Source organism: Tasmannia lanceolata, unplaced genomic scaffold (genome assembly GCF_043159265.1).
Source record: "Tasmannia lanceolata isolate RefF3 unplaced genomic scaffold, GAP_Taslan_0.1 ptg000016l, whole genome shotgun sequence".
Taxonomy (NCBI): domain Eukaryota; kingdom Viridiplantae; phylum Streptophyta; class Magnoliopsida; order Canellales; family Winteraceae; genus Tasmannia; species Tasmannia lanceolata.
Window position 1 is genome coordinate 19,301,840 of NW_027518693.1, and position 64,453 is coordinate 19,366,292.

Here is a 64,453-nt window from a genome sequence, read left to right on the forward strand (position 1 = left end):
GAGATGAATAAGAAGCACACACAAAAGAAATGAAAGATATGTCGCCTAAGAATAGCTAGGTTATGAGTGCCATGCCTAATTGGTGTCTAAGTTCTGGTGGACAAGCACATGCATGCTACAGCTAAAGGTATAGGATCTGTACATAAAAATAAGAAAACACAGCAAAACACACAACACAACACGACTCGACACATGACCCGACACGACAAACCCTAGACTCTAATGCAATACTTGACTCGGACCAGGATGGCCATCCATCCTAGCTGCACTACGTATCCCGGCCTCGGGAAGAATCAGAGCCAACGTAGTTCGGTGCCCTATTCTAAACTACGATGCCTAAAACTCTAGGACCGCTATCCTAGACTCGATCCACTAGACTCGACTGATGTTTAAAGCTTTTTGTGCGATTGCTTAAATTCAAGTGGATTGTAATTTTTAGGACTCTATATGCCCTAACTAATGCAAGTTGATTAGCCTTAAGCTAATGCAGGTGGGCCCTATATCCTATGTGTATCTAGGCTGTGCATTCTAAGGAAAACCATGGGTTGACTATATGCTTCCTAGTCTAGCCATCGGTTCGACTAAATGTCTAACCGATCGACTTGAGGCCTCCTAACTCTAGGGACACTCACACGACAGGACACACCATATCAATACAAATCAGGACCGACTCCTAACTCTAAAACACCCTAAATATCTAGGACAGACTCCTAACTCTAGGGGAAGATCTTTTTTGAAAAGGTTTTGAAGTTTTTTTGTATTTTTTTGGAATATTTGAAATGTTTATTTTTAAAGGTTTGGCTGGACTTGGGATGTGGACCCCAAGCTGCACTACGTACCCTGTTGAAAGGGATCAAGCCAACGTAGTTCGGACTGAATCCCTAACTACTCTGCAAATGACTCAAGATTTTTTGAGATTTTTGATTTTTAAAATGTTTTTGGATTTTGAATTGTTTTTGAGATGTTTTTGAATTTTCAAGTGTTTTTGGAATGTTTTTGTTGTTTTCAAGTGTTTTTGGAATGTTTTTGTTGTTTTCAAGTATTTTTGAAATGTTTTTGTTGTTTTTTTACACCAGAGAATAAAATCCTATCATCATAAGGGTAGGGAGACTTCTGGAATCCCGCAAAGGTTGGACAGCATCCTATGCTTTGCGAGGGAACGAACAGGAAAATAACTCGGCAAGGGTTGGACAGCATCCTATACCTTGCAGGAGCGGGTAAAGATCACGATTTGATGAGAGGATGGACGGAATCCTAACCCCTATGATGACAGGAAAAAATTCCTGGACTGACTCTAGGACTGACTCCTGTGCTGAAGACTGTTATAATTACTATTTATAATTACTATACAAGATTACTATTCAAAAATACTATTCATAATTACTATTTATAGGTACTATTCAAAACTACTATTCATAATTACTATTTATAAGTACTATTCAAAACTACTATTCATAATTACTATTTATAAGTACTATTCAAAACTACTATTCATAGTAGGACCCGCTGATGTGGGACCCGCTGTTGTGGGACCCGCTGATGTGTGACCTGCTGTGGGACCCGCCGATGTGGGACCCGTTGTGAGACCCACTGATGTGGGACCCGCTGTGGGACCCGCTTTGGGACCCGTTGTGGGACCCGCTGTGGGACCTACTGATGTGGGACCCGTGTAGTGCAAAGAATGAATAATTAAAAAATAAAAAAAAATGAACTTACGCCACAAAAGATCCAGGAAGGTGTTGACAGAGTCGTGCTTGTGTGGGGCCCGCTGATGTGGGGCCCGCTGGAGGTGGGGTGGAGGAGATGGGGATGCCGGTGGAGCTCCGGTGGTTGGTTGGGAGGATGCCGGAGAAGGTGGCCGGAATCCGGTTGGGTTGCCGGAGGAGAAGAGGTGGTGGTCTGTGGTGGATGGAGGGTCGGATGATGGTGGTGGTGATCGGTGGATGGTCGGTCGGAAATGGGTTTGGCCTCGCCGGATTCCGGCTGGGTTGCCGGAGGAGAAGACTCTCTCTCTCTCTCTCTTTCTCTCCCTCTCTCTCTCTCTACAGGTCTCTCCTCTCTCTCTCTCTCTCTCTCTCTCCCCTCTGGTGATCTCTCTCTCTCTCTCCCCTCTGGTTTTTCTTCTACTGTCGTTTCTTCTTTCTTTTTTTTTTTTTGTCTGCAGAGGGTTGGCGACCAGCAGAGCTCCTCCAATGGTTTTTTTTTTATATTATTCTCGTTTGACGAAAGAGGGGTGGTAGGTGAAGAAAATGAGGGGGAAATGAAGAAAAAAAGGAAAGGGAGGGGGGACAGTGATGATGGTTTTTTGTTTTTTTTTTTTTTCGTCAAATGGGAGGTGCGGGCTCAAGAAAAGAAAAAAAAAGGGGGACAATGATGATGGTTTTTTTTTTTTTTTATATTATATATATATATATATATATATTTATATATGCAAAAGAAAACCGACGATTCTCCTCTCTCTCTCTAAAAAATGGATTTTTTTTATTTTTTTATTTTATAAAAACAGGGTGGTGATATTGGCACTACCAATATTGATGGGCGCACTATTGGCGGGAAAATTGATGGGCGCACCATCCAATCGTGTCTTATTCGAAATCTGCTCTGCACCGTTCCAGGATAATTCACCCCCCTTTTCTGGTTTACACTACGGTCCTTTCTCTGCTCGTTCGCTAGGCAAACGTACTCGGATTTTGACGAAATTTTGCGGGGACCTAGCTGGGACCCTAACTTACCTTGGGGAGAAATTTGAAGTCCTAAAGCATTGGTTGGATGGGGTTTTGCATAAAATTGGAAGGGTTTAGGGCACGGTCAAAATGGGGTGTCTACAGAATCTAAAAAACCCTAGTTTCTTTACATTAGAAGAAAGAAAGTAGAGAAATTCTTAGGTGGCTCACACTGGGCGTCGGCACTTTGCCGAATTTTCGAAGATTCGTAGCAATATCCTTCAAATAACGTCGTTGTTCTACCGAATTTCGGAGAACAATTGGGCTATTTTTCAATAATAGCGTCGTTGTTCTCTTGAAATCTCAGCAAACCCCAAGCCCCTTCGTTTAAACAGCGCCGTTGTCCTGCCGAAACCTCGGCAAATCTGAAGCTCCTTCGTCTAAACAGCGTCGTTGTTCCATCGAAATTTCGGCAAACCCGAAGCCCCTTTGTCTAAACAGCGCCGTTGTTCTGCCGAAATCTCGGCAAACCCAGAGCCCCTTCGTCTAAACAGCGCCGTTGTTCTGCTGAAATCTCGGCAAACCTGAAGCCCCTTTGTACCAAACAGTGCCGTTGTTCTGCCAAAATCTCGGCAAACCCGAAGCCCTTTCGTCCAATCAGTGCTATTACGCCGCCGGTTTCCCGACAAGCGCTCCTCTGGTAAATTTACATTTATTTACCAGCTTTTTTCTATTACAAAATTCGGTGCAGGGTAGTTATGGGATTTATGGCTCTTTTTGCCCTAGATCCTGTAACGTAAACCCCTGTCTTATGTAAATAGGGCTACATTCCCTCTCCTTATCCCACCACTCTGTCTCCGATCTTACCATAGACAAAAGAGACAGAGACGAGAGCCCTGACGCTCAATGATGTTGGACAAACGAAGGGAATCATAAACCCAGAGTTTCTTTTCCCTTATGTACTGTCTTTTCCGTTTGATTTAGTTAACCTGATTGTGGTCAGCTGCGAGATCTTTCGGGACTCATATCACAACATACTACTTCAATCAGGATAACAACCGCTTATTTTCTTTTCTTTGTAAATTCATTTTATTTACCTTATGGAATTAAGCCTAATCCAAATAAAGGATAAAGAGACAAGTTATCCCGATTAAATTCTTCAAAAATGACAAATCAAGTCAAGAGACCAGATTTACTCCGGCAAGAGGCGTGCCTAACACCTTCCTGATTGTAACCATAACCCTTACCCAGATATCTGTAAGGATCATGTCTTAACAAACAGAGCAAAATTATAAGTTCTAGGCTCATAGCAAAAGAACTACTTTGGTTACTGTTCCTCCAATGAAACTCGGATATACATCCTTATTTCATCGGAAGAACATACACGGGTCCTAGGCCCTAACCTAGGTGGCGACTGTGAGTTTTTCATTCTTGTGAAATCCGGACCACAATCCCGAATTCACAAGAAATGCAGATCAACAAACCTCCCAGAAAACCCAATGTGGTGATCCCCCGCCGCTCTAGCGCGCTAGGGAAAAAACCGGCGCCCCACAACTACTAGAGAGTAGTACACCATTAACTCAAAAAATACTAAAGTGATGGTATCACTCCCATTGTTCCTATGATATATTCATTTATCCATGACATCTTTATTTAATTCAAATTATATTATTAATATGTGAAAACTTTAAATACCACTACCAAAACACCTGGTGCAACTCTAGAACAAAATGAGCCACCAAAGACATGCCTTTCCATAATGAGTCTTTCTTTAAAACTGGAAAGAAAGTCACTTCGTAGTCTATCCCCCTCCTCAGTGTAGCCTTTTGCGATTAATCTTACTTTATGCATCTCAATGTCATCCTTGGAGTCAAACATTAGGTTTAAAGATCCACCTATAGCCAACTGGCTTGACTCCATTTGGTAACTCGCTGAGTTACCAAATTTGGTTCCTTTCTATTAAGAGTAGCTCTTCCTTCATGGTGTCAAGCCACTGTGTCGACCAATTACCCATTATGGCTGGATGAAAAGATATGGGATCATGGCAATCCCACTAAGGTCGTCATTATTCTAAGTTCAGCGTATCTAGTCTCTAAGATGCACGTACTATTTGTAGGACAAGAAAACCAAAAACCCTTAAATATCTTAGGATAATTACTTACATAACAACTACTAATCTTAGGATCCAACTTTCCTTGTTTGGGGATTGAAGATTTTAGCCTCGGCCAATAAATCGCTATATGTGCAAATACTCTAATCTCAGCTCCCTACTGACACACAATTCTGTGGGACCCGAGGAGCCACGTGAAGCTCAGAGGGTGAGCGTTAATAGTGTAAAGAGCTGCGAAGGGCTCTACTACAGCACTATCCTGGCTACGGCCTTAGTCCCCACATATGGAGAGCTCCTTGTGGCTATCAGTGTTGCCACTCTCTTGCTCAAATTGATGTTTCTCAACATGGATCAGGAATCCAATGGGGACTAGACATAGTTGCCGCCTAGGATGAAGGGCCTAGGACCTTATATGAGACTATGTGATGAAAAAGGTACGTAGACATCCCTAAAGTGATGGGTCCGTGCCTGGTTACGAATGGTGAAGGTGTTAGGCACCCCATTCGCCAGATGAAACTTGGTCTCTAATGCCAATTTTATTAGTTTTAGGAATTTCAGGCGAAAAGGGGGTAAAATGGGAACAAACATCCCCAAATAATTGATCTATCTACAAGGTGGTCCTACTATGATCAACCCACTTTGATTGGCTCAACTACCAACTATCAAGCAATCAAACACACACGAATCGTCAATCAAAGGGAATTGAGCAAGGTGGGCCCATCTGCCATTGGATCTGAGTGAGAATGATGGAAATGGGGTTTGCTCCTCACTTCCCATGACGAGTCCACATAATTCAAGGGATTTCTCCCTTGAATTCCCTGGATCGAGGATGATGAGAAGGAAGCCTTATTCCCACTCTGCCCTAGCTGAGGATGGCACGGGGATGCGCAATCACATACACAACATAGGATAAAGAAAATCTATCTAACACAACCAATCCCCATCAATCACTGAAATAATACATGAATAACACTCAAATAATCCATTAAAAGGCGGGGAGGCGGAAGAGGCTGGTGCAACTCCAACGTTGCATAACCCTAGTACCTGTCTCCAACTACATCTAAGCAAGATATAATGCTAGAAAGTAACCAATCACATGCTGGAAAAGTAAACACACAAGCAAATTAATCAAGCAACAAACAATAATCCACAAGATATAAAAAAGTAAAAGAAATCGAGAAATCGACGGGGTGAGAGGACCAAAGATGCCAGGGAAAAGAAAAGGAGGATATATGATAGACTCAGGGCGATTCCAAAGGAATAGCCCAGCGATTCTGATCCCTAGAGATGGAAAAATCAGTCTCGCGATTGTCATAGTATATCATTGGGCTCAGCGAGGACATTCCCTGTGATGGGAGGCCATGCTACGTAATCACCTATGGGCTCGCGAGGACAGTCCCTGTGAAGGGAGGCTGCGTTATGTCATCGCCCGTCCAAAAAATATGATAAAACCTTGAAAAACCGATGAAATCAGGAAAATCGCAATAGAAATCGAAGATAGAATGAAAGGCGGGCTCCGAGTGACCTGGCGTTCATCATCCTTGCCCCTTTTGAGTTTTTGTGTTTTTAAATTTTTATGTTTCTTTTTAACCCTTTTGTTTTGAAAAGGGGTTTTGGCTCAGGAGGTTTCAGTCCGTCGTCGCTTTGACCCGACGAAATGTTTCCAAAAATTGATGGAATCCCTAGACTCGAAGAGAATCCTGACAACGCGCAAAGAGTAATCCCAAAGAACTGAAATAGATCTCAAAAGATAGAGTACATCCCGAAAACCCTAGAGGAATCACGAGTAGATGAAGATCACAAAAACCATACGTAGGTCCCAAACGCTGAGGCAAAGTCTGAAGGAGCGGTGAAGAGAATAAAGGGGTTTGCCCTTTCGACCAACTTGCTCCATATGAAACGAAGTCAATTCGACCAAGATATATCAATCACTTTGAACGACTTGTTCCGCGAGAAACGAAGCCAATCTGACAAGGTAATAGATCAAATGATTTTGATTGACTTGTTCCATATGGAACGAAGTCAACTTGACCAAAGAAAGTAATAATCTATCCCCACCGGCTTGTTTCATATGAAACGAAGTCGATTCGGACGTGGTAAAAGGGATCAGCTTGTTCCATAAGAAACAAAGCTAACTCAATTAGAAACACAATCATTCCAACCAACTTGCCCCATATGAAGTGAAGTCGATTGGACTAATTAAGATAAGAGACTCACCATCGGTTGACTTGTTTCATAAGGAACAAAGCCGATTCGACCGAGTAACATAATCATTTCAACCAACTTGCCTCATATGAAGCGAAGCTGGTTTTCCCAAGATAAAGGACTTGCCATTAATCGACTTGTTCCATGAGGAACGAAGCCGATTTGGACGAGAAACCCAACACTTTGAACAGCTTGTTCGATGTGAAATGAAGCTGGTTCGACCAAGAAAGGAGAAGAAAAGAGAAGGAGGGTGTAGACACCCCATTTTGACCGTGCCCTGCACCTCCATGTTTTGTGCTTAACTTTTCCAAATCAGTGCGTTGGAGTCCCAAATTGCACCTTGGGCTAGCTTAGGTTCCCACCGAGCTAATTTGCCCAGCGAGCAAACCTCGGAAAGTGTCGTGGTACAAGTTCAGAAGGGCGGAGGTGAAATACGTCTTTTTCCATGTAAAAAAGGGCATTCTTGGGAATTTATGTTGCTTCTCTCGCAAGCAATCTTTTATGGCCATTAGATCAAATCAAAGGGTTTAGATTAAGAGAGAGAAGAGAATTTTCTTGCCCCCGTTTTCTATTTGGATTCCCCCTGTTAGTTAGAAATTTTCGAAAAAATGCTCATTAAAGGGTTGTCCAAGAGAAGTTTGGGGGGGCCGAATATATCATTTCCCCTAAAAGGGAAGGAATATATCATTTTCTTATTCACCCCTCTCCTCGCCTAGAGCCAGCCCCTTGTAGTGAAAGAGTAGTCATAGTTGCACCCAAGGGGGTTGTCCAGTAAAGCAAGGAGGGGCAAATACATCATTTCCTTCTTTAAAAGAGTGAAACGAATTAGGGTTGAGGGAGAGCAGATTTCGGCAGCCGCAAGAGAGGGAGAGAAGGGTTTGCCTTCTTCTCCGGCAGATCCGCTGGATCTCCGCCCCTCAAATCCTCCGGCCGGCCACCAAAACCCACATTTTAGAAATACTAGAGGTGGATTTCCATAGTCGAAAAAAAAAATCCCGAGAGAGAGAGAGAGAGGGATCGGCATCATTTTCTCGCCTTCTCCGGCTACCTCCGGCTAGCTCCGGTCATCTTCCCCGCTCCTCCATTTCCCCACCATCACTCCATCATCCTCCTCTTCTTCCATCTTCATCAACACCTTTTCTGCAAGCCCTCTTCTTCTCCTTCTCCGATCGGATCCACCGGCAACCTCCTTCTCCGATCCAAGCTCCGACCGCACCACCATCTCTCCCACCTCAATGCTCCAGTCGATCATCGCTACGCCAGATCTGATTTCCCTCTTCAAAATCGGTATGTGAAGGAGAATCTCAGATCTGAAATCTCAGATCTGAGAGGTAAAAAAAAAGGGGGGATTTGCAGAGAGGCTTCGAGAGAAAGAGAAAGAGAGAGAGAGAGAGAAATGAGAGAGCATTAGGGTTTAACCTCAAGTTTATCTTCTCCGGCGAGACTCTAGCCGGATTCCGGCCTTCGTCCTTGCCGTCGGCAAGCTTCTTCCAAGCTCATGCTCACTATGTAGCCTCACTAATCCTCCCTTTTTCATTTCCTTGTAAGTCACATACCCTAACCCCGCTTCTTTTTTTTCTTCTCTTTTCCGATCATGCTTGTCTCCTCCGGTGATCATCACCATGTAATCCTTGGATTTCGGCCACCAATGTCATCTTCCATCATCGGATCTATCTATTACCAGGTTTCATAATCCATTTCTCTTCATTTTCTCCGGCGAATTTGGCAGGATTCCGATCGTCAGATCTATGGATCCAATAATCGAAACCCTTATCTTCTCTGGTCCGATTCTGCAGCTAGAGAGAGGGAGAGATCTCAGATCATAGATCTTGGATCTGAGAGCAGGGATAAGGAGCAGAGGGCTTAGGAAGATAGAGAGAGCATCAGAGAGAAGGGAGAGAGCTAGGGAAATCTCTTAATTAGAAATTAGAGTGGGAGAGGGTTTTCAGAATTTCTATGGAAGGAAGAAAAGGGGTGAGACCATTGATCGGTCTCTTGGAGCTCTAATTCTGTGATTTTTGTTACTCCGGCGATTGTGCCGCAATCAATATTCCTCAGATTTTATTCCGGTGATCTCATGCTAATTGCAACCCTCGGTTCTCCAATCCGGTAACTCGGCCCATTTCAATTCACTCCATATAATTGCCTGCTTGTTTTCCTTGTGTTGAATATTTTGTACCAAAAGGGGTTTGGGTCTTCTGCTGTTCTTCTCTTTTTCTGTTTGCTTTGCATATGTAATGCCTGATGATGTTGTTCTTCTCTTTTTCTTTTTTTTTCTTTTTTATGCTTCGTTGAATTTCACTATGGTCATTCAATTTCACTTCATGAAAGCATCCACAATTGTTTTACATGGGCCCTTTCTTCCTCGAATTGTTTATTAAGAACATGGGAAATAGTTTTATGCATATGTTGTTCATTTGGATTTGAAACTTTACTCATTTTTGTTGTCTGCAAAATGGAATTGTTTAATTGAAGAAGGAAATCAGATGACTACTCTATTCGATGTTATCGACATGAGTACTGTTTGATTTCAAGGCGGTTTGTAGAAATATTATATGTGAATGAAATCAGATGATTACTTTGGCATCATCTGATTTCGTTGAAGTCCCCGTATTGGGGTTTGTGGTTGGCTTTGAAGTGTTTGATATTGTTTTTACTTCATTAGGCTACCTAGCGGCTGGTCTGGGCTAATTAATGTTGTTTATCATGTTATAATTGCTATTATTATTGTTTATCTTTTTTTTTTTTTTTAGCTTAACCTCAAGGAGGTTGCTTTGATTTTGATAAATGGTGTACCTATAGGAGGCATGCCTTGCCTCATTTAGAGAGCCTTTGAATCATTCGTTTGTGTGGTGATGTTATCGGGGGAGTCTTTGACTCATTTGATCTTTATTGATGTTATTAGGGAGTCATCTGTCTTGGCTTTATAAGTAATTAGCCTTTAGAAGGCCTGCTTGGCCTCATTTGTAGAATCTTCTCTGAGGTTGCACCTCAATTTGTGCCTCTGTTAATTAGAGACCAATTTAGTCAATTAGTTGTCTTAGCCTTGCTTACCCCTTGAGGGCAATGATAAGGTTGCTTGGAGCCCATCTTTGTGTGTGTTTGGGAGATCCGTCCAGTCTCATTCTCTCGCTAGTTCTCCTCTTTGTGCGTCGTTTGGTTTTTGGGAGAACACCCCACTCGGCTTGGCTTCATACCCTCACCCTTATGGGTATTGGGTTGCACATTTGTTGCACCCTAGGGCTAGGTAGCTGTCCGGCCCGGCTGGGTGTTTTACCTCTGCCAAATGTGCACAAATTCTTATTCCTTTTTACTTGTGAGCTTCTCCTTATTCGATAGTTCATTCGCATAGGAGTTAGCCCTTGATTAGAGAGTCTTTGACTCATTCATCCTTTATATGGTGTTATTAGAGAGTCTTTGACTCATTTGCCTTTTAGGTGGTGTTATAGGAGAGTTTTTGACTCATTTGTCTTTAATGTAGTGTTATTAGAGAGTCTTTGACTCATTTATCCTTTAATTAGCATTAGTGGAGTCTTTGACTCGTGTTTCTTTCTCTTTTAGAGAGTCTTTGATTCGTTTATCCTTTAGTCGGTGTTTTTGGAGTCTTTGACTCGTGTTCCATCTCTTAGAGAGTCTTTGACTCATTTATCCTTTAGTCAGTATTTTTGGAGTCTTTGACTCGTGTTTTCATCTCTTAGAGAGTCTTTGACTCGTGTATCCTTTAGTTGTTGTCAGTGGAGTCTTTGACTCGTGTGTTCTTCTCTCTTAGAGAGTCTTCGAATCGTGTTTCCATTTCTTTCAGAGAATCTTTGGCTCATTTATTCCTTTGGTGATGTTATTAGAGAGTCTTTGACTCATTTATCTCTTTCGCAGTTTTCTTAGAGAGTCTTTGACTCATTTGTACTTTCAGTTGGATTTATTAGAGAGTCTTTGACTCGCCTTTCCTTTTGCAGTCATTAGAGAGTCTTTGACTCCGTTATCTCATTTTCAGTGTTATCAGTTGCTCTTATTAGAGAGTCTTTGACTCATTTATCCTCCAGTTGCTCTTATTAGAGAGTCTTTGACTCATTTATCCTCTAGTTGCTTTTATTAGAGAGTCTTTGACTCGGTTGCTTCCTTTGTGCTGTTATTAGAGAGTCTTTGACTCATTTGCTCTTATAACGGTATTATTAGAGCATAGTTTCCCTTATTCACCCTAGGGTTTGTCCCTAGGGTGTTATTTTGTATATTCCCTCCGGTCTTTGGCCAAAAGGGTGAAAACATCAGAAATTTTAAAATCCATAAACATTGAAATCATCAAAAATCTCAAAAACATTAGAAACTTAAAACATAAAAAATAGTTGATTTGCTGTAAGTGTTTGTTAGTTTGAGAGTTCGTTTCGAACTACGTTGGCTTGATCCTCTCTCACGAGGTACGTAGTGCAGCTTGGGATACATATCCCGAGTCCAGCCAAACTTTGTAAATAAAAATGCTTTAACCCTTCAACTTTAAAACCTTGTTTTTAACAAAAATCTTTCTCTAGAGTTAGGAGTTTGTCCTAGATAGAGAGTTTTAGAGTTAGGAGTTCGTCTTTGATTTGTTGTGTGCTTGTTTGTGTTTGTTTTAGAGTTAGGGGTTTGTCCTAGCTAGGAGTGCCTCCGTCCGGTTAGTTGGCGATTCACATCGCCGACTGATGACTAGGTCTTGGATACGTTAGCAATCCTATTGTTTTCCTTAGGGCACACAGCCTAGTTACACATAGGTTGTAGGATCCACCTGCATTAGCTTAGGGCTAACTAGCATTTAGTTAGGGCATATAGGGAGTCCTAAAATCTACAATTCACTGGAATTTAAATAATAGTTCAAGAAGCTTTAATAACTAGTCCGGTCTTTTAGATCGAGTCTAAGATAGAGGTCTAGGTGTCTTAGGCATCCTAGCTTAGAATAGGCGCGAAGAACTACGTTGCCTTGATTCTCGTGGAGGCGGGGATACGTAGGCTTCTTTGGATGAACATCAGACCATCCGAAGACTCGGGCTAAATCGTTTAGAGTCTTATGATTTGTTGTGTTGTGTTATATTGTATATTTTGTTGTGTTTTCTTACTTTCTTGTGCAGACCTATACCTTTAGCTATAGCATGCATGTGTTCGTCCACCAGAACTTAGACACCCTTTAGGCAAGTCACTCATAACCTAGCTATGCTTGGGCAACACATCTTTCATTTTATTTTATGGGTGTTTATTATCTTTGTCCTCAGGAAATGCATGCTTAGGTAGACGACTCCTGAGGATTGTTCCCATTTCACATGATTTTTTGCCTAAAACTCTTCGAGGTTAATAATAAATGGCATGAGAGACCAAGTGTTCGCACTCGGGCGAATTGGAGGCGCTCTTCGGACCTTCTCCATTCGTCATCAGGCACGGACCTTCTGTATCTCTGGTTATCCATTGCAAACAGAGCATTTGTTTTGGTTCCATGGCGTGTCCATGGATGGCGACTCTGAGTTATTTTTAGGTACATCTTGGTTTCGAGCCCTGGCTCCTGATCAGGATGTATCTCATTCGTTTTGTATCGCCACTCATGCTATGCTACGAGGGTGGCACCTGTTTCGAGAGTTCCCTGGTAGAGCTCTCCTTCACTTTGTGGAGATCTAGAGGGTGGTAGGGACCCGTTCCCTCCCCGTCCTCAGGATCGGGGTCCACAGAGGGCTCCGAGTAGCCCCATCACAGCCCATTTCTTCCCCTTTAAACCAACGTCAAAATCAAGGTTCTTACACCATGGATTTCCGAAAACAAGATTCACATTCTGTCCCCCTTTAACTACAAAAGGAATTTAACCCCAAGGTCAAAACAAACACTCTCAATTGAAGTTCGTGAAAATCTGATCAAAAGATCTCCCCCTCCCCCTACTTCAGTTCCATGAGCGAAATGAAGAATTCTTTAAAGAAAACATTGGGTGTCCTATAAAGCCGAAATCAGCAGCTCATAGGATCTCTATATACACTGCTTTGTTTTGGATATTTTTTCAAAGACATTCTGTACTACATCTCCAGATACTCGCAAAATCATGAATGATGATGGGTCGAATGAACAGCCCAGCTCCTATTAGTGCATAAACAAAGATAAGTAAGATGTAATCCTAACTTTGAAGTGTAATAAATCTCACATGCTCGCGAATACATGGCTAAAGAAAGAGATGTGCACATTATCAAATTTAAATGAAAAGAATGCGCATCCCATTCCATATGCTTCGATGAACACGAAGTTAAGACAGATTGGTGTGTAGTTCGAAATCCAGATTCTGGAAAGGGCTTGTCATGAGAAATCAATAAACCTCACTTCAGGGGTCCAAGTAAATTGAGATTGTTATCCTATACTTTCTGAGATCAACATTCAGCCATCTAGTAATCAAAACTCAATCCCTGACCACGAAGAAATTAACATCGGAAATGAAACGAAGATTGAAGAGCCAAAATAGGGAAAACATAGGTACCTTGCACATGCCCCAACAGCTTGAATCCACACATAGAAACAGAACATATCAATTCCTTTGTAAATGCCCAAATAACTCGAATTCACAAACACCATACAAGAAATAACTTCCAAGCCGTATACCCAAACATATAAAGGAGAAAATCCAGGTTGTTTTGCTAAGGTCTCAATAGTCTAGACAAACACATACTATGAAAATAACTTCTAAATCATATGCCTCAGCCCTCGGAAGAAAGAAAAACACAATCACCCTACAAATAATCTAACTGCTAGAACCCATTTGCACTATGAGAAGATATGATCTCTGAATCATATATCGACACACATATAGGAAGAAACCATGATTCCTATCGAAACATATTAGTGAAAACCTGAATTTTAAGATTCAAGAAAATCCCGCAAAAATCTATTACTCGTGTAACAATTTCCTATACAAGAGATAAATGGGAAATCATCACATTATTAGAAAAATAGTGATTGAGAGCCAAAACACAATGGAAGCAAAGAACAAATCCAGAATTAATGTAAAAGGGGTTTACTGACAATAGTAAGGGCTGGCAAGATGGGTCGCACCTTGGTGTGAAGAAGACGATTATGGCTAGATGTTTAGGCTTCGCCGGAGGGGTTGGAATTGTGAAGATGAGTTGCCGGTGAAGAAAAATTGCTGGTATGAGTCTATGAGAGATCCTTTTCAACCCCTAACTCGTTTTCTTACATAGGGAAGTAACATATTTAGGACTTCCCCTTTCTCTTCCTGGACAGCCCCCTGTAAATAAAGAAAGGATATATTTCGCCCCCTTTTCTCCCTTGCCACCCCATTTTAGAGAGGAAGTGACACATTTGTCCTCCCCTTTCTTCCTTGGACAGCCCCTTGTAGTGTATTCATGGCTATTTTTTTGAAAAAGAAAGGGGTGGTCTTGGTACAAGGGGAGGGAAATATACTCTTCTTTTTTTGGAAATGATCTTAGCATAACCATGTTTCGATAATTACACCAATTCATCTTGTCTTTTCTTCAATTTTTCCCATTTTATCTAGCAGGGGCACTCTTGGGAATGGTAACAACCTTTTAGGCAACTCTTTATGCTTAAACGGACAAGGTGGGTTAGCGAAAATATCAAAATAAGGTTGTACAATTAAGCTTCGAAACTTGGGGACTCACATAGGGGAGTGTCAATACCAATACTCTGGGGCCTTTGCATTTTTCAAATTTCAGGAAAAATAAGAGAGAAGATGGAGGCATCTGAATGAAGGATTCTATGGGGAATCTGGGGCTTTTTTGGGTTGCGAAAAATGTTCAACAGGCTTTTCAACAGGGAATTTCTCGGCTTTTTAGGGTTCTTTTGCACTCAGAAGTTGGTTATTTTCGGAAATTTCAGGATTGGTTCCTGACACTTCAAGGATTGATTTCGAGAACTTGAAACTTGATTTTGGGAGATTTTGAATTCCATTTTAGAACTCGGATTTCGGGAACTTTATTTGATTTCGGAATTTATTCGATTTTACGAGTTTTAAGGTCTGGTCAAAATGGGGTGTCTACAAATTCATAAGGGGTCTCAAGTGTAACTTTACTAGGAATCCAAGTTGGGATTTGTAACCACGCCTTTAAGGCATCTCCCCATAAGAGCCCAAACAAAGATGATTTGCATAACATGCTCATCATCATGTCCATAAAAGTACGGTCTCACATTTTAACGATACTGTTCTCTTGCATATATAAGGACAAAACCCTCAGACAATAGTTTCCGGCCTTCATTTAAAGAGATAAACAATAACTGTAGAACTTTTTTCTTAAAAGATCGAATAAAAATTCATTTCAAGAGATACACAAAAAAGTTTGATGAATCTTTTTCATCTTCAAATTCAACGAAAATAGGCAAAAAAACTACCAAAAAATTAAAAAATAGGACACGAATCAACAAATAATTTGCAGAATCATGTGAAAGTAGGCACAAAACTACTAAATAAGAAAAAATCAACACTGTAACTTGCTGTTCCCATTTAGTTTTTCAGAGAAACCATTCACCTTCTCGCATTAGGCAAGTTCACTGATACACTGCATGTCGTCAAGTTTTTTTTGCCAAACGCTATAGCCAGAGTACTATCGACATACCATCCCACTGTATAATGGTAAGAATCCAAAATTGCAAAGTCATTAGAATTAGTTGATAAAATGAAAATCTACGAAAACATCGGGTCGAAGCGAGAAAAATAGGGCCAAAAGGTACGAAATACAATTTGAGAAAGGCAAATGATATAGGCTTTAACCATCTATGAAAGACTGTTGTGCTAAATGCCAATCAATGTGTTGGGACCCAGGTAGAACTCACCCTTAAAATCCAGCTGTTAGGGGGGGTGTTGCAAGCTCTTATAAGCCCATCCACATTTCTTCACTTAATTATCTGATGTGGGACCTTTTGCTTTTGCGTGGAAATCCTAACAAGCTCCCCCTCCACGCGGAAGCAACGTGGATAATCTCTCCCCTCTAAGCGGTGGCAAGGTGGGAACCACGAGATCTTCTCCGAGAGAATTTCACCATCCTCGAAGATACACTGGGTAACCTGAGAGCATCTTTGAGGGATTATTTCCATCCTCGAGGGTACACCAGGGTTACCACACCCTAGCTCTGATACCACATGTCAGGACCCATGTAGAACTCACCCTTAAAAGCTAGCCGTTAAGGGGAGGGTGCCCAAGTCCTAAGAAGCCCATAAACATTTCTTTAACGTATCAGATGGGGTATCTTTTGTTTTAGTATAGAACTCGAACACAAAGACATGCATGATGCCCAATTTTTTAAACTTATCTAGTGAGAAGAAGTGACTCGTGCCAAGTTAATGGAGTAAAAAGAGGTAGGGGTAGACCGAAAACAACTTGGGTAGAAACAGTGAGGAAAGACTTGATGGCTAGGAACATAATAGATAACATGACATTGGATAGGAGTCAATGGAAGAAAACGATCCATGTAGACGCGCGAACCCAACTAAGTATAAGGATTAGACTTAGTCAATTCGAGCCGGATAGATTCTTTCACCTTCTTCATGAAAATGTTCTATAGGACTCATTTAGGGACAAAGGCTTAGTTGAGTTGTGTGGGGCTGGGGGTGGTGGGGCAAATGCCAGAATCAAGAGGAATCGAATAGGATGCTGATTCCAACACTTGATTCCAGCAATCCAATCAACGGGTGCTAGAATCTTTACTATTCCCGTGTATGAGAAAGGGTCCAAATACTATAACCCCAACCAAACAATGGATATGTAGGATGCTTGATTAATCTCCTCTATTCTCACTAGTCACTATATCCCAAAGGAATAAGGATAGCACCTTTCTAGATTGTAACGGAGTATACGTAAGTTTTGAGAGTTATCCACCATAAAATATTACAAAATATAAAATGAAGCGACAAACAAAAACGACATTCTCCCACTACTTAACCAATTTATTCACCACCTTGGAAATAGCCAACTCCCTGCTTTCACACGGAGCTGAACGATTTATTAATCTTCCACAAAACCCTTCTTCCCATTTTTCATGGAATTCTCTTAGTAAACTAACAAATACAGAGAGAAGAGCGGACGAAGATGTTTTTTAGATTCCTTTTATTGCTAATGTTCTTCCACCATTCATGCTCTCAAGGTAAATCTGTTGCCTCTTCAAACATCACTGTGTAATCTCTTTGAAAGATTGCAACTTTAGGTTTGAAATTTGGGTCGGGTCGGATTGAGTTTTTTTGAATTGGAATCAGTCCGAACCCGACCTGATTTTATGGAAAAAGGTCAACCCGAATTCCCAAAAATCGACCTTAGTTGCACCCCTAGTCGCGGCTAAATTTGTCGCCCTAAATCAGCCTTTCACTTTTTTTGTGAAGGGCTGAGATCAATCTTGCTAAAAATTATATTTTTTAATCTGTGCCCTTCACTCAATGTGACCACACCTAGTCGCGACAGAGGTGAAACAATCTCAGATCAAAAGATTTCATTGCATGTCTATGTCCTAGATCAATGTAGTCAGACCCATCGGACCATCCAAGATCATTGACAAACAAATGGGCCATCAAAAAAATTGAATTATTTAAAATATTTTTCATTTATATGGAGTATTTTGTACATATATGGTAGACTTTAGCTGGGTTGCCCACCTAGACATCATGTTATAAGAGCAAGCTTGAGACCTTTCTGATATTTGTTAGACTATGGTATATGCTACATAGGGGAGAGTGGAACACTGAAATTAGTTGAAGATGGGTGCTAGATTCTAAATACTCAAGATGTATTTGCTAGGCAATTTTACAGAAAGCCATTTAGTGGCTCACTTTTTTGGATAGACCAGCCAGAATTAAATGAATATGACAAAATTTACAATGAGGTGGCTGTTCTCTTCTGAAAGAATGAGCCGCGGATTTGCTTTCTGCGAAAAATCGATATTTTAATAACTGTTCTTTCATGACAAAAAATACCCTCCTTTATTATTACGGGAAAAATACAGTTACACCCCCTCAACTTCCTGACATTTCAACTTTAACTCTGACTTTTAAAAGTCACCAACTACACCCTCTCGGGTTTCAATTTGTATAAAGTAGAGCCCCTCTTTTGAAACACTACCAATGCTAATGAAGACCCCATACCCCCTCCAAACCCCATACCCGAATCTAAAACTACAAAAAACACAGTGATTCCACATTTTTTGGATGATCCAAAGCGTTCATTTGATGGGCCCTAATATAGATAGAGTGTGCCCGAAAATTCAGCTCCATAGGATCATCCTAACCCTTCGATCTGTGGACGAACCTGAAGGGGTCTACCTTACACAAATTAAAACCCTAGGGGTGTAGTTGGTGATTTTTAAAAGTCAGGGCTAGAGTTGAAAATGTCTGAAAGTTGACGGGTGTATCTGTATTATTCCTTTTTATTAAATGACAAACATACTCCTCCAATGGTACACATGGCAAAAGTATGTGGGATGTCTCGTACGACCTTGGCACACGAGTGCCTTGATATCATTTTCCTTTCTCAAAACTATATTAGTAGGAAAAACTTGTCAGAAAATCGGTTCTCAAAAACCGAAACAAACAGGCCTGGTCCTGTAAGGCTGCAAAAAATTTCTAGAAAAGTTTGGAAAAGAAAAATATTTTTAAAATTTCTTACCTTTTTTTGCATGCACATGAAAAAAATATAACTCGAACTAACCCTATCATTTCCCTCTAAATTGTGTGAAGAAAATTTTTTCGCAAGAAAAAAGTTCCATCATAAATGTTTTTCTAACAATCCAAATCGGGATGTAAATTTGACTCCAGTAATTAGTTTTGGACTTACTATTGGTTCTAAAAATCCAAAACAAATAAGCCCTTAATAATTGCCAATCAAGTCAGCTGTGCCAAATGGACCGAGTTACAACTAAGAAGCTCATCCAACTCGCGTGTTAAAATGCATGTTAATATTTTTAATCTTCCCTTCTTGGGTTCTAATTTCGTTGAGATTCTACAGATGACTCGTTGAACATCGACTGTGGATCAGAGAGTTCATACTTCGATTCGTCGACCCTTAGGGCCTGTTCAGTTGCGCGCAGGAAACGGAAAGGAAAAGGAAATGACGTGGCAGAAGGAAACGGAAAGGAAACGGAAAGGAAAAGAAACTGCTAAGAAAGCAGTAAGAGTGCGCGTTCAGTTGCCAGGAAACGGAAAAGAAACAGTAAAGAAACAACAGGAATGTGCATTCAGTTGGCAGGGAAACGGAAAAGAAACATCACAGAAGTGGTGAAAATATCATTTTCTATGAAAAATTATATGGAGTTAATTTGTATTTTTTCAGGTAAAAATATGGGCAAGCAAACATTAATAACTAAGAAATGAAGGTACTTATTGGGAACAAAAAGGCCATGTTTGGAAATGTTGAAAAAATATTTTACAAAAAAACACAAGAAATATCAGTATTTTAAAAAATATGCAGAAAATAAACTTGTTTTTTTTATTCTAGTGATTTAACCCTAATTCAACCCAAACCTTTTGTCCAAGTGACTTAACCCTAATTAAACCTGATTTATTCAACCCAACCCGATTTCCAAATCGGTCGGGTTGGAACACCCGATTTCCAATCCTATTCTTATTCCCACGGTGAAGGGAATGTTAATTCTGATTCTAGTGTATGGAAAAGCATTCGAATTAGGAATTGGATTTTCACACAGAAATCTCTTTTTCTGATTCTAGTGTTAATTCTAACTCTAATGTTGATTTGGTCCCACACCTCTATCCTTGGTGTTGGTTTTTCACACGGAAATCTCTTTTCTCTCCTCCCAAACCATCTCTCTCCCTCTCAAAAAAAAGAAAAAAGAAAAAGGAAACTTCAAGGTTTTCTTACACCCTTTCAAGAATATGCTTCACTGGTTCCTTTGAATTTTTTTTTTTTGGTATGAACACCAAAATCAGATTTTAGTGATTGAGCTTTGTAGATAGAAGGTTGGAAACCAAAATGTTCTAACCCAAGAAAATGCCAACCTGACCTGAGCCGAAATCAGGTTGAACCCTTGAGGTTAGGGTTGAGCCCAAGTTGCACCCCTAAAATTGTCAGTCTTCCCTACAGTAAAAGAGTGTTATGGGAAGAACTTCCCATGATGGGTGGAAACTTGACAGTGGAATAGTTTGTTATCAAGGATTTCATTTATTTGATTGAGGGTTATTATCAAGGAATAGTTTGCCAAATATTGCTTGATGAAAGCATTCATTTATTTGATACAAGTTCTGGTTCTCTCTATTAGCCTGAGATTGAAAAGAAGTGGCGAGAGTTCACTGCCAAGCACCTATCCAAAATACAAGAGTGCCTGCAAAACCCAGTTCCAAGTTTCATTTATTAGTGTTTGAATCAACAAGGAATAGTTAAACAGGCAATAATGATGGTAACCATTTAAAACAGTAACATATCAATATACTGAGGGCATAGTTCAATGTACACCAATATCCCTCTCTAACCTATGTAATCCGCCAAGGGCCAATCACTCTGGATTTTGAGAACTGATTGTGAGTCCAAAAATATTTGTTGGACTCAAAATTGAATGAGGCCCTGATTGTTTTGGATTTTGAGAGAAGTGATTGGGACTCCAAAAACTGTTTATTGGACTCAAAACTAAACATTAATTTGAGTCCAATAATCATATATATATGAAAAATGGAATTGTCATATATGAAACTGGTTGATGTACATATATATATACACATGCAACACGCCATCCGCGAAATGCGTTCTGTGGCACACTGGCAAATCCCTTTTTATTGGTTGATGTACTAATCTGATACATTACTAACACTGAATTTTTTACAGGCTTTCATTCATACCACAGATATGGTTCTCGGATAGGCCACAGATCAGTTCCTACCTTTAGGATAGGCCACAGATCAGTTCCTACCACAGATCAGAATATCAAACATTGATTAATCAAACAAAGATTCAAGACAGATTCGATTCTTTAGGATCCTCCCTTTCTTCAAATGGAACAAACAGAGATAGAAATCAGATCGTATTCAGAAATGTCTTTCTTGATATTCGTCAATGTCCCGGATAATCACAGAACGGAATGAATGTAATCACAGACAGTAAGATACCACCCTCCCCTTAAGAAGCAGACTATTGCACAATGATAATCTTCTGTCATAACTTGCAAAAGCTATCTGTGTGGAATCAGACATGAAAAATAGATTATCCAAGCACATCAATTCCTTGTTCCATTTAATAAGCCAGGTGTGGTGTTGGGCATCCAATGCATAAGAAATCTGCATGAAGAAAATCTAGAACTTTCTGGTATTCTTGAAGGTCGAGAGAAGAATGTAAAACAAATTTTCCAGTAGAGGAAATACAGTCCAAAGCTACTCCTTGTTCCTTTGCCTGAGATAGAAAGGACCACTTTGGCTTTTAAAAATGTAGCAGCATAAGTTGGCCTCACTTGAAAGGAAATATGCAATGGCAATATTGAAGCATGTAAAAGGAACAGCTTATATATGCAATCTTTCTCATCATGGCATGTGAAGTATAGTTTATTAAATAACACCAACTCTAGAATTACATAAATGGTTAAATAACACCAACTCTAACAGCTTAGGCTTTTGGAGTAATTGGTTGTTTCACATGATATCAAAGCTATTTAATCATTAATTTTTTGTGAAAAGAAACAGAGCCTTAGGACTGGGTTGCGAACCTCGAAAAAAAAAAAGGAAATTTGGGAAAGTCTAATTGAAAGAAAGGAATTTGGTGTGAATTGTTACAACGGACACAATCCTCCCTTATTTAACAAATTCTGATATGGCATTGCTATGTAACTACTTGTGTGGACTCTTTGTTTTCTTACTAGAAAATGCTGACATGGAAATATAATGTCCTACTTGGTTGCTGAGTCAGCACTCTACTGACTAATTCTCATCAGCTTCTTATTCTCCTTAGCCTTTTCCCTTGCAAGGTGGCAGAGGTTTGCCACATAAACACTGGTTGTGGGCATAAGCTGCTGCAGGAAAGATGTTGAAAGGTCTTCCTTGTGGAATTTGCCCACACAGTCTGTTGGCTCTGAAGTTTACATGGTTGATGTTTTTTAAACCCAAAAAGATATCTGGGATCTTGCCACTGAGTTGGGATTTGCCCTGTGATCTGATTGTTTGACAAATTAAACAGTTTCAAGCCCAAACCTTCCTGAAATTCAGGAAACCCACCTGTAATTTTGTTGTTTGACAGATCTACAACCTCTAAAAAGCTGTTGGTATTATGTAAGAGAGTTGAAATTGACCCATATAGTTGGTTTGAATGTAGGTCAAGGAGGGAATACCATAGGTTTGGCTTTTAAAAATGTAGCAGCAAACTTAAGAAGCAGATTTTAAAAGCAATATAATGGACCCAACAAGAAGGAGGGAAACCCATGGTAACATCCTCTGTGGCACCACCTCTGCCCTTTCATTTCGCAACTCCTCTACCTCCTCAACCCTTTCGCTGCTCCGATACCTGGCTCTCTCCAAATATGCGTCTAGCTGTGACTGAGCTTCCGCCAACGTCCCAAATGAGCGGTAGCATGCTCCGCTAAATTTGTCAACTTGGTCATGGCACTCTGGCCAAGTGTAGTAAATCCCAGGCCTCCTGCCATTAAAGACAGCATAGTACTTCTGCTTCCCCATACTCACCTAACAAAAAGACAAAATATTTTCGATGAAAAGATATCAAAGCATCATCCAAATGTCAAAATAGAAAATATGCACCGTCTACCATTAACCGCCATCCAAATGTCAAAGATCCCAAACAAATAAAAATAACTACCGCCATAACTACTAACATCTAAAATAAAAGCTACCACCATAGCTACGAACATCCAAAATAAATAACCACCAACCAAAATAAAACAAAGATTGTTCATATAACAGTAACTACCACCATAACCACCCTCAATCATCCATCTGTTGCCTAATGAAACGAGCCATCTTCCTTCGGATGTACGACCTCCTCTCATCCTCCTCGTACATGATGAAAAGATGCGCCTGAGATGGATTTATTGTGAGGTACTCCGTGGTCCTCAACAAGATATCCTGCGAAAAACCCCCAACCCCTCTAACAGCTTCGCGAAGCTGTGCAAGGTAAGCAGGGGGACGATCACCTGTGAGGGCATCGGCAACCTTGTCCATGCTTGTTGAGATACGCGACATACTATCCAAATGTGCCCCACCCTGACGAGCCCTCTGTCTTCTGGTACCATCCCGTCTTAAGGGAGATGTCTCACTACCACCATTAGTAGGATCTGCTTCTGGAGATGGTTGGTGGTGAGACATGGGGGTATGGTCTGCAAAGTCATCCCCAATGTCATCAAGACTGACTGGCTGCGAACTTGCTATGCTTGGATTCTCACGCGTCCTAGCCCCGGCCCCTTTTGCGAACTCGTCTCCAAAGATTTTGCACATATCGTCATGCAAAACATGATGAGTAGTGAAGTGTTTCTTATGTTTTGGATGAGCCTGTGAGAAGGAGCATAAAAAATAAGAAGATATTGGATATGATATTACTATAAGAAGATTGTATCTTGAGAGGAAGTGTTTCTTACAGCGACGTAGTCGTCGTAGACCTCTCTCTCGCAGGTCACCATTTTGGTCTCATTGTCCCAACCAAAACCGCTTCTACTCAGGATGATGCAAACACTCTTGTATGTTTCTTTCATAGTCTTGATGCGGTTTTTTATGTGCTCCTTATTGAGTTGGAGGTTGAAAAAGGCATTCATTGCAGTGGCCGCAGCTACATAAGCATGATCCTTAAAACCATTTGGGATTTTGTACCCCTCTGCGATTTGAACTAGAAGGGTATCTACGAGCACCTTGTCCATTTGGTCATTCCAAATGACATTCTTCCCCCTCTTCTGCGAGGTTTGTGGCGCACTTGACATTCTGATTCAATATACACATATATGTTCGTTATGAGTCATACATCCATATAACAACCTGAGATGTATAACAACTTCAATAAATACACATACAACCATCAAAAGACACAGCATACATCATCCAAAACAACTAGCTACTATATTCCTTCAAAATTTTAATCCATCACACTAATAACAACAGAGTTACTTGAATAACACACATACAACCATCATAACATAATAAAGTTACTCGAAACAGTAAAAGAGTCATATAACCAGTAAAAGAGTCATATAACGTCAATGATGTCTACTGAAATCATTCCACATCTGTGTGGTAAGCGTGTTTCTAATTTCCTCTCCTGCTCTTTTGTCATCATCCCTTGATTCAGGAGGATCTCGTGGTATGTCCTCATCTTCCACAGTTTGTAGTAAGAGTTGTCTAGCTAGAAAGTTGTCCACATCTTCTAGTATTGAATCATTAGGCATTAAACGTCGAATATGATTATGGATGCAACAACATGCTAAGAAGATGTCAATCTGCTTCTCGATACTGTACATTGGTTCTTCACTAAGAATATTGAAACGCTTCTTCAAGACGCCAAATGTGCGCTCAATGACATTTCGACAGGACGAGTGTCTATGATTGAACAACTCATTACTAGTCCGTGGACGCCGCCCACTCCACTCACTTAGGTGGTATGCGGTCTTACGATGCGGGGTAATGAAATGTCGTAAGAGAGGGTACCCGCCATCGGCGAGGTAAAACTTTCCTACAAATAAAAAAATTCTATATCAGCAACTAGTAATAAGTGGGAACTTGTTTACTAGAATGCAACTATTTCATATACAATGTACCTGGAATAAGTGGAATCTTGTCAGCCCTTGTTAATGCATCCGCTAACACTCTCGAGTCAGAAGCCGAACCCTCCCATCCGGCTAGGATATACGTGAATTTTAAGTCAAAGTCACAGGCCGCCAAAACATTTTGAGCTATAAAATGCTTACGACAAAAGTAGGCAGGTTTGTCTTCAATACGTACTTTAGCACGTATGTATGTCCCGTCTATTGCACCGATGCAATCCTTGAAATATGGCATCCACCTAGGATTCCCCTCAATCTGCGATGGTGTCTCACCTGTCGGTGGTTTGATGAAGAAATCTTGCATACCCAAAATTGCCTTTAGAACTTTGTTGAAATACGTCGAAACAGTTGCCCCTGAACGTCTAGCACATGCTCTAATAGTCCTAACCCTCTGATTATGTGCCACAATATGCAAGAAGATGGCAACTTGCTCCTCCACCTTACAATGGATTGTATCTTCTAGGGTTCCCGCCCGTTTAAATATTTCAACAAATTGACGAAAGCAGCTGACGTTCATCCGTAGCAAGTTATGACAATGTTCATCTGAATCGACGACAAAAGATATGAACGTACGACGCGTTAAGTAATTGCTTTCATAGGGAGCTCTGAGAAGATACTTTTCATAGTACTCTTTCCAAAGTACTAAGATGGCAGCAGCACCAGCCACTAGTAGTGCGACTGCTTGCCGAACTAACTCATTCCTACGCTTCAACTCAGCTCTTCGCAACACTGTTTTCTTCCTCCTTGTAGGACGACGAGGCATCTTACTCTAAATAAGAAGTCAATGACTCAATAGAAAATACAACACAATAAAAAATAAGGCATCTTAAACACATAAACCATTCATCCAAAAACCATCAATCCAACCATGCATATACCATCCCTCCATAAACCATCCATCCATATACAACCACTCCATAAACCTACCAACCATGAATATACAAATCCCTCCACAAACCATCCATCCATACACAACCACTCCATAAACCTACCAACCATGAATATCCAAATCCCTCCAGAAACCATATATCCATACACAACCACTCCATAAACCATCCATCCATAACATTATTACCCCCATAAACACCACCAAATACCACCATTAATACCACAAATACCACCATCCATCCATAACCCACAAATACCACCATTAATACCCCCATCTCAACATTCAAGTAGAATGTCATCCTACAATGCTACTATCACATACAAACAAGATTAAAATCATGAAGCAAACTAATAATGGATCAACAACAAGATAAAGAAAGAGGAACATCATAAATGATTAGAACAACAAGATAAATGTAAAGAAACATTAGATTTATTACCTCGCAAGTTAGGATCTCTTCACAGAATTGAGAATCAGAAATTGGTGTCCCCTGCAAAAAATCAGATCTGATTAACACCACCACCAATATCACAGTTCCAAATCAGGAAAATAATTTTTAGTCCAGAACCCAAAATGGATAAACACAGATAAGCCCAAATAAGTGAAAAAAACAGACATCAGGCCAAAAATGAGGGCTCCAAAGCATAGATTACAGCTAAAAAACGATGGTTTTCAGAAAAAATGCCACAAAAAAGGAAAATACAACAAAGAAAAATTATCCATGAAAAGTTCTAGGGTTTAGAAAGCTTAGACAAAGATGAGAAGAGCAAAAAAATGGGAGAAAAAAACTAAAAAAGGGTTTAGACACGAAAGATCAAAAAAAAATTGCAAGGGTTTATGGCAAACCACAGATTTCGTACTGGGGTTTATAGGCGAAGGAAAAAATTAAAGGGTTTGCAGCAAACCAAAGGGTTTATAAGCCAACGAAAAAATGGAAGGGTTTATAGGAAACCAAAGATCCCATTGCTCCATAGCAAACCAGAGATTTCATACCCAATATCCTAAAAAATGAAAAAAATGGAAGAAAGGGAGGAGGAGGATGCGTACCTGTTCGAGGATTGGAGGCAAGCTTCGGTTGGAGAAGAAAGAGCTCAGCTTCTCCTTTCGATGGTTGGGGTTTTGCTTCTTCCTCTGTTTGGAAAGATAAACTAGGGCAGAGATTTCCTTCAAACCCTTGTTCTGTATTTCTGAGTAAGAAAAATCGTTTTGTCAAGGTGGAAGAGGACACATAGCTTCGGATCTTCAACAGATGGGTAAGAGCTTCGGATCTTCGTGCTTTTCTTGATGGGTTTTCTTCAAACCCTTGTTCTGTAAAAAAGAAAAATCGTTTCTCAAGGTTGAAGACAACAACACAGAGCTTCGAATCTATGGGTAAAAGCTTCGGATCTTCGTGCTTTTCTTGGATTTGAGGTTTGGGTTTTTTTTTTCTCTTTTTACTTCTCTTCTGTTTTTTGGAGAGGAGCAGAGGCGGTGATCGAGGAAAATCCGTGCGAATCCGAGGCTACCGCACGGATTTCATTTCACGGAAACACCCTCTCCACGTCGTTCTATTCGGATTCCACGTCTTCCTTCGGATTTCCCAGCGCTTTCTATTAGTGGCCAACAAAACGACCATACTACTCCCTTTCCACGGAAACGAGGTCTATTTTCCTTTCCGTTTCCGTTTCTTAGGCGCAACTGAACAGGCCCTTATAGAATGGTATCCTGATCACGACTTCATTGACACGGGCTACAATGGGCAAGTTCTTCAAGACGCCCCCTACTGGAGTAAGCAGATGAATTCTCTCCGATTTTTTTCCGATCAAAACAAGAATTGCTATACATTGCCGGCCTCTAGCCAAGAAAAATATCTTGTTCGAGCCGGATTTTACTACGGTAACTATGACGGACGATCAAAGCCGCCCATCTTTGATCTCCAGTTTGATGGTAATTTGTGGGCCACGGTTAATTCTTCGCTTCATAGACCCCTTTTATATGAAGCAATCGTAGTATCAAAACACGATAATATTAGTGTTTGTGTTGCTAGAACGCGGGATGATGAGCTTCCCTTCATCTCTACTCTTGTATTGATCTCGCTTCCGTCCGAAATGTACGGTGAGATGGAGAGTAATCATGCCTTGTTCAATAAATACAGGGTAGATTTTGGAGGATCGGAGGCTAGTGGGTAAGTTTAATCTTGAAACCATTGCTCAAAAACTCAAAACATGACTCGACTGGAAATTTTGTTGACTCAACTCAACTCGATGAAAACTCCAGTATATTTTCCTACAAATATATATATATATATATATATATATAGAGAGAGAGAGAGAGAGAGAGAGAGAGAGAGAAATTCACCTGTTTACAACTAGCATGTTATATGTGAGAACTTTGTTTTTCTAGCAAGTCGAGTTTGCTTAAGCGCGTTTTAAAGTTTACTCAACTAGTTTTAGTGCTATGCTTGAAAGAGTAATAGCAAAATTGAATTAAATGAAAACCACCAAAAGCCCTTATTATAGTTCTCAACTAAATATCCCTTTCAAAATTGAGTTTAGGGAAAATTACCAAAAGCCCTTTGATTATCCTTCTCAACTAAGTCTCCCTTTAAAAATTGAGTTGAAGGGAAAATTACCAGAAGCCCTTTGATTATAGTTTCTCAATCAAACATCGCTTTCCTTCTCTATAGTAACCAAAATAACCTCCAAACAATCATGACCGTATAAACTAAATTTGATAAGAAGATGATATTTTCAACCCCCCCTGCATTACTTGCACGCTCTCCTTAAAACGTGATTTGACATAAAGTTGCCCACTTTTCACGTCAAATTAAGTTAAAAGGGGAGCGTGGATGTAATGCCGGGCGGGGTTGACAATATCATCACCCAATTTGATATATTATTTCTTCCAAAAAATTAAAAAAATTTAACCGATCATTTAGATATTTAAAAATTGATTAATATTACATTTTAGTTAGAATATTTATTTTTGCAATGGTGAATGATGTGAACCCTGATACGACTATCGTACGTGTAGCCTGTAAGGATCAACACATAAAATTGGATAAATTATATGGTGGTCGCACATGTATGGTGCGAGTTTATAGATCGAGAACACCTAGTTAGTAATTAATAATTTCTAATATCTTATATAAAATGCAGCCAAGAGCAATATTAATTATTAGAGACCTAACTATATATATGCACATACACCAATGTTTTTTTAGTACATCTTTTGTGGCTTGCAATTGATGGGCCATAGAAAAAATTTCTTGCATTGAACAATTTTGAGTTTAATTTGACACTATAATTTGTGGATATCTTTCTCTTATATTTTGTTTAATTATTTCTTATTTTACGTCATTCATCTCAAAGCCTATATATTATGCTTCTCAATTAAAATATGGCTAATCACGTCCAAAAAATGTAAATTTGTAGGTACCTAATTGATACCTATCGCCGGATTTGGTACCCCATAAACTTGACAAGGTACCCCACAGTTATTGCTGACTATATATCCCCATCAAACTCCTTGGATGATGACCCTCCTTTCACAGTGGTCCAAACAGCTATAGAAGCACCATCACCGTCCGATTCCATTATCCTTACGTTTAATCTTGATCAACCCCAGATCAAACAGTCCAAGTACATCACTCTCTATTTCACTGAAGTGAAAGACCTTGGCTTCGACGAGAACAGAACTTTCTATGTATACATGGATGGAGAAAATTACAATCTCACTGTTTCTCCTCGATACGAGATGTATGATGAGATCTCTGGGAATACAAATCCAAACGTTGGATCTTTCAATCTAACCCTTGCGCCAACTCAGAATTCAACTCTACCTCCAATCATAAGTGCAATGGAGCTATTTACTGTGAGCGAGGATCTGGTTGAAGGAACTATGGATGATGATGGTGAGCTTTCTCTTAAATATGTATCTCATTTATCTTTAATTTCCCTAAGGTTTCTGATATTCTTTAGGCAAGAGGACTAGAATCCATTGATCATATGCATCAATCTAGGAATTATTCAGCTTGTGGAAATTGGAGGTTCTCTCCCTTGACCGCGTAGAGCTCTTCAATATTTATATAGGTGAAACTTGGGTTGGGTCAGGTTGAGCTTTAGCTAAAAAATGAATAGGAATCAACCCAAATCAGACCCAATTTTAAGGTAAAAGATCAACCCGAATTCCAAGAAATAGACTCTAATTGCGCTCTTAGCTAGGAGTGCATCTTGGGCGGGTTGAGGCCAACACTAGCCCATAGAACTATCTTGACCCTAACCCAATCCAACCTGAGCCTCGTGTCGAGGTGAGTCAATCCTAACCCTACTCGTCTAACCAAATTTTCGAAATTGGAAAAGGTTGGGTTAGGTTAGGGATTATTCCAAGGCCCCAATCTTAACCTAACCTGATATTAAATTGGGTTGATTATTCCAAACAGTAAATTGTGTCTAGGAAAAGACCCCTAGATCTGGCCGCAACGGAAACTCAAGCTCGAATTTATAACATATGGATGTTGGGCATTGTCTATGTGGATATCGTCGATCTCTTCCAAATAAATATTGGTCAGTTAGGATCCTCCCTATTAGTTCTCGTACCAAATCCCATTGAGGTAGGGTCCTCTATTGTTGTATCTCCATTGTTTCCCTTTTTTTCTCTGCTTAATGGAATGAAAAATGCCAGTGAGAGGATTAGCAGAGCTCGCCTACAACTCGAAGCGCATAAGGAGATGGACAGGAGATCCATGTATACCAGCAAATACAGTCTGGGAATGGTTGAGATGCAATAACGAGGACCCGCCCAGAGTGACTGCTCTGTAAGCTTTCGATGCCATTCTTGTTAGATATTTTCAAAATATAAATGAGGAATACTAAACTCAAGGGCGCCCTTGCAAAAATTGGGTAAAAGGGCGGCCCTATTAGGTGCACTGTTACCAAAGCTCATTAATAATAATATGTAAAAGTCAAAAGAACATTCATTGCACTCCTGGGACGTTCAGCCAATGGGGGTGCCCTTTCATTGGATTTTTGAAAGGACACCCTTGAGTTTAGCATTCCTGAATATAAAAACATATGCCCGATGGTGAGATGCCACATATCAGATCAATTCGTCGAGCATTTTTGGGCTATGAACAATCCAAGTGAAATTTACAAAAAAATCAAGGAAATTAAAAGAGCAATTAATAAGAAAAATGCCTCCAATACAAACTCTGGAACAGCCAATCATTTTCCACCACGTGTTCAGTTGATGATCAACCGGGAAATAGTCATCGGTCCACCACGTGGCAAAAAATAACTAGCCGTTTCTAGGTTGCATGCAGTCTGAAAAAATAATTAAAGACAGAAGTGGATATTAGTTTCCAATTAAAATTGGCCTCTCGGGGAATTCTGACTGTCATTTCTCTCTCTTTTCCATCTTGTAAAATAAAATCATTTCAGATATCTGTCAGGTTATGATCTCGAAGGTTCTCTTCGTGATTTCAGTCAAATGCAAGCTCTTGAATTTATGTAAGTTCATGTTGATTTTTGCCTTGTGTGTCTGTATGAGAGAGAGAGAGAGAGAGAGAGAGAGAGAGAGAGAGAGAGAGCTGAAGTTTCATAGATTTTTGTAGTGACTTGCAGAATAACAGTCTCAGTGGAACCATTCCTAGCTTCCTTGGAAAACTTCCCAACTTGAAAGAATTGTAAGTAAAGAAACATAGTTACTTAAACTAGTACTTCAAAAAATTTCTGCGAAACAACCAGTTACTGCAAAATCTTAAGCTATATACTTTAAAATTCCACATCACGTTTGGCCCTTATTTCTAGGGTTGCCCTACACGTTGCACATGTGGCTCATCTTTTTGGTTTGGCTATGGATTTTTGCTATCAAGGAGGTTAATTTGAACTCAAGACCTTTGGCTCTGATACCATGTGAGCTTTTGGAGTAACTGGCCTGGTTGTTTTACATGGTATCAGAGCCAAAGATCATGAGTTCAAACATCCTTGATAGCAAAAGTCGACATGAAATTGCCAAACCCAAAGAGGGGCCACATATGTGCTACGTGTAGGCCAACCCTAAAAAAAGAGGAGACACGTGAGGGGGAGTGTTAAAGTATAAAGATTAAATAACACTATTTCTACCAGCTTAAACTTCTGGAGTAACTAGTAGTTTCACATTTTCTTCTTGTAATCTTCTCATTTTCATGACAGGAACTTAGCCTACAACAGCTTCAGTGGAAGCTTGCCGGAATCTCTTACAAATAACAACAAAATATCCTTGAAGTAAGAAGATCAAACTGGTTCATACTTGCCTCTTCTGCTTTTTTCTTATGATAGCTTTTTAATACTTAACCTCAATCCCTGACACCCTCATCAATTTGCAGTGTTACAGGAAACCCGGGCTTAGAGCTTCCTGAAAAGAGCAAGACTGCGCTTATCGTGGGTTTATCGGTGGGTGGAGCTCTGCTTTTCGTAATATTTTGTCTCTTGCTAGTAATACTACTTCATTGTTCAAGGAAAAGAAGAGAACAAGAAAAGACAACAGTAGAACTTAGTACCCTTCAAGGGGATTCTCATGTTGATAATGCAGTAAATGTGGCTCTTTATCAAAATGGGAGGGGCCAAAATGAGGAAATGAAAGAAGCGACAACAGTAGAACCTTTTGGCCTTCCTATGGATGCTCAAGTTGGAAATCCTGAAGGGGATAATGGAGTAAGTGATGGGCTTGAGCAGAATGAGGACATGCTTGAAGAGCTGAGAATGCAGATGGAATTAGAGCTTGGAGCATTAGTTGAACTACATGACCAATTGGGCAATGAAATGCCCCGGTAAGAATAGTTTTAGCTCAATGAAAATAAGGGCAATTCAAAGAAGTTTCTAAGGATAATGCTTATGTAGTTTAAGATGTGTAGGGTTTTTGGATTACATTAATAAAATGACTTATTAGTTGAGTCGAGGCATGAATATGATTAGCCTGTCCTTTAAGGAAAATATCGCCCTCCACATATGATGAGTCTTCTCTAGTGTATGCATCTGGGATACAACGACTTCACTTTAGGACTGTGCACTCATGCGACCTGGATGTCTTGCAAACACGACTATATTGCCTTGATATGAGAGATAACGGGTAAAAAATCTTTAAAATAGAGGAGAGTTATAAATGAATATTGGTTAACACATGCTTAAAGGATTGAGGAGATGCATTTTGTAAAAAAAGATGTAATAAATCACGTTTAAACATTAAGCGGCATAATTAAACCACGATTTAGAAGAAAATGATATGATTATGACATATTTAGAGAGATGCCATCATAAATTTAAGGTCTCACCAATTGAAACTTGAATCTGGGTGATTCAAGTTACTTTTGTCCCCGTGTAATCAAACAATGTATAAACCAAAATCCAATATGCCTTGGAATAAATGAAGTATTGTTGTGGTGTTTTCGGGTAATTATTTTGTATTGAGAAGTGAAGAATCTTTACATGTTTCCTATGTCTTTTATACTAGGTTAGATTCTCCAAGAGTCCATTGGGGATATCTATGACCTAAGGCCCTGTTTGGATTGCAGGAATGTCGTAAAAAGTTTGGAAATGAATTTTTTTCTAAAACTTCGTACCTTTTTTATACATGAAAGATGACATGAACCAACCCTATTCAATTTTTACTTAGAGAGGCCTTTAATTTTTTATAATATCCCTTTAAGTTAACTATAATCGTACCATTTTCCTCTAAATTGAGGAAAGAAAAAAATTCCCAAGAAATTTTTTTCTTCCACCATAAATGTTTCTTCTTGCAATTGCCTAAGGGACTCATGGGAACTACGACTATGTGTTTAATGTGGCTAGTTATATTAGGAGTGGTTTGCGTCTATAAATATAGGGAAATGTTATCAGCACTACTGTATTTTGATGAGGGCACTCCTCACTTTATTAAAAGTACTGTATGACCCTCACCATAGGATGATCCAAACCATCCATTAGATGGGCCACGGCCTAAATAGGTTGTGCCCCAAAAATCATTTCCATAGGTTGATCCTAACCCTCAGATCTGAATGTTAGAGGGTTGATCCTAGGCCTCTATAGATCGGAGGGTTAGGTTCAACCTCTGGAAATGATTTTGGGGGCATAACCTATTTATGCTGTGGCCCATCTAATGAACGGTTTGGATCATCCTATGGTTCGGGCCATACCGTACTTTTAATAAAGTGAGGAGTTCCCTCATCAAAATACAGTAGTGCTGATAACATTTCCCTAAATATATAGCATCGGTGTAGAGAAAGTAAATAGGTGAAACAAGAGACAAGAAGAAGTGTAGAGATTTAGAAGGAAGGAGAATAACACCAAGTTTCTTGTAGTGTTTTATATATATATATATATATAAGTTTTCATCTTGGTGTTCATTTGTACTTTTAGTGGAGCCCACATGCCCCTTTGGCCTTGTATCTCCCTAATCCTTTATCAACATCTATTCATTACATTGCCCCATAATCTAACCATTCAATTTGGGGCCAACAAAAAAAGGGGTTAGAGTTTCTTATATTAGAAGTCCCTAACACATACGAAATCATTCATTGCTCTTCTCTCTATCATTACTTCGTCCTCCACTTTTCATCAATTGGATTATTAGGATCATCCAATTGTGAATATTTTGACAAGGCCCCACCAAATCAATGGTCAAGATCACAAGAATCCACCTCTAGGGTTTGGTGGGACAAGCAAGATAAGCTCTTCTTCTGTGATTGTGACCTTAGAGCCTTGCCAAACAAGAAAAACCATTTTCCTCTATTTTATCCATTTATTGCCGACTGCCCATTTAAATATTTGCTTGCTTTCCACATCAACTCGAAGTATAATTCTTCATCAACATTTCATGGAAATTAGTTGCACTCTCTGTAAGTGTGAGGAGAATAGCAGTGTTCGTTTGGATGGGAAGATGGTTTCACTCCTCTTATTACTTGTATTGTTCGCTTATCCTGGTAATTTTTTTCATCCTTCCTTTCTTCTTTGGGGCTATTCGTCTTACAATCATATTATGCCGCAAAAATAATAAAAATCCCAATAAAATCTTAAAGTCAAATCTAGAAGGAAAACATAAACAATAACAAAAACCAAAAACAATAAAGTGTGAAAGAATATGAAGAAGAAGTACATAATAAAGAGGATGAGAAAGATGAGTAGAAGACAATGAGCATAAATAGGACCAATAATCAGTTTTGGACTCACAATCGGTTCTCAAATCCAAAACAAGGCCTAAACGTAAATTTGAGTCTAGTAATCAGTTTTGGACTTACAATTTGTTCTCAAAATCCAAAACAAGAAGAGCCTTAATAATTGGCAATTGACTCAACTGTTCCAACTCAACCTTGTCACAACTAAGAATGTCATCAGACTTAGCATGTTAATTAAAAAATCCATGTTAATTTTTTTAGGGATGCTATACTCACAGGAGCACTTGTACAAACCAAGGGCTCCTCCATTGGATCCATGCCATCCTGAGTGCGGTTATCAGCGGCCCCTTGTAGCCGGTTTCTACAAGGGCTACTGTGAGTTTAGCATCCCTCTAATTTTTTTTAATCTTCTCTTCTGGGCTGCTAATTTCTTTGAGATTCTACAGATTTTTACGACTCAGTGAACATTGACTGTGGAGCGGAGAGTTCATACCTTGATTTCTCGACTATTATAGAATGGTCTACCGATCACGACTTCATTGACACAGGCCACAACGGGCAAGTTCTCCGAGGCACTCCCTTTTGGACTAAGCAGATGAGTTCTCTCCGATTCTTTTCCGATCAAAACAAGAACTGCTACACACTGCCAGCCACAATTCAAGAGAAATATCTCATTCGAGCCGGATTTTACTATGGTAACTATGACAGGCGATCAAAGCCGCCCATCTTTGATCTCCAGCTTGATGGTAATTTTTGGGCCACTGTTAATTCTTCACTTGATAGACCCCTTTTATATGAAGCAATCATAGTATCAAGACGCGATAATATAAGTGTCTGTGTTGCTCGAACGAGGGATGGTGAGCTTCCCTTCATTTCTACTCTTGAAATGATCCCAATTCCGTCTGAAATGTATGGTGAGATGGACAGTAATCGTGCCTTGTTCAATAAATACAGGGTGGATTTCGGAGGATCAGAGGCTACCGGGTGAGTTTAATTAATCTTGAATCCATTGCTAAAAAAACTCAAAAACATGACTCCACTCGAAATTTAGTTGAGTCGACTCAACTCGATAAAAGTTCTAGCATATTTTCTATTCATATTCATATTCATATTCGAGTTGAGTCAATGAGTTTTAGAGATATGCTTGAAACTAGGGCTGCAACTCGAGCCGGGTAAAACCCGACCCGCATCGACCCGACCCGAAAATAGCCTGGGTCGGGTTCAGGTTTCATGGGTTTCGGGTCGAGCCGGGTTTGAAGGGGCCCGACCCGACCCGACCCGAGTTACATAAGTTATAGTATGTACATTTTTTTCTATTGTTAGTTAAAAGTTAAAGAGATAATTACATTTACACCCCCTCTAGTTTCTGACACATCCACTTCCACCCCTATAGTTTAAAACGTGACAAATACACCCTTGTAGTTTCAATTTGTTTAAGGTAGGCCCCCTCAGCTGAAGGTTCGTCCATAGATTGAAGGGTTAGGATGATCCGATGGAGCTGATTTTTTGGGCACACCCTAACTATGTCAGGACCCATCAAATGAACGATTTGGATCATCCAAACAATGTGGGCCCACATTATTTGGATGATTTTTTGGTAGTGTTTGGATTCGGGTAGGGTCCACATTATTTGGATGATCCAAAGCGTTCATTTGATGGGTCCTGACATAGATATGGTGTGCCCAAAAAATCAGCTCCATCGGATCATCCTAACCCTTCAATCTATGGACGAACCTTCAGCTGAGGGGGCAAACCTTAAACAAATTGAAACTACAGGGGTGTATTTGTCACGTTTTAAACTATAGGGGTGGAAGTGGATGTGTCAGAAACTAGAGGGGGTGTAAATGTAATTATCCCAAAGTTAAAGTGAAAACCCATGCACCCACTGTTACTGTATGTGAGTGTAATTTCTGCTTCTATGAGTCGAGTTGATTCAAGTATTTGATTCAGCATTGTTTGATTGTAATTACAACATTGTTTGATTACAGCATTGTTTGATTCAAGTGTGATGTGAGTGTAATTACATCATTGTTTGATTCAAGTGTAATGTGAGTGTAATTTCTGCTTCTATGAGTTGAGTTGCCTTGCCAAACAAGAATTTTCCTTAAAAATTTGCGTCAACGTGAAAAAACCCGACCCGACCCGAACCGACCCGAGATTTATCATGGGTAGGGCCGGGTTTGGGAATCGTGGGTTTTCCGAAAAAAAACCCGACCCGACCCGACCCGAGATATTTCTCGGGTAGGGTTGGGTTCTCCAAAACCCGACCCGCCCGACCCGAGTTGCAGCCCTACTTGAAACAAAGAGCTGAACAAAGAAGTGCCACGTGACTAGTAGAATGAGGTGGGGTTCATAGTAGTGGAGAAGATCCTATGGAGAGATATTCGAGTTATTTATTATTTTACTTCATTCATTTTAAAGCCACTACTATGTGAACGGTTAGGATAATCCAATGGAGAAGATCCTTGGGGTATATCCTATCCATAGTAGTGGCCATCAAATGAATAATTTTGATCATTTAAAAGTGGCCCCCACCTATACAATTACCCTGCTCATATTTGTTTGGAATAATAGTAAAAAAAAACCCATCTAGCCACATACACTAACATATAAGGAAATGATATATTCAGCTCATTTTTTACTTGGGACTTTACCCTTCAGGGTAAAAGAGTATTCATAAATACACTGGAGGGGACTTTACCAAGTGGAAAAAGGGAAAAAATATATCATTTCCCTATGTATGTATGTGCATATTATATGCTTCTCAGTTAGAATATGACTAATCACGCCCGAAAAATGCAAAATTGTAGGTACCTAACTGATACCCACCGCCGGATCTGGTACCCTGTATACTCGACAAGGTACCCCACAGTTATTGCTGACTATATATTCCCAACAAACTCCTTGGATGATGACCCTCCTTTTACCGTGGTAAAAACAGCTATAGAAGCTCCTGCACCGTCGGATTCCATTATTCTTATGTTTAATCTTGATCAACCCCAGATCAAACAGTCCAAGTATGTCAATCTCTATTTCACCGAAGTGAAAGAGCTTGACTTAAACCAGACCAGAACATTTGATGTTTACATGGATGGAGAAAATTACAATCTTACCGTTTCTCCTCGATACGAGATGTATGATGAGATCTCTGGGAATACAAATACAACCGTTGGATCTTTCGTTCTAACCCTTGCCCCAACACAGAATTCAACTCTACCTCCAATCATAAGTGCGATGGAGCTATTTATTGTGAGCGACGATCTGGTTGAAGGAACTATGGATGATGATGGTGAGCTTTCCTTTAAAAAATCTCATTTATCTTTCATTTGTCTAAGGTTTCTGATATTATTTAGGCAAGAGGAATATAATCTATTGATCATATACGTCAATCTAGCAATTATCCACTTGTGGAACTTAGAGGTTCTCTTCCGAGACTGCATAGAGCTCCTCAATATTTATATAGCAAGGGGTGCAACTTGGGTCGGGTCAGGTTGAGCTTTCTCTGAAAAATGAATAGGACTCAACCCAAACCTGACCAAATTTTAAGGTAAAAGCTCAACCCGAATTTCTAAAAAACGACCCGAGTTGCACTCCTAGCTAGGAGTGCAACTTGGACTGGGTTGAGGCCAACCCTAGCCCATATAGCATTATCTTGATCCTTACCAGATCCAGCCTGAGCTTCATGTCGAGGTGGGTCAACCCTATCCCAACTCGTCTAACCAGATTTTCCCAATTGGGAAAGGTTGGGTTAGGTTAGGGCGAGTTGGGTTAGGGTTGATTATTCCAAGGCCTCAAGATTAACTTAACCCGAAATTAAATTGGGTTGATTATTCCAAATTCTAAATTGGGTCTAGGAAAAGACCCCTAGATATGGCCGTAATGGAAACTCAAGCTCGAAGTTACACCCTGTGGATGTTGGGCATTGTATATTTAGATCTTACTGATCGCTTCAAAATAAAGATTGGACGGTTAGGATCCTCCTTTTAGTTCTTGTACCAAATCCCATCAAGGTAGGGTCCACTGTTGTGGTATCTCCATTGTTTTCCTTTTTTCTCTGCTTAATGGAATGAAAAAATATGTCAGTGAGAGGATTAGAAGAGCTTGGGTACAATTCGGAGCGCATAAGCAGATGGACAGGAGATCCATGCCTACCAGCAAACACAGTTTGGGAATGGTTGAGATGCAATAGCGACGACCCGCCAAGAGTGACTGCTCTGTAAGTGTAAGCTTTCAATGTCATTCTTGTTAGATGTTTTTAAAATATATTTATTTTTAGGGATTTGCTAGGGACCATCGCACAAGGAATTTCACGTAATGGCTGTTGCATGACAGAGCAGCCACATATGCTCCGAGTTTGTCTTGTACATTTAGTTCATCCGAGGTGCCTGCTCTCGTGCAACAGCCCTTCCGCAAAATGCCTTTATGTGATGATCCCTAGCAAATCCCTTATTTTTAAAGGGAGGTGATTTTTTCTATTCCTGTTGGATTAAGGGTGCAACTTGGGTTGATTTTTGGGAATTCGGGTTGAGCTTTTACCTTAAAATCAGATCGGGTTCGGGTTGATTCCTATTCATTGTTTAGCAAAATCTCAACCGACCTGACCCGACCCGAGTTTTGTTTTAATGTGAATTGACGTCAAAAAGCGTTAAAGTCTGCCCACAATTCACATTACCGGGGAGGGGCATGGGGGCGAAAAAATCATCCCCCTTTTTAAAGGGAAACGATACCCCCGCGCTCTGATGGATAAACCCCCCCTTTAACATTATCCGTTAAGTTTTAAAGGCAAAGGAAAACGTTAAAGGGGGTGAATTTATCCTCAAGGGTGAACCATTCTCAAGAAACCATTAGAGAGGGGGGGGGGGGGAGATTTTATCTGTTTAAGGGGTGAAAATAACATGATGTTCAAAAAAAAAAAAAAAAGGGGTGAAAATAACATTTCCCTTTTTTAAAATATAAATACGGGAAAAGTGGTTTTGATTCAAAAGACATTTATGAAAGGATTTTTTCTTCAAAAAATATATATTTTCTTAAATAAAGAGGCATATAGTTTCATGTGAAAGGGTGCCTTCTCAAGAAGGCTTAGAGCCTCATTTCATAACTATCTGTAAGTTATAAAAAAATAGTTATGAAATGCGGGCGTGCGGGCATACTTTGGTTCTTTCTATCGAAGTGCGGGCGTGCGGGCATACTTTGGTTCGCTATTGAACTTGGGGTGCAGCCCGAGATCGATTGATATAGGCATTGTATTCTCAGGACTCTATTTTCTTGTATCCACCTACATGACGGGGGGAATAAGTCTAAGATAAAGTCTTAATTAGCTTGTATGCTTAATTCCTATTTTTATACTATGTTAATTATTTCTCCTTGTGTTTCCTTCTTTGATCCACAATTTATTAGGCATGGTACTATGTATGAAATGGACCCGGGTCCGTATCAGGTCCACTTATGGATGGGCTTCACCATGGAAGATTCCTGGCCAAAAATATGCCTGATGGTGAGATGTCACATATCGGATCAATGCCGGCCGTTGATTTTGTAGAAAAGGTCACATCGATCATTCATCTAGCATGTCAGGGATATGAACAATCCAGGTGAAGGCCCATCTAATGGTGAGACCCAGAAGAAAAAGGATCTGGGATTGTACTAATTTCTGAAAAATTACGGAAATTAAAAGAGAAATTTGTATGAAAAATGATATGACTTGCCTCCAATACAAAATTCTGGTACAACCAAACATTTCCTGCCATGTGTTCAGTTGCATGCAAGGTTTTAAATTTCGACCGAAATCCGAAATTTATTTCGATCAACACCGAAACCGGAACGTTCCAAATTTTGGTCGAAATTTTGGAAATTTCGGTGAAATTTAAGATTAAATATTATTATTATTTTTCATTTACAGAATTTCAGACCCGAAATTTCGGCCCAAAAACGACATTTCGAGCACCTGTTACCAAATTTCGCTTGGCATTTCGGCTAAAATTTCGGTTTCGGTTAGGACCGAAATTACCTCCGAAACCGAAATTTAAAACCTTCGTTGCATGATCTCACATGGCAAAAAATGATTAACAGTGTCCTAAGAGAAGTGCCCCTATCAAAACATGAGTGGATACTACTTTCCAATTAGAACTAGCCTTTCCGGATTTTCTGACTGAGATTTCTCTCTCTTTTCCATTCTGTAAAATAAAATCATTTCAGATATCTCTCAGGTTATGAACTCCAAGGTTCTCTTCGTGATTTCAGTCAAATGCAAGCTCTTGAATTTGTGTAAGTTCATGTTAATTTGTGTCTTGACAGAGAGAAAGAGAACAGAAGTTTCATAGATTTTTTTTGTAGTGACTTGCAGAATAACAGTCTAACTGGACCTATTCCTGACTTCCTTGGAAAACTACCCAACTTGAAGGACTTGTAAGTAAAGAAAGAATTACTTAAACCAGTAGTAGTTCAAAAAATTTCTTCTTGTAATCTTTTCTCATGTTCATGACAGGAATTTAGCCTACAATAGATTCACCGGAAGCTTGCCAGAATCTCTTATAAATAACAACAAAATATCCATTAAGTAAGAATGTCAAACTGGTTTTCATACTTGCTTCTTCTGCTTTTCTTTATGGTAGGTTTTAATACTTAGCCTTAATCCTTGAATGCCTCTTCTAATTTGCAGTGTTACAGGAAACCCAGGCTTAGAACATGGCTTAGAACATCCTGAAAAGAACAAGATTCCACTTATTGTGGGTTTATCTGTGACAGGAGTGTTGCTTTTCGTAATATTTTGCCTCTTGCTAGTAATACTTCTTCATTATTCAAGGAAAAGAAGAGAAAAAGAAGAGACAACATTAGACTTTGGTTGTGTTCAAGAGGATTCTCATGTTGATGATGTAGTAAACGTGGGTCTTGATCAAAACGGGCTAGGCCAAAATGAAGAAATTCAAGAAGAGACAACAGCAGAATTTGGTGGCCTTCCTATGGATGCTCAAGATGGAAATCCAAAAAGTGATAATGGAGTAAATGTTGGGGTAGAGCAGAATGAGGACATGCTTGAAGAGCTGAGAAAGCAGATGGAATCAGAGCTTGGAGAATTAGTTGAACTACATGGCCAATTGGGCAATGAAATGCCCCACTGAGAATAGTTTTAGCTCCTTGGAAACAAGTGTGAAAGATATTTCTCATGATAATGATTGTGTAGTTTAAGATGTATAGGGTTTTGGGATTTTATTAATAGAATGATGAAATTGCAGGATATTTAAACCCAAACCAATAGCAATAATCAAAGGTAAAGGAATGACTTATTGGTTGAGTCGAGGCACGGATATGATTCTCTTGTCCTTAAGGAAAATACCGCCCCCACATATGATGAGTCAAGTCGATGGATCAAATGGGTTTTCTAGTGTATGCCTCTAGGATACAACAACTCCACTTTAGGAGTGTGCAATAATGCCATGTCTCGCAAACACGACTATATTGCCTTGATAAGAGAGATAACGGAAAAGGTAATCTTTAAAAAATAGGAGAGTAAAAGAATATTAGTTAACATAAAGGGATTCAGGAGATGCATTTTGTCAAAAAGATGTAGTAAATCATGTTTAAACATTAAGTGGCATAATTAAACAGCGACAACGTATGTTTAAAAGGAATTGAGGAGATTCCTTTTGTCAAAAGATGTAATACATCGTGTTTAAATATTAAGCGACATAATTAAACCGTTCTGTAACGGTAATTAACATTATTTAATAAATCGTGTTTAAACTTTAATTCAAAATTGTGTTTAAGAATGGTAAATGATAAACCGTGGTAAACATAAATAAATAATTGGTAAACATAAGTATTAATAAATAAAAATTACATCACAAGCACACCACGTCCATGTCATTACTCGGCCCGGCCCGGCCCAGCCCAGCCCCGCCACGTGATAAAGGTTTTTCTCTAAATAAATCTCTATAATTTTTTCTCTAGGAATCTCAACCCCTTAGAAATCCAACCTCCTTTAATAAACCCAAGCCTTCCCATCCCATTTTCCATCGCGGGGCTAAAGTTTCCTTACAAAAGACAAAACATAGAGAGAAGTTCAAATATTGTGGACGAAATAGGTAATTTTGAATTATATAATGACTTTTTCGTTAGAAAATGAAGAAATATTGTATTTTTCCATTTAGGCCCTGTTTGGATTGACAGAAAATTCTTTCCTAGGAATTTTTTTGGTTCCCATGATTTAGAAGGAAATGATAAAGTTATGACATATTTAGAAGGATGCCATTATAAATTTAAGGTCTCTTCAGTGAAACTTGAAGGTGGGTGATTCAAGTTACTTTTTTTTCCTGCGTGATCAAACAATGTATAAACCAAAATCCAATATGCCTTGGTATAAATGAAGTGTTTTTTTTTGTTGAAATGGCAATAATTATATATCATAGCAAATTAAGGAGGCCGAGAGGTATAAATGAAGTGTTTTAGGGTAAATATTATGTATTGAAAAGTGAAGAATCTTTATATGTTTCCTACGTCCTTTATATTAGGATAGATTCTCCAAGAGTCCAACGGGGATTTCTACGAATTAACTTGTTTAGACTACCTGTTTGGATTGCAGGAATTTAATGAAAAGTTTGGAAAGGAAGAATTTTCTAAAACTTCCTATTTTTTACACATGAAAGATGACTTGAACCTATCCTATTCAATTTTTACTTTTTTTGGGCCTTTAATTTTTTATAATATCTCTTTAAGTTAACTGTAATCATACAATTTTCCAATAAATTGAGGAAAGAAAAAAAATTTCCATCAGAAATGTTTTTGAAATGTTTTTCTTGCAATCCATACAAGGCCTAAGGGAGTCATGGGAACTACATGTTTAATGTGGTTAGCTATTTTAGGAGTGGTTTTTCTCTATAAATATATAGTGTTGGTGTAGAGAAAGTAAACAGGTGAAACAAGAGAAAAGTACAAGTGTAGAGATTTAGGAGGAAAGAGAAGAACACCGATTTTCTTGTAAGTGTTTTTTATATATGAAAGTTTTCATTTTGGTGTTCTTTGTATTTTTAGTGGAACCCACATGTGCCTTTGGCCTTGTATCTCCCTAATCCTTTATCTACCTCGAATCATTACAATGCTACATAATCGATCCAATCAATTTGGGGCCGACAAAAAAATGGGTTAGAGGTTCTTACATTAGAAAGATTGGTCACCTCGCTAACCCATACGAAATGATTCATTGCTCTCCTCTCTATCACTACTTTATTCTCCATGTTTCATCAATTAGATGATTAGGATCATCCGATTGTGAAGATTTTGACAAGGCCCCAGCAAATCAATGATCAAGATGACAAAAACCCATCTCTAGGTTTTGGTGGGACAAGCAAGATAACTCTTCTTCAGTGGTTGTGACGTTGACCGATTAAAGCCAAGCCCAGTTGTTATTACAAATAGTATACAAAGATTATGACCTTGGTTCCTTCCGCCAAACAAGAAAAACCATCTCTACCTCTATTACATCCATTTATTGCCTACTACCCATATGAAAATTTCCTTGTTTTCCACACCAACGCGAAGAATTCTGAATCAACATTTCATGGAAATTCGTTGCAGTCTCTGTAAGCATGAGGAGAATAGCTTTGTTTGTTTGGATGGGGAGATGGTTTCACTCCTATTATTACTTGTATTGTTTGCTTATGCAGGTAATTTTTTTCATCTTTTATTTCTCCTATAGCTCAATGGTTCAGAGGTTGTATCTCAATCTTGAGGTCGTAGGTTGAGTCCCAGCTTACCTATCGGGAAAAAAAAACATTCATAGATGCTTTCAATGTGATTGTGCATTGAAAATAGGGAGGGGATCCTTACTTTTTTCCCTTCCGTTTGAACTAGGAAACTTATGTTTGCAATCAACAATCATGAATTTTTTTTCCTTAAACTTTTTTTTTCGTTGGAAAACTATGTCTACAAGGTTTGCTAATACCTTTTCTCGGCAAAAACTATTTCATGTAAAACTTTTAACTGAAACCTCTAGAAAATTGGTTCTATGGAATTTTTTTTCGAGGAAGAAGGGTAGTAATTGTCTTTTTCCTAATACAGTGTGGAAACAACCAGTTATCTTTTTTTTAGGGTTGGCGTACACGTGGCACATGTGACCTCTTTTTTTAGTTTGGCCATTGCATGTGGATTTTGCTATCAACGAGGTTTGAACCCAGGCATTTGCTTTGATACCATGTGAAAACAACTAGTTACTCCAAACAACGAACTTCTGTTGTCATTAAAAACAAACCTGATTGGTATTTTTAGAATCTTTTTGACTGCAAGTGGTAAACTTTTCGTAAAAAAAAAATCACTAAATATTTCTTTATGAAATGTGGCAGTGAAACAACCAATTGCTCTAAAAGCTTACGTCCAGTTCGTTTGAGATTATAATAACCGATGGTGAGTCCGAAAACCGATTATTGGACACAAAATTAATGCAATTCAAGTCCAATAATCTTTTTGTTGGCTGGCCATCAGTTGTCATAATCTCAAACGAACAGGGCCTTAAGCTGCTAGAGATGGTGTTATTTAATCATTTGTACTTGAACACACCATCACTCTCACCCTCACGTATGACCCCACCTTTTCTTTTTCTTGTTTTGGTTGGCCTTACGTGTGGATTGTTAATATCAAAGGGTTGTTAGGTTTAGAACGCAGGACAGTGAGGCAACAGAGTCAGATACTATGTGAAACAACCAATTACTCCAAAAGCCTAAGCATGTGTTATTTAATAATTTATACTTCAACAGTGAGTGTGTGTCTGTTCATTGAAATCCATTCTTTTGCCTCACTGTAAGCCCAATGGTTCCCACCTTGGTAATTCCCATCTTATTTTGATGATTCCAATACACAAGTGATTTATGATCACTAATGTGTTTGATTGTCTAAGTTGTAGATCATAATTGCTTAAAGAAATCATTGCTTGGATTAAGGCCAAAGAAGCTTGCATTGGACCGTTTATGAAGGCCAAAGACATCGGAGATCAAAGACAAATGAAGACTTGAAGAATCGCATTGAAGATCGAAGTCAATTTAGATTATATAAAATCCAATCTTAGTTTTAGATTTTAAGAGGCATAACTAAGGAAATAAACACACACCCAAAATTTATATGTGATTGTCTTTGTGGTGTTCCAACACCTTGGAACCCTCATAGCAATCCCAACTTGGTGTTAAGTTGGAAGCCCAAAAACATGAAGTGAAAATCTGCTCTTCATAGGCTTCTCGGAACTCCGAGAGAAATTCTCGGAACTCCGAGAAATATTCTCGGAACTCCGAGAAATGGTCCAGTAGACTTTTTTCATCTTCTGTTTGTATTCCCGGAACTCCGAGATTTTTTCTCGGAACTCCGAGAAATATTCTCGGAACTCCGAGAACACTGTAATGGTCATATTTTGAGCCGTTGGGAATTTTGCTGGAATTACCACAATGCCATTGAACGGTCATATTTTGGTTTTCCTATATATATGGGCATTCTAAACTTCCAAACCATTAATCCTAACACTCTAAAAACCTACTTGAACATCTTTAGAGTGAATCAAACTTGTTTATGCCTCTCATCATCTAAGATTAGGATTTGGATCTTTAGGCTATATTTGTACATCTTCTACAAAGTTGTAAACCCTTGTGAGGGATTTTTGTTCTTTCTTTCTTATTCAAGAAATTGTATTCGGGCGAGTGTTCGGAGAAGCGTAGCCCTGTGGACCCCGATCCGAGAGAGGCGGCGGGGAACGTGCCCCACGCGCTAACAGTCTCAGGATCATCCACGTGAATGGAGAGCTCTACCAAGGAACTCTCGAAAGAATGTGCCTCTCACAGCATGAGTGGCGATATAAGGTGAGATACCTCTCGATTCGGGGACTAGCCCAGATTCGAGGCGTACCTTAAACAAAGAAGAGTCGCCATCCAAGGAAGTGGGCCAAGGATCCCATACTATACTCTGTTGCAACGGATAACCAGAGATTATAAAAAGAGGGTTCGTGCCTGGTTACGAATTCGGAAGGTCGAAAGAGCACCTCATCCGCCCAAGTGCAAACACCTGGTCTCTTATGCCATTTATTTAATAATTTTGAAGAGTTTTGGGCGAAAGTCATATGAAATGGGAACAGATATCTCCAAGAAGACGTCTATCTAATCATGCATGTCTCGGAGATGAATAATAAACACATACACAAAATAAATGAAAGATGTGTCACCTAAGCAAAACTAGGTTATAAGTGACATGCCTAATGGGTGTCTAAGTTCTGGTGTGCAAACACATGCATGCTACAGCTAAAGGTATAGGATCTGTACATGAAAGTAAGAAAACACAGCAAAACACACAACACAATTCAATTATATACATGACTGGACAAAATGAGTCCTAACTCTAATGTGACCTGACTCGGACCAAGATGGCCATCCATCCCAGCTGCTCTACGTATCCCGGCCTCGGGAAGAATCGGAGTCAACGTAGTTCGATGCCCTATTCCAAACTACTATGCCTAACCATCTAGAACCGCTATTCTAGACTCGATCCACTAGACTTAACTGATTTTTAAAGCTTTTTTGTACAATTGCTTAAATTCATGTGAGCTGTTGTTTTTAGGACTCTCTATATGCCCTAACTAATGCAAGTTGATTAGCCTTAAGCTAATGCAGGTGGGCCCTATATCCTATGTGTAACTAGGCTATGCATCCTTAAAAAAAAACCATGGGCTGACTATATGCTTCCTAGTCTAGCCATCGGTTCGACTAAATGTCTAACCGATCAACTTGAGGCCTCCTAATTCTAGGGACACTCACACGATAGGACACACCATATCAATACAAATCAGGACAGCCTCCTAACTCTAGGGACACTCACACGATAGGACACACCATATCAATACAAATCAGGACAGCCTCCTAACTCTAAAACACCCCAAAAAGCTAGGACAGACTCCTAACTCTAGGGAAGATCTTTTTGAAAAGGTTTTGAAGAGCTTTTTGTATTTTTTTGAAAGTTTAAAATGTTTATTTTTAAAGGTTTGGCTGGACCTGGGATGTGGATCCCAAGCTGCACTACGTACCCTGTTGAAAGGGATCAAGCCAACGTAGTTCGGAACAGACTTTCCTAACTACTCTGAATGACTCAGGATTTTTAAGATTTTTGGTTTTTGAAATGTTTTTTTGAATTTTCAAGTGTTTTTTACTCAAGAGGACAAATCCTATCATCATAAGAGTATGACAGACTCCCGAATGTCCCGCAAAGGTTGGACAACATCCTATGCTTTGCGGGGGAAAAAGACAGAATCACGACTCTGCAAGGGTTGGACAGCATCCTGTACCTTGCGAGAGTGGATAAAAATCACATGATTTGATAAGAGGCTGGAAAGAATCCTAACCCCTATGATGATAGGACTGACTCCTGAAAGACTGAAGGACTGACTCCTATGCTAAAGACTGACTCTCTAACTAAGGACAAAAACTTTTATGCTAAGGACAGACTCATATACAAAAGGACTGACTCCTAGTGCACAACCCTAAGAGGGGAGTGTTAATGAGACTAGGTTAGTCTCCTAAAAGAAAACTGACAGCTGATGCTTATGAAACATGGCCTGTCTCATAAACTAAGAGAGGACACATAAAGGTGTCAACGAGACTAAGCAAGTCTCCTAAACTTTGAGAGACATTATGACCAATGAGACAAAGCCTGTCTCCAAAAATGTTCGACTTTTCTGCTGAGACATAGCTTGTCTCCCTAAAGATGGGCTCAAGATATCCCTTTCATTGCCCTTGCAATGAATGGGTTTCTAATGTTCAAGGGTATACACACCTAAAAGACTGAGCAAGTCTTTTAAGAGGGGAATGCTACTTGGACTGAGCAAGTCCCCTAATGATGGGCTTGGGCTAGCGCCTTCATCGCCCTGGCGATGAATGGAACGATCTAATGACTTGAGGCTATCTTTATACAAGACAAAAAGGAAGAGGGATACTATATGGACCAAGTAGGTCTCCCTAAAAGATGGGCTTGGGATAACTCCTTCATCGCCCTTAAGCTAGAATAAGAAAATGATCAAACATTCTTCTTGACCAAACCTTAATGATTGTACTAAATTACCTTAATGACCAAACCATCGGTTGTCATAATCTCAAACGAACAGGGCCTTAAGCTGCTAGAGATGGTGTTATTTAATCATTTGTACTTGAACACACCATCACTCTCACCCTCACGTATGACCCCACCTTTTCTTTTTCTTGTTTTGGTTGGCCTTACGTGTGGATTGTTAATATCAAAGGGTTGTTAGGTTTAGAACGCAGGACAGTGAGGCAACAGAGTCAGATACTATGTGAAACAACCAATTACTCCAAAAGCCTAAGCAGGTGTTATTTAATAATTTATACTTCAACAGTGAGTGTGTGTGTCTGTTCATTGAAATCCATTCTTTTGCCTCACTCTTTAGATCTCAGTCCCTCCAACCATATTTCTTACACTCAAATCCATGACTTTTTACCCATCCAAAAAAAAAATCCATGACTTTTTCCATGATAGCCAAACGTGCTCCATATTGGGTTTGTGTATCTTCATTAAAATTTTGAACTACCAAGGCTAATGTTTTCTCCTTTTGTTATGGATCTACAGATACGTGTGGCTCACAAAGAATTGACTGTGGATTCAACGGATCCGCGTACCCTGGAGACATGGATTACTCGTGTGGGTGATAGTAACTTCATCCAAACAGGCTACAACGCTCAAGTCCATCAAAACACTAGCATGATCTCCCATGAGCAAATGAACTCGCTCCGCTACTTTCCCAATCAAAACAAGAACTGTTACACCATCCCTGTGTCCCAAAATTACAAGCTTCTTAATGCGGGTGCTTAAGAGGGAAGAAGAAGAAAAATAGAAATTAAGAACACAACAAGAGAAGAAGAAGAAAATGGGAGCAATGCTCAACCCAATTGATATTCCATCAATTACATAAGTTTATCAACATCCCAAATCCCCTCTAAAGATGGTTTCTAACTCTTTATATAAAAGAAAACCAAAGCAAATTCGTTCAAGCTCCACCACTAGCTAGCTTAGGGACTAACATAACATTAATTGCATTGGAACTCACTAACTTTGACTGTTTTGGGAACCCACAGACATAGTCTACAAAAACTACTATAACTTTCTACTCTCTTGTCCAATTTTCAAGTACAAATACTTGTTGGAAAGATCTCAAAGAGACCTACAACGTTTTAGTTTACCACTTTCCATAATTCTTCCATTTAGAAGCTCAAAAATCAGGTTCAAAACGGGCCAGCAACATTAATGAGGGACTGCACCTTGAAACTCCACAAAAACCACCTAGGCATGACATGGCTGCCATATTGGCACTGCATCATTATCTCCGGGTGAGAAAGAACTCGCCCACGAGTTCTCATCAAGCTCACCATGATAAGTTGTCAAGTCTTTAACATTGAAGTTGGGTGAGTATTGATATTTAGAGGGAGCTCAACCTTGAATGCATTATCCCCAATTTTCTTAAGCACTTGAAAATGGGCATCCACACGATCTTGAAATTTGCTAAATTTCTTTGGTTCAAGAAAACTCGCCCTCAAACCTTGAAGTATCGAAGAATGATCATCAATTGAAACTTCCCAAGATCAAACTCCGCTTCATAATCTCCATGAAGAAGTGATAATTTGTCTAGATTTTGAACATGTTTGAATATATAAATATCAACTGTGAGCTTCAATGTAGGATCGAATAAATATGGATTGATGTAATTGGATGAAAAAATCGATGTAATATTTTTCCATTCACCCATCACTTCAATATCCATCGGTTCACCTAATATGTAATCGGATCCAATTTCTTTGGTGATGAATTCATTGAATTGACATTGAAGTTCCTCGTACTCCTCGTTAGTTTCAACAACAAGTAGAGCATTGAATTTACCATTATCATTGGTCTCTTGATCAAATTCGTTATTGAAAATAAAAAAGTTACTCTCATACACTTTCTTGAACCATGCAATCCGATACGGCTTTAGATGTTGTTCGGTTTTGAGCTTGTGCTTGTTCACCATTTTATGAGATACGATGTTCTCACAACTCCCACCATCGATCACAATGGAGCAAACCTTGTCATGAGATTCGCATCGAGTCTTGAAAATATCGGAACGAAGCCAATCAACATCGGATTCAACCTTTGGTGTAGCAAGTGCTCTTTGGATCACCAAACTTTCTCCTTCTTTGGGTTCGATTTCTTCATTTTGTATGCCATCTTCCTCATCATATATGGGTTGATTTGAATAGTCAATAAGATCCTCATCATATATTGGCTGATTTGAATCATCAACAAAATTATCATCATTTTCTTCATCACCGAAAGCAACTAATTGCCTCATTGGACAATCTTTGAAACGATGGCCAACTTGACCACACTTGAAACAAGCATTTGAATTGTTGGGACGATTGGGCTGATTTTCAACTTGATGTGTAGGGGCTGATTTTGTAGAATTTTTGTTGAAATATTCGGACCTTGACTTTGTACCTCCACCATGTGAACATTCACCTTCGGAAGAAGGATAGAGACTACGAACATCCACATACTTTTTAGCACTACGACGAGAAAGCTTAGCCTCCACCTTCAAGGCTAGTTGATAAGCATCATTGATGCTAAATGATCGATGCATTTCCACCTCATCACGAATGGAAAACTTCAAATCATTAACATATACATTGCCACAAGTTGATTTTCACACTCTTGAATATCATTACGAGCCATGAGTTTGTAGAATTCTTCGGTGTAGTCCAACACACTCTTGGATTCTTGGCGTAGGTTGTTGAATAGAGAAAAGATAATTTGGGAAAAATTCAACGGAAGAAATTTCTCCTTAAACCTTGACTTCATTTTCTCTCAAGAAGAGATCTTACGCTTTCCTTTGCGGATTCTCATCTCTTGAACCTTATCCCACCATATTGAAGCGTAGCCACGAAGCCTTGTAGCCACAAGCTTCACACGTTGGCTTTCGGGTGTCTCCTTGTAATTAAAGAACTTCTCAATGACACTAAGCCATTTAAGAAACTCTTCGGGTTGTAGACGATCATGGAACTCCGGCAAGTCAATCTTGACGGTGTCGAGATCACGATAGAACCTTCCCAACCTAGCATCTTCACGAGTATTGGCGAAGGGATTCACATCGGATTCATCACTAGAACCTCCACGACTTGATCTACGAGCCTCTTGACGTTCAAGTCGCATGGTAAGTTGCTCAACTTGTTTTCGAAGTGCTTGAAGTTCATCATCTCTTTCATCACTCAAATCTTCCATCATTTGGTTACCATGCCTTCCTCTACCTCTTCGGGCCGCCATGAAAATCAAATCGAAGCTAGCCCAAGAGAGTAACGTTGGCTCTGATACCAGATAATGCGGGTGCTTAAGAGGGAAGAAGAAGAAAAATAGAAATAAAGAACACAACAAGAGAAGAAGAAGAAAATGGGAGCAATGCTCAACCCAATTGATATTCCATCAATTACATAAGTTTATCAACATCCCAAATCCCCTCTAAAGATGATTTCAAACTCTTTAAATAAAAGAAAACTAAAGCAAATTCGTTCAAGCTCCTCCACTAGCTAGCTTAGGGACTAACATAACATTAATTGCATTGGAACTCACTAACTTTGACTGTTTTGGGAACACACTGACACAGTCCACAAAAACTGTCATAACTTTCTACCCTATTGTCCAATTTTCAAGCACAAATACTTGTTGGAAAGATCTCAAAGATACCTACAACTTTGTAGTCTACCACTTTCCATAATTCTAGCATTTAGAGGTTCAAAAAAGAGATTCAAAAATGGGCCAGCAACATTACTGAGGGACTGCATCTTGGAACTCCACCAAAACCACCTAGGCATGACATGGCCGCCATATTGGCACTGTATCACTTCTTGTTCCAGCTGGATTTTACTATGTCAATTATGACGGGCTATCGAAAGCACCTACCTTCGACCTTCAATTCGATAGCAATTTGTGGACGACCGTCCTTACATCACTTGACAATGAGGCCATTTTTCATGAATTGATAATCACAGCGAAGAGAGACAAAGTGAGCATATGTATGACTCAAACACATGATGGGGATATCCCCTTCATTTCCTCCCTTGAAGTGTTAAACACTATATCCGTCTATGTATGGACGGATGGATAGTAACCAGGTGTTTCTTACGGAGTGCAGGTGGAATTTTGGAGGAGCAGAAGGTAATACTACTGAGTAAGTAAAATCATAAGAGGACAGGGGTAAATGAGATGACAAAAAAATTGAGGTCTGAGGTTTCAAAGAGTAGTTATATAACTTATATGAGAGTTTTTAATTTGGGATTTGCTAGGGTCCATCGACAGAAGTCTCTCATGCAACAGACGTGAAATGCCTTCTGCCATGGTCCCTAGCATGCTATCCACACTTAAGTGCAAGAATTTTAAGTTCGGTTTTTACATCTAAAGAAATTCTGTTTCTTTGGACGACTTAAAATTTGTTTTATGTTCATTTTTACAACATAAAACAAATTTTACATCCATTTTTATGTCGAAAGAAATGGAGACTAAAAGAAAAATAGAATGGACCCAAATTATTTGATGATCCAAATTCTAGGGGCAGACATAGGCTTATTCTATTCCCCGATCTGTATAGGGTTCTATTTGTACTGTCCCTATATTTACAGATTTCAGACCGGAGAGTTATGAACATCTAGCGGAAGTGTTTTCTGGGGAACAATATATTTAAGTCCTACCTCAACAAATGAATTATTTGAAATATTGAATAGTGGAGAAATTATATGGTGGCCGGCCGTACGTGCACATCCAGCCCAAAAATACAGCTGGGCCCACATTTTTTGGGTGATCCAAACCGCTCATTCATTGGGGCCTGATGGAAAGATGGTGTGCCCAGAAATTCTTCTCCATAGGATTATTCTAACCCTCCGATTTCTGAAAAATTAAAAATTGCCGGCATAGAATAAAAACCTTGACCGATCAAAGGGTTAGGATCATCCTATGGAGAAGATTTTTTGGGCACAACCTATGTATGGGCCCAACAAATTAACGGTTTGGATCACCCAAACAATGTGGGCCCTACACTTACCAACGGGCCCCCTCCTAGTGTAAAATAAGAGTAGGGCATAAATACACTAGAGGAGGTGGTCCAAGGAAGAAAACGGACAAGCACATCACTTCCGTTAAAACAATTATTAAAACAAGGGGACAATTAAATAAATTTTTTTTGACATTTGTTTTCCCCACACAGTTTAGCTATCTGAGTACCTCTAATATCTACACAATCATATTTTCAAAATTAAAATAACGGTCAAAAATTGCAGTATGCAGGTTCGAAGATGAGAGGTACGACCGCATATGGGACCCTACAACCCCGATCAATTTCACCAACATTACTGCCGATTATAACTCCCTCTCAATCTACACCGTCAATGATCTTCCTTTCGATGTTATTAGTGCCATGATAGAAGCACGCCATCCGTTAGATCCCATCATCCTTGCCTTTAATAATACATCCCAGATAGATTTGCGCAATTATGCCATCCTCTATTTTGCAGAAGCTTTCAAGCTCCAATCTAACTTGAATAGATCTTTCGATGTCTACTTCAATGGAAATTACAATCAGACCTTTTCGCCCCGCTATAAGATTTGTGATGTGATCGACGGTGAAGTTGATGATGGGATTTTCAATCTGACCCTCATTCCCTCCAAGTTTTCAAATTTGCCTCCCATCATAATTCATAAGTGGCATGGAGCTATTCACTGTGAGGGATGTTGTGGTGGAACAAACGTCAGGAGAAGATTGTAAGTTGACATCGACTATAAACTCAATTCATAATCATCTCTATTAATGTTGCAAGTTGGGTTAGGTTTTACCCAGCCTGCATCGACTTGACTCGAAAATAACTTGGGTCGGGTTTAGAATTCACGGGTCATGGGTTGGTTCGGGTTTAAGGTTGAAAATCGGGTTGGGTTAAGGAGAAAATAACCCAAACCCTCAAACTTGACTCTTTTTAAATTTCGCCTGAAATCTGAAATTTGGGTCCAAAATTTCAGATTTCGGTCAACACCGAAACCGAAACGTTCCCAAACCGAAATCTTTGAACCGTAAGAAATTTCGATCTAAATTTCAGAAATTTCAATAAAATATTATTTTTTATTTCTTTATAGGATTTCAGCCGAAATTACTAAAATGTCAGTAATTTCGGCCAAAATTTCGGGAGAAAAATCCAACATTTCGTTAGCTTCTACCGAATTTCATCCGAAAGTTTGGAATTTCGGCTGAAATTTCAGTTTCGGTGAAGCCTGAAATTATAGCCCAAACTGAAATTTAAAACCTTGCTCTTACAGGTGTACTATGACATTCTTAAAGATCTAGATCTCTTGAATAACATGATAAATTATTTTCCAATATATTATTTTCTACCATCTTTGAAATTAGTCACTATCTTGAATTATTTCGGGTAAGGTCGGATTTAGGAATCTCAGGTTTTCCCGTAAACAAACTTGACCTGATTTGACCTTAGAAAATTTCTGGGGTAGGGTAGGGGTCTGGAAAACCTGACCCTCCCGACCTGAGTTCCAACCCTAATCTCTTTGATAATAAAAACCATGCCCAACAATCGAGCAACGTCATCGTGTATTTGGGTAGTTACTGGGGAAAATTATGGCGATAAGGGGCTGTTTGGATGACAATGGGATAGTTAATCTCTACATCCCATTAAAGACAGATCCTGGATGAGAATGGGATGGTTTAGGAGACCTGTACACGGGTTTGAGCCTCTAGCTCATTGGTAAAGAGTTTGTTCTTAAAACAAGAGCTCGGGGGTTTGATCCCAGGTTACCAACCAAAAAAACAGGGTCTAATTAACAACAAACTATTTACCCTTATTTCAACATTTCTGACTGAATTATTTTGTGGAAAATTTTTTCTTTCGACAATTTTAAGGGAAGGTGCCTCTAAATAAAAATTGAATAGGGTTGGCTCAAGTTATCTTTTTTTCAAGTGTAAAAGTATTAAATTTTAAAAATATTTTTCCCTTCTAAACTTTGCCTGAAAATTCCTGCAATCCAAATAGGGCCTTGGGCTCAGTTTCTTTGGACGTAAAATGGATGTAAAACAAATTTCACATGGGCGTAAAATTTGTTTTACACCCAATTAATGTTGAGGCGGAACCTAATTTTTAAATTGCTATTTGAAGAAACATGCTTTTGAGATTGAACTACTTATGAGTTATGACTAATTGACTGTTATTTTGGAAATGGAAAATGATGTCAGCACAATTATGTTTTAATATTTGCACAAACCCATTTTATTTCTTCTCAGTGCAAGGGCTAGAAATGATCACCATGCTTTCGTATCGGCTAGAAAGAAGATGGACCGGAGATGCATGCCTGCCGGCAAACGCCCCGTGGCAATGGTTGAGATGCAATGACAATAATCCAGCAAGAGTCACTGCTCTGTAATATTTCCATACCATTTTTAATTAAAAAGCCAAATATTTCAAATTTTCAATAATGGCACTCCTCTCCTTATATTCGCTGTTCTAATTAGCTGTTGAATGTTATTCCAATTCCCAGTAAGGTAACAACAGCCCATCAGACAAAAAAAAGTTGGTTATTTAGAGAAACATGAGGAGTGCCATTATAAAAACAAGGAAAGAAAACATCATTATTCTTAAAAAACTCCATTTCAAAAAAAATTATTCTTAAAAACTATGTCTACTTTCAAGATCCATATCACTCAGTTCCTAGCTTAACATAATATCAAAATACAGAAATTTGAATTTTTTTTTTCTTTAACTTTTCAGTTATCTTGCGGGTTATGAATTGACAGGTTATCTCTTCAATTTCAGTCAAATGCAAGCCCTTGAAATTATGTAAGTTCATCTCAGTCGGTAAATTTTTTAACCCAGAATTTATCTATGCAAGCCATTGAAATTTTATTGATTAGGTAAAAACAATTGGAAGAGTTATATTCATCCCCTTCTCTTCCCTTTGTCAGCCCCCTCTGTTGTGTTAAAATGAACTCGGGAAGCGAAACATGAAACAAAAACCAGACACGTAGGGAAAAAAAATAGAGGAAAAATTAGAATCTGGAAAACGATATAGAAAATCGATCGTATGAAAAACGTCTTAGAAAACACATTAGAAACATTTCAGAAACAATAGAGAAATGTCAATGGAAACACAAATGAAACACAAGAAAAAGACGAAATATATGGTTTGGTAGATTTTAAATTTATTAATTTCAAATTTTTATTTGAATATTTCTTATTTTTAAATTTTTATTACAATATATGCTATTGTTTTCCTTTTTATTTTCTACTTCATTTTTTTTGTGTGTGTTTTTTGCGAAACGATTTTCGTAAGTTTCACATATGTTTCTCACTTGTCCAACATATATTTCTACGAGTTTTCCATACGTTTCTCATGCATGTTTAACGTATGTTTCCCATATGTATTGAAAATGTTTCATAAATATTTCTCTAATGTTATATCACGTTTCGGAAATATTTTCAAAACTCGTTTAAAGGAAAATGAGTTTCCCACCTAGCCGGAGAGTTTTCGGCTACTATGGGCGTGTTTGGTAATGCTTCCCATTCACACCTATCGAATCTGGTAGAAGAGGATTGTGGAAGTGACTATATGTCGCTCTATAGAATCTCCTTGATTAGCCCTAAAGAAATGCAAAATTTAAGGAACGAACTCTTCATGGGTCATGCTTTCGAACAAGATACTCCGCTTATTTTGTGCTTTAGTCATTCACGCACCTACAAAATAGGTAGAATCTATTTTTTATAGGTTTGCCGAACACGCCATATGTTTATATATAACTGCCCTTTTACACTACAAGAGGGCTGTCCTATGGAAGGAAAGGGTGCGAATATATCATGTCTTAAAAATGCTACAAGAGGGGGACACTCCACCTTTTTATGAATGGTAAAGAATTGATTAAAAATGAAATAAGAACTGGGAACAGCCCGCGATCGAGATTTTCAAAGAACAACTAAAACGAGGAAGAAAAAACAAAAGTACAGAATAAAGCTCATCAAGGAGGGAGAAAATCAAACACTTCAAATGCCGCTCTTGAAGCTCGGTCCCTTCTATCCACTGCACTATTCGACGTCCTAAAATGGTGTTAGGAGATCGAAGAACTTCTACTCGGTCAAATAAATTTTAACTATACTGGAATTACTTGCATCAATGGGGACATTCTGTTTTACTTCAAAAAAATTAAGGTGATGATAAATTTGCACCCCCTGTTGGATAATTCGCACCCCTTTTACCTTGAATTGCGGCAGACTCCAACGCTTTTTGACATCAATTCATGTTAAAAGCGGTCCGAATTATCCTACAGGGGGTGCTAATTTATCATCACCCAAAATTTAACTATATATACTGGAATTACTTACATTGTGATGCAGAATGTGCTGCGTGGATCAAATCTTTTATTTTTTAATTCATATTTTCGTCATTTTTTTTTTTGGGCGTCAAAACTTGTCTATTTAGCTTGATTTTGGTATTTTTAGAAAAGTTTTTCGATTACCTATCTAAAGAGCCTAATATTACACAATTTGGCTAAGTTATAGGCAGTTTTAGGATATGGTAAGTGTTAGGCAAGTAATAGAAGATGGAGAATAATTTTTAGGCAAGTATTTAGGGTTGCTATTCTTGGGTTCTGGCTCTTTATATAAGGTATTAGCACGAGGAAAGACAGAATAGATTGAATAAAGTTTATTTTTGAGACATCACTTGTGAAGAGAGCATTGGCTCTTTCACTTGGATGAAGGAGCTTCGCTCCTTTCACTTGTTATATAGGAGTTTTTTTTCCCAACCATGGCTTGGGTTTTCAAACCCTCACGAGATTATTTTAGTTGCTTCTTGTGTTGATCTCATCTTTGTATTGTTGCTATACGCTCCCTGCATCACATTGAATGCCTCCTAGCCATCACATCATCTCAATGGTTTTATTTGTGTATTTTATGCATGTAAATCTTACGACCTAAGGAAAGAGATAGAATATGAAGTTTCATTATCGTTGTAGAGATTTGCATAACTGATGCAGCACATATCTCTTGAATTCGGCAACAATATTCTGGAGAAGCAACATATCTTGTTACTTCCTTTCTTTAGTTAGAAAAAGATTATCATCAATAGATTTTAGGCAATATTTTAGGAATTTTACTATTATCATCAGTCCAAAAGTAGTAGTTTTCAATTTTTTAGGAGTAGTAGTTTTATGACTCTTATTTTGGTTATTAAAAGAACCCTATGTTACTTTGTGGGGGGACTTTTTTTATTGAATAAAAAATCACACGTCTTGTGTAGAGAAGATTGAGCTTCTTCTTGGGGTTTGTTCCCTATTGTGTTTGGATTATTGATTTCTTCTTTCTTCCGCTCGCACAAATAACAACAGCCTTATGGGATCCATACCCAACTTCCTTGGAGAACTGCCCAATCTGAAAGAACTGTAAGTGAATAAATTTTACTCTGAACAAAACAAAGGAAAAAAAAAATAAAAAATTCAGATATTTGGCTGATTTTTGGTCTTCTGTGTTTCATCAGGAACTTAGCTGACAACAAATTCGAGGGAAGCTTACCAGCGTCTCTTTTGAACAATGAGAAGCTATCTTTGAAGTAAGAACACTGATCCTGTATCTAAATAACTAAGGATAAATAATCTTAGAGAGAGAGAGAGAGAGGTGTACACTACTGTAAAATTGTAGGAATGAGTGGGGCCTATCATTACGTCAACTGAATTTAGCAATATAGAAACTAGATGAACAGCTTTAGGTAAGGGTCAAGCGATCCAGTCGTATTGGACCCACCTATTTCTTGGACACGATCCGTTCAAATTGGTTGGATCGGATCCTTTGGAGTGCTTTTCAAACCCTGATTTATAGACAGGTTCCATACATTTCGAATCAGAATGTTCATTTGAGTGCACTAGGTTCTACTTAAGGTATACATCGAGCTTAGGGCTAGGGGAGGGAGCCCACAAGAAACTAGAGAGGAGATTTGTTGTCAGAATGTAAAGCAAAAAAAAAATGAAATATTTGTCATTTAGGATTAGATATCTAATATCTAATCCGTCAGAAGAATTCAACGGATTTGATTGCCACGTACACTGCAGTTGGGTGTCCCATGTGATGAAAATAGGCGCACTTATCATTTCCCTATTGCAAAATACCCCTCATACATACACATAAATAAATGAGAATACGAAGGTTACTTTTGTTCCTTGACGTCCTCCATTCGCATCCACTTGTTGTACCGAAATCATGTCCATTAGCGTCCGGATTCAAGCCCTGACAGTAGGGGTGCAATTTTGGTAAGGTCAGGTTTAGCTTTTGCTAAAAAGAATTGTAATCAACCCAAACCTGACCTGATTTTATGTTAAAAGCTCAAACCAAATTCTAAAAAATCGACCCGAGTTGCATCCCTACTAGACGGACAAGCTTTCGGCTTCATTCAGAAGCTAGAAAGGCTGTATATTTACATAGGACCTTGTTTAGATCCTAATGTCATTTCTTATCTAGGCTTTAGACGGACAAACCTAGAGACAAGTTTATTACACAAAATATCTCATCTCTGTACTTTGTTGTGAGTGATTCCAATCCATATTTTCAACTCTCCTCCCTCGGATTTGCAGTGTAAGTGGCAACCCTGGCTTGAAATTTCCCGAGAAGAAGACTTCCCCAGTGGTCGGATTGTCGGTCGGAGGGTCTCTGCCTTTCGTTATTTTTTGATTCGCACTTACAACTTTAGTTCGTAGATCAAGAAGAAGGACGAAAATACAAGGGGGAGAGGTAGAACTCGGTGGCACGGGGGAGGCTCAACCGATTCATGGGCCGATCCCGCAAAGGAATGGTGACCAACGTGAGAATTTGGCGAAAAGAAATGCCGAAAGAATGAAATGTAAGACAATTGGTACAAGTTAAGTAGTCATGAAAGATTAGTGGAACTATGTCATGTGCAGTGGGTTGAAAAATTGTTCAAGGACTACGATTATACCAATTAAATAACTAATTTCGAAAGGAGTGTGGATGTAAGACTCAATTTTTTTCCATATCAAATGGGCATATAGAAAATATTACAGCCATTTTTAAATGAAAAACAGGCATAAAATTTGATTTAAACCCATTTAACTTGGAAAGAAATGGAGCATAGAAAAACCCTTGGATCATTTAAAGATTCAGCCAAGAAAACCAAATTTACTTTTATAATCCTTTGTTTTGTTAATAATTCTCAAAAAAATCCTTTGTTTTGTTAATGTGATGTCTATTTGGCATTGTCTGCGTCCAGAATGAGAGCATTTTGTAAAGAAACAGAGTTGAGATCTTGAAAAAAGAGAGTGCCAATACTTTGAAATTGTTATATTTTAAGAGATTGATCATAGATTTGATGAGTTGATATTTCATAAGAGAGAGAAAAGATTTCAGGCGAGAGATGGGGGGAGTAGAACACTTTTTAAGAGAGTGATTGCCTTAATTATGGAGAAAAGGGTGGATTTTCTTATATAAGAAAGATTGATCACCTCTCTAACACATACGAAATCATTAATTGCTTTCCTCTCCATCCTTTTTTTTTTGTTTTGTTTTGTAATGGCTTATGAGCTGTGGTCGTTTTGTGTAGCCTACAAAATGAATGAACCGTGCTTACCTGCCTGACCATGAAATCGAAGGTCTATTTCAGCAAAATGTTTTCATTTTAATTCCAAGAATTTTGTACATTTTGAGGTGGGGTTGTAAAGAAAAACATTTGAGATGCACCAAAAATAAATTTTTTTTAGTTTGAAACTGTAAACACCTAAAAATTTAAAAGAATTTAATTCCTTAAATAACTAATTTAAAAACCTTGCATTTATATAATGCTACTCTACTTCTGTTAAAGCTACACCTTTCCCCATTTTACAGAACACCTCTTAATTTAAATTTTGAAAAAATTTCTTTGCCAGCCTTTACTTCCTTTCTCCTTTTATTAATTATTTCTTTCTCTTTATTTAGCATGACATTTCAATTTTCGCCTTCATCCCTTAGCAAATCTCAACTTTTTAGAAAGGAATCTTTTCCGTAATTGTGGGACTCTCCCAACATTTCTCTAAGTTTTTATATGGTGGCCGACCGTTAAGCAAGAAGGGCAGAGAGAAAAAATCCTCCCCCTTGATTTTTATCCAGGTCAAACTCCCTTTTTTGACTTTTACCTTTATCAAAAATCAACGTGGTTGATTTTTCCTCTTTCCACCCTTTATATTTAAAGTGCGGCCACCATATAATTTCTCCATTTCTCTTACTCTCTCATTCCTTTACAAGAGGATATTAAAAACGTTAATCTTATTACTTTCCCTCTTCTCATATTACACAAGAAAAAAAACGACTTTTGCTCATTTCCTTCCCTCTCATTTTCTCTCCACACTCTCTCTCTTTCAACAAGAGACAAAAGAGGCCAAGTCCCTCCACTTTTACCACTTTTCTCATTTTTTTTCCTACGATTCTGTTGTTATTTTCATGCTTACTCATTTTATTTATTAGATCCTTACTTGAATTTCAAGTAGATCATCGCAAACACGTTTATTAGATATTTTCAATATATACCTTTTAGTCATTAATCCATATTGAGTTTATTGATCATATTCACATTTAAAGATCAAGTTTGATTAAATAAATATATTTGTTAGACTTAATCAACATTGTTATATGCAATATTTCATTTTCTCGCATTATCTATGTGAACCTCTTTTGATAATCTTGGAAGAAAGAATATAATAATGACAGTTATGAGAAGAAAGCCCTTTTGGCAAATACATAATACACACAATTGAGAAATAGAGAGATTATCTTGTGTAGTATTTGCCAAATCATTTTCTAACATTTGTGGACGAGCCATATTTTTCTTGTTGAACAATCCACCAAGTGTACCCCAAATAGTGCTCGCCGATTTATACCCAATGATGTGCTCAAACAAGTCATGCAAAATAGCCCTCTTCAAAAGAAAATTGGCATTGCCATTCATGATCCCCTATGTCTTCAATACATCGGCATTTTCTTGTGTATCTTCAAGAGCCAAATTTGCATTACCACAAATTAACAACACCCCATAAATCATCCCCTGTTAAATAAGACTCCGTATATGTTCTCCATATCTTCTACTTTGATTGATTTAGTAACTCAATGCAGAGTCTATTAACCCTGCTGCTCACATTCATCTCTGAAGCACAGGTTGAACTTCTTCACCAAGGGAATCTCGACAAGCACCAACTATCACCCTTGTGGCTCTGATACCACAAAGAGAAAGATGCATTTCGCAACACTGGAATATCCACTTCTCAAATAGTGAAACCAAGGGTCACACTAGCCCAAGATCCACATTGAAAATAAAAGAAGAACAAATACCAAGAAAATGTATCCAATATATGATAGAAATAACAACACTACAAGATAAGAACAATAAAAAAGAAACCTTCAAAACATGGAGAAAATATGGGGCAAGTTGGTTCTTTGCTTCTAATCTCAAGCTTGCTCACAAAAGCTTCAATGGAGGTCTTACTAGTGGAAAATCTATACCAAAATGAGTAAATGAGATTAGATTTACTTGTTGGAAATTATAAATCAAAATTAATATGCTTGGTTTTGTTGAAATACTTTGTAGTCTTCTAGGGTATTTATTGTGTGTGGAAAATGTAAGTCTTTTGTTCTTAATGTCTAGTTACATTATCAAAGAATTTAAATGGTAGGTTCCTATGTTGTTTCTTAGGATATCTAGAGGACTCATAGGAACTATAACTTTGTGTTTAATGTATTTGCTATTTTAGGTTTTACTTAAGTTTATAAGTATGGAGTCTTTTTGTGTAGATTTTGTAAGTTTAAGAACTTCAAGGGATAGCTTAGAGAGAAGCTTCAAGGGTGAAGGCTTAAGGGATAACAAGTGTAGTAATCTCTTGTAAGTTGTTTTGATATATTAAGTTCTTTATATTTTGGTGTTACATTTGTATTTTGGTGGAGCTCTAGATGTGCCCCTTGGCTGTGTATCTCCAAAGCTCCCTTACCTTTTTTTATGATCACAACACGGTATTATCGATCCATTCAAAGTGGGCCAACATTAATCAAAGGAAAATAGAGAGTGAATGGCTTAGGTAAGTAGTTGTGGGTATTAGAAAGTGGAGACTTAAATGCTTAGGGAAGAAGTGATGGGTTTAGAGTTTCAAAGAAGGGTTTGAATTTGACATAGGAGGGAAGTGGAAAAAGAAGGAGCAAACATGTGCAACTCACACATGTGCAAGGTAGCCAACAAAATGACCAAAATTCCCTTGAACACAAAATTACATTTTTATCCTCACTACATCTCTCAAAATAAAATAAAATAAAATAAAACTAAGCTAAACAAAATTAGCTTCTAAGAAATATTTTTCTTGTTTTTCAGCCACCTGGCACCATCTCCTCACTCCGGCACTCCAAACATGGCCTAAGGGTTTCGTGCCATTTGCAAGAGTTTTCAGGCATGTCCACGAATGCTGGGGCTTTATATGAACAGTCTAGATCACCAAACCATGAGCCCCAAAGAATAGAAGATTTACTTTCAGCATACCGTTTTGAGCGTGGGGTTGTAGAGGAAACCAGTTTAGCGTTTATTTTTTACCCTTTTTTGTTTGTTTCTAATTGGAAACTTGCAATAATATATATTGTTTGTTTGTGGATAGTTAACATTTTTTGAACAGCATATCTGGGGACCATCAATTGGATGATTAGATATCATTCA

At 38.8% G+C, this 64,453-nt stretch overlaps 5 protein-coding genes and 1 long non-coding RNA gene across 7 annotated transcripts; 4 read left to right on the forward strand and 2 right to left on the reverse strand.

Annotated features, from left to right (window-relative positions):
- Window positions 1-22,097: 22,097 nt before the first annotated feature.
- On the reverse strand, window positions 22,098-27,146 carry LOC143848664 (uncharacterized). 2 transcript variants are annotated; one of them, XR_013235443.1, is made up of 6 exons: window positions 26,614-27,146; window positions 26,006-26,056; window positions 23,505-23,841; window positions 22,841-23,418; window positions 22,248-22,596; window positions 22,098-22,114 (listed from the first exon to the last, which is right to left on the reverse strand). XR_013235443.1 is itself a non-coding variant. In XM_077357657.1 (5 exons), exons 3-4 carry the CDS (start codon window positions 23,838-23,840, stop codon window positions 22,855-22,857), a joined length of 900 nt encoding a protein of 299 aa, XP_077213772.1. In that variant the 5' UTR covers window position 23,841; window positions 26,006-26,056; window positions 26,614-27,146; the 3' UTR covers window positions 22,106-22,596; window positions 22,841-22,854. The 2 variants fall into 2 exon arrangements, 1 of the variants encoding a protein (XP_077213772.1); XM_077357657.1 differs by having other exon boundaries at window positions 22,106-22,596.
- On the reverse strand, window positions 23,870-25,828 carry LOC143847979 (uncharacterized). Its single transcript, XM_077356751.1, has 3 exons — window positions 25,670-25,828; window positions 24,672-25,446; window positions 23,870-24,586 (listed from the first exon to the last, which is right to left on the reverse strand). Exons 1-3 carry the CDS (start codon window positions 25,826-25,828, stop codon window positions 24,114-24,116), a joined length of 1,407 nt encoding a protein of 468 aa, XP_077212866.1. The 3' UTR covers window positions 23,870-24,113.
- On the forward strand, window positions 26,584-30,365 carry LOC143847980 (putative LRR receptor-like serine/threonine-protein kinase At1g05700). The gene is made up of 4 exons (XM_077356752.1): window positions 26,584-26,699; window positions 27,032-27,730; window positions 28,980-29,458; window positions 30,229-30,365. The coding sequence occupies exons 1-4, from the start codon at window positions 26,584-26,586 to the stop codon at window positions 30,363-30,365; spliced, it is 1,431 nt and encodes a 476-aa protein (XP_077212867.1).
- A 788-nt stretch (window positions 30,366-31,153) lies between these two features.
- LOC143848212 (uncharacterized) lies at window positions 31,154-31,984 on the forward strand. Its single transcript, XR_013235344.1, has 3 exons — window positions 31,154-31,228; window positions 31,737-31,808; window positions 31,910-31,984. It is a non-coding gene; the product is annotated as an uncharacterized LOC143848212 (long non-coding RNA).
- Window positions 31,985-34,372: 2,388 nt separating this feature from the next.
- Window positions 34,373-42,265, forward strand: LOC143847794 (putative LRR receptor-like serine/threonine-protein kinase At1g51880). Its single transcript, XM_077356561.1, has 8 exons — window positions 34,373-34,501; window positions 35,140-35,677; window positions 37,504-37,982; window positions 38,777-38,909; window positions 40,889-40,957; window positions 41,027-41,098; window positions 41,178-41,249; window positions 41,352-42,265. Exons 1-8 carry the CDS (start codon window positions 34,396-34,398, stop codon window positions 41,809-41,811), a joined length of 1,929 nt encoding a protein of 642 aa, XP_077212676.1. The 5' UTR covers window positions 34,373-34,395; the 3' UTR covers window positions 41,812-42,265.
- A 10,568-nt stretch (window positions 42,266-52,833) lies between these two features.
- On the forward strand, window positions 52,834-59,339 carry LOC143847981 (putative leucine-rich repeat receptor-like serine/threonine-protein kinase At2g14440). Its single transcript, XM_077356753.1, has 4 exons — window positions 52,834-52,903; window positions 54,019-54,499; window positions 56,506-56,574; window positions 59,264-59,339. Exons 1-4 carry the CDS (start codon window positions 52,834-52,836, stop codon window positions 59,337-59,339), a joined length of 696 nt encoding a protein of 231 aa, XP_077212868.1.
- The last annotated feature ends 5,114 nt before the right edge of the window (window positions 59,340-64,453 follow it).

What these genes read in the sequence shown, in the direction of transcription:
- LOC143848664 (XM_077357657.1), bottom strand. Translation starts at nt 23,840, where the DNA reads ATGTCAAGTGCGCCACAAACCTCGCAGAAGAGGGGGAAGAATGTCATT. An exon ending in TCTACGACGACTACGTCGCT is followed by an intron (nt 23,419 to 23,504) that starts GTAAGAAACACT and finishes TCCTTCTCACAG; the next exon opens with GCTCATCCAAAACATAAGAA.
- LOC143847979 (XM_077356751.1), bottom strand. Translation starts at nt 25,828, where the DNA reads ATGGTGGTATTTGTGGGTTATGGATGGATGGTGGTATTTGTGGTATTA. An exon ending in GATTTGGATATTCATGGTTG is followed by an intron (nt 25,447 to 25,669) that starts GTAGGTTTATGG and finishes CTTCTTATTTAG; the next exon opens with AGTAAGATGCCTCGTCGTCC. An exon ending in CAAGATTCCACTTATTCCAG is followed by an intron (nt 24,587 to 24,671) that starts GTACATTGTATA and finishes TTTTATTTGTAG; the next exon opens with GAAAGTTTTACCTCGCCGAT.
- LOC143847980 (XM_077356752.1), top strand. Translation starts at nt 26,584, where the DNA reads ATGGAAGAAAGGGAGGAGGAGGATGCGTACCTGTTCGAGGATTGGAGG. An exon ending in GGGGTTTTGCTTCTTCCTCT is followed by an intron (nt 26,700 to 27,031) that starts GTTTGGAAAGAT and finishes GGAGAGGAGCAG; the next exon opens with AGGCGGTGATCGAGGAAAAT. An exon ending in AGGAACTATGGATGATGATG is followed by an intron (nt 29,459 to 30,228) that starts GTGAGCTTTCTC and finishes GAAAAATGCCAG; the next exon opens with TGAGAGGATTAGCAGAGCTC.
- LOC143847794 (XM_077356561.1), top strand. Translation starts at nt 34,396, where the DNA reads ATGGAAATTAGTTGCACTCTCTGTAAGTGTGAGGAGAATAGCAGTGTT. An exon ending in ATGCAAGCTCTTGAATTTGT is followed by an intron (nt 40,958 to 41,026) that starts GTAAGTTCATGT and finishes TTTTTTTTGTAG; the next exon opens with TGACTTGCAGAATAACAGTC. An exon ending in CTACCCAACTTGAAGGACTT is followed by an intron (nt 41,099 to 41,177) that starts GTAAGTAAAGAA and finishes TGTTCATGACAG; the next exon opens with GAATTTAGCCTACAATAGAT.
- LOC143847981 (XM_077356753.1), top strand. Translation starts at nt 52,834, where the DNA reads ATGTATGGACGGATGGATAGTAACCAGGTGTTTCTTACGGAGTGCAGG. An exon ending in GAATTTTGGAGGAGCAGAAG is followed by an intron (nt 52,904 to 54,018) that starts GTAATACTACTG and finishes CAAAAATTGCAG; the next exon opens with TATGCAGGTTCGAAGATGAG. An exon ending in ATGCAAGCCCTTGAAATTAT is followed by an intron (nt 56,575 to 59,263) that starts GTAAGTTCATCT and finishes GTGTTTCATCAG; the next exon opens with GAACTTAGCTGACAACAAAT.